This window comes from Buteo buteo, chromosome 25 (assembly GCF_964188355.1).
Source record: "Buteo buteo chromosome 25, bButBut1.hap1.1, whole genome shotgun sequence".
Classification (NCBI taxonomy): Eukaryota; Metazoa; Chordata; class Aves; order Accipitriformes; family Accipitridae; genus Buteo; species Buteo buteo.
In genome coordinates, this window is record NC_134195.1 from 19273926 (window position 1) to 19346014 (window position 72089).

Here is a 72089-nt window from a genome sequence, read left to right on the forward strand (position 1 = left end):
GGTAAAAAGTATTTTCCATAGGGTTTTTTCCCAAATATTAGAAAAAGCTTTAAAGAAGCTTCAATAGAGGACTTTTTTGAATATCGAAGAAAATAACTTAATTTGAATTTGGTGTATTTCTATTATTTTTGTGATTATAGCAATGTTGTAGGGATACTTAATTTCAGATTCAGCAAAAAATATTTTTCTCATTTTTATTTCTGCTCTACTTTGTTAATCTTTTTATATTTTTGTCTGGTGTTATATGAAGATTCTGTGCCCATTTCTTAAATAACTAGCAGCATTTACAGCAATTATACTGTGGGAACAGGAAGGGGAAGGGAAGTTTTGACTCAGTAATAGATGGGTTCTTTTTCAGTCCTGGTTTGTTTTTAGAGCGTACTTCAGATCTCTTCCTTTCAGTGTGCTTGGTTTTTTTATCAAGAGGTAGCTGATAATTAATGGTCCACTTGCAGATCTTATCCTGATATGGAACATTCACTCAGATGTGGAAGCAAGGAAGTCTTCTTGGGTCTCACTGCATAACCACAGCCAGAGGAACCACAAGACAGCTCTTAAAAGCTTCCCTTAGTGAGTTTTACCCAAAGCTGATGGAAAGTCTATGTAATCTGAATACATGATCTTGCCTTTGCAGTAGAAGTAGTACAATAATATTAGTAGAATGAGCATCACAGACATCACAGCAATCTACCCTATGACTTTCAAAATAGACTAGGGGCTGTCTGCTTTCAGGAAGACTTTTCTTTAGTCTGGCTTGGGACTCTGGATTTCTGTGCCATCAGAACACAGGAACATAACAACATGAGAAAGGCTACACTGAGTCAGACCAAATCTGACAGAGATATCTGACATTCCGCCTCTGACTAGAGCCGAAAGCAAATACCTGTGGCGGTGAAAGTATGACGTGAAAGAGTGCAGTCTCAGATTGTGATCTCTTTCCTTCCCTTGTTTGCTTCTCTTTCCTTATCTTTTGCCAGACAAAAATGTCCATGCAGAATGGTTTTCTTTTGGAAAATGTGATTTGACAGAATTGAGACAGAGCATGGTGATGTGTTGATTTAGAAGAAGATTAGAATGGAGAATAAGCAGACAGGCTTGCAGGCTAAGCTGGAGTCCTATGGCAGCCCAGACTTAGAAACAAGATGCATAAAAGACAAGCTAAAACTTTCCAAATTAGTCTGAAGACAATGCACAAGGTTTAGTCTTGCAAAAGAAACCGAATTTTATCTTGAACTAGGCTGTTTTTAAAGGTGTAGAAAACAGTTTTCTGGAGAGTCTTGGTCTTTTGCCTCTGATACCTGGATGGATGATATATAATGATCTGCTCTCTCCTTCCACCTTAGCTTGGCACTGATGCTTCTTTCTCTAATATGGCAGTCCCTAGAGCTTGCGTTCTGCGAAACAACAGCAATCCTGTTTATATACAGACTTACAAAGAAATAATTAGTTCCAAGATTAGTCTGCTGTCTTGCCTTTATTTACTCATGCAAGTGGTAACACAGAAGATGCTGAAGGCTGGCAGTTCACTTAACTGGGGGAATCAGAAGTAAAAGCCCTGGTGCTAGAGGTGAGATGCAGTTTTTAAGGATGAAGATTATGAGCTAACGTTCCTTTGGAGTTCAAGTGGGCAAAACCATGGCAGAAAGGAAAAAAACCAGTGAAAAGGAATTAAAGAAGTATTACAGAAACTGGAAGTTCTGTAAACACTTGAAAAAAGAAAGGCGTTAAAACAGCATATGATTATTTTCCTAGAAAAAGTTGAGACATGATCTAGTAGTAACTAAATCTTTGTGCAAAAATTAAAATGTTTCGTGATTCACTGGGAAACCCAAATTGAAGGGTCACAGTCTAAACCGCTAGGACAAAACAAGGAGAATCAGATTGCTTCCTATTAAGTAAATTACTTCCTTCAGCTTAGAGCTTCCTAACAGGGATAAGCTGCAACAGAAACTTAGGGATCTGAGACCTCATCTTGAGAAGAAATCAAATGTGTAACAAAGCTGGCTGGACAAGATTTTAATACATGACAGCTCCTGAAGGTTTAGAATTTTTTCTTCTCCATGAGAACTCACTGCTGGTTCCCCATGAGATGCCACTTCAAAAGTCAGTCAAGGTCAATTTATCATTTACTACAGAAGAAAAAATGCAAATGAAAGAAGATGTTTTAACTTACCTGATCTTCAAAACACTTCCACGAAGAATATAAATGCTTGTAGGTATAGTCCAAGAGAAGTGCTGACGTATGAACACAAAGTCATGACTGTTTGATGACTTAATATGGAGAAAGTCTAAATGATGAAGCATTATATTATTGTGAAACCAATAAGAAAGTCCTGGCAGTGACAAAATCTAGAATAATAGTAGCATTACAGAAAATAAGATTTATAAAGGATCTTAAGAAGTCACCTAGTCTGGCCCTTTCCTCCATAGCATACCTACACTACATACAAAAATACTTTCAGTAGACCATTTTCACTACTGTTATGTCACAGAAGATTCATGCTCAGCACAAACCACATGTCCCAGAGAGTATTTTTTTAGATAAAAGAATCCTGAAAGGTACTTTGTAAGCTGTCTGGGAAAATTGCAGCATTATGAGGTGACATATACACATAAGTTTGGTAACCTGTCATAACTACAAGAATAACGAAATGATTGCTTACTGCAGTTGAAACATAGCCATCAAAGCTCAGACTGGAAAACTAGTGATGAGTTTCCCAGGTTTCTCAGCATCAAAGACATTTTCTGTTGCTCAGTTAAAGGTAGTTTAAGAGAAAATCTGATCGAGAAGAAGAGAACATCACTATGGAGGTAAGAAGGGGGCTAAGAACAGTCTAGGCCATTGATGTGAAAATGTCCTGATAACTAAGCATAGAGTGAACAGTTAAATTTATGTAACTTGCAGTTTGCAAAGCCTTTCTTTTCTCTCCATTGATCATGCATTGTATAAGGTGCCACTTGTTAGATGATGATTAGAGCTGAGAAAGGTGTGTTTATGATGTGCATTAGGAGAAATTTATGAAAGCTGTTTGGCTTAGCATCTTCCTTCAGAGTAAATGTACGAAGGGCAATAAGCTTTTTTACAGAATGAAGTAGGTGAGGCAGCAGGATCTGTATCTGCTGACAAAAGTGGAGCTAAGTGATCAAAGAGATTTCAATAGCAGCTGAACAGTATATCATAGAGCTGTGGCTCTGAAAGAGAAGCAGCAGCTGAAATATTCAGTATTCAGAAAATATCCAGAGGTAACATTAGAAACAATCACAGAAGCCATAGAGCAAAGCAGGGAAGCAATGGGGATTTGGAAGACAGCTGGGAGGGCGATGACTATGTGGAAGCTGGGAACATCCAGGGCAGTTTGGGAGCAGTGGGTGGCCAAGATCGTGAAGAACGTGCTAAGTTATTGGGTGGTAGGAGCAACTACAGGGGTCTTATGACAAAACTTATGCTTTCTCAGTAGCATTATTAATTTAACAAATTTTTATGTTTTTATACCTGCAGAATAGAAGAAGCTTTGGAAGAACCACATCAGCATTTGAAGACAATGGAATCACAGGTCTCAAAATGCAGAGATAATACGTTTGGAGAGATGTGACTGTAATGCTGTCAGCTGCTGCTATTCCATATCAAGGCCTCTAATATTTGCTGTTTATTCTTCAAGCCAAAGCCCTTGGAGACAAGTTATTAGAGGCAAATATTAGCGTTCTTTTTTTTTAAGGGAGATTCTGAGAAAATCTTGAAATCATGACCCAAATGTGCACTTACAGTTAAAAATACACACAACAAATAAAAATAGCCTGCAACTCTATTTTAAATCTCAGATTTTTCATGAATCAACTCTGTTGAGACCAGAGCCATGATTTGCTAACATTTGACAATTAAATGCTGTAACTGAGGGCAGAAATTGGTCAATGAAGTCTTTTGCAAATTATGACTGTGAATGGAAGGAATGAAATAGCTTGATATTCAGATTGTATTTCCGGAGACCCAACAGGGATTTTGTCAGTTCTTTGAAAAGGCTGGGGGTTTTTTCCCCAACAGATATTCCCCCATAAAGATATTTTGTAATTTGGAAGGAAGGAAAAAAAAATGGTCAGAATTCATTGTGATACAAAAACTACAAAAGCCCTGGGTTACTTGGAGTGTCTTTATTTCAGGGTGTAACAATTTTTAGTATGGGAACTGTAAGGAGAATCAGAGTGAGCTATATGGTCAGATTTGCAAAACTGTGCACTGCAATGACACCAAGATGGGCGAATATTTTTCAGTTTTATGTAAATCAGAGTCTCTTGGTAGTCCAATGTCTGCTTCTGATACTTTAAAGCCTCTTATTTTTCCTTTGCTCTCATACCTATTTGCTGGAAGGGCTTTCTGGTGCAGGAGCAGAATTACATATGCTTTCTCAGGTCCAGCTGTCTAGTGGTTGTTGCAGTCTTTGTCCTGGCTAAACTGACCAATACTTACTGACATCTAGTTACCAGGAAACAGCATTTTCTTCTTCTTTGCTGATTATTACATCCTACACCAGGCAAGACTGTTTCCACCCACAAGGTGATGATAAAAGGAAGAAAGCAATTTCCTGTTGAAAGTTTTACTTTCTGCTGTTAGGCAGGTAGTTCCCTTATTGTTCGCATGTAATCAAAAGAGAAAGAGAGGAAATAATAGTAATTTTTTTCTCTTTAGAAAAGTTCAAATCTTCAAACTTTTGAATTCCGGTCTGCTATTTTAGTCTATCACAACCAAAGGAAAGATAATTGTACTCTGCAGGTCAATCAGCACTATTTCTTTTGTATGTCAGCCTCCACAACTGGTTTTAATGACTGCAGTTTCTATATTGTAGCTACAGGATAGACACTAATTAGCTGTTGGGCACAAAAGTCTTAGTGGGCTGAAAAGAATTGTCTGGGTATCCTGCTAAGCCAGCAAATAGAGGAATATATACTAAACTGCATGTGAGGACAAGAGTTTTAACTGGATACCTTGGGATATAAAGAGAGTGGGTCAAGACATTGACCAAGTCAGCTAGTTCATTGCAGGGTTCAGTGCTGCCAAACATATAAATAAAGACTCTTTGCAGCTCAAGCTGTTTCCTTGTCTTCCGCAGACCATTTCAAAAGTTCTGGTGTTGTTTTGAGTGTACAGTGAAGTATGGTTTTCCCTTATTACACTATTTTGAAGTTAAATTACCCTTTTCTGTCTAGCACTGCTTTTAGTTCTGATAATCCTCAGGTCACATTAGCAACTTTTGTTTTTCACAGATTTGAAATGTGCAGTCACAGAAGCTAAAAGATTTTAGAATAACCAATATTAAAAATCACAACGAAACCAGGACAGCTGGCAAAACTCGGAGTTGCAAGTAACTCAGAACAAAATGTAGCCTACAAAATTAGTTGTTGAAGAAGACGCATGAACTGGACGAAAGACAAGGCTGACTTTCAGATGCTATTATGAGCCTACAGTGCTGACGGTTAAACCTATTTCTTTTTAATTGCATAAGGAGAAAATACAAAGAGGGCAAAAGGGTGAGTGGGCCATAAACCAGTCCTCATCGCTTGAGGTATTGGCAATGTATCAAACACTGGAATAGATTCTGAAGTTATGCTGTGGTAACTCACAATACTTACTGTTCCCATTCTTGTCCATAAGCTGCGTCCCCTGTTTATACTGCCTCTGCAATGATGCAATACTTAGCAAGAAGTGTCCGTGATCTGTGGAAGTATTTGGCTGGATGGCTTAGACCATGGAGAATGGGAATGCTAGCAACCCAAACTATCAAGCCCTAAGTTCCCAATCCAAACCATTTATTACTCAGCTGTTTATTAAAACATTCAGTTTGGGACATAACTTGTTCTTTTTGGCTTCCTTTTTTTTTTTTTTTTTTTTGATGGAGAAAGTTCCTTACTGGGAAAAAAAAAAAGTAGTTTCTTTGCAGAAATTAGATTTCATTGAAAATCCAGTATTCAGTTGAAAAAGGACTTTGATAGGACTTTTTGACCAGCTCTAAAACTGTCTGTAGAGGTGAACCGTGCAACCCCGGGGGGTTATCTGGTCATCAGTTATCCCACTGATACAGCATTATTAAACATACGCTCAAGACCCCGCTCATCAAAGCAAAGGTTTGCTCAAGGCAGGAAAACCGAGGTGGTTCTAAAGTCACTTACCCAATGCAATTTATTTATCTTTATAGATACAAAGTAAAACAGCTCTAGCTGAAAGCTAAGACCTTTTTGTCTTCATTCAATTTTCTGACAGTATTTTGCAGTATCGCGATGGAGGAAAGGGCCAGACCAGGTGATTTCTAAGCAACAATCAAGAAAAACAAACACGGTAATGGAAAATGAATGGTGTATAGAGAGAGTCGGCCGCCGGTTATTTAAGGACAGCTCTGGTAGCTAAAACGAGCTAGGGATCCGTCTCCCTAAACCTACACCTAGCTCTAGCTGTATTTGGCGATCGGGTTTTTTTAGGTGACGGTGACACCTGAACCCTACACACCCAACCGCACAGGTAGCCAAAACCCCCCGTCACCACCTCCGCTTCGTTCCTCTCAGGAAGAACGGAAGAGAAGCGGCGGCAGAGCTCTGCCCGCCTGAGGTAAAAAGCCCGCCCTAAACCCCGCTTCAGAGGCGGGATGGCGGCTGGCTGCCCAGAAAGGGGCACGGGCTGTACCTGGGCGAGGAGGGGAAAGAAGGAGAAGGAGAGGGAGAAGGGGACGGCGCGGCTTGCTCGTCCCGCCTCTGCCGGGCCCAGCCCCGCCCGCCCTTCCCCTCAGGCCGCCCCCGTCCGCCGAACGGCCGCCGGCGCTACCTGCGCCCCCGCCGGCCCCTCCTCGCTCCCGGCGGCAGGGCGGAGGCGGGCCCGCCGCGCCGCGCCGCGCCGCTTATTTGACTCCGCGCCCTGGGTCCCCCCGCACACTCTCTCGCTCTCTCTCGCCCCTCGCCATGCCGAACATCGTGCTGTTCAGCGGCAGCTCCCACCACGACCTCTCCCAGCGGGTGGCGGACCGCCTCGGGCTGGAGCTGGGCAAGGTGGTCACCAAGAAGTTCAGCAACCAGGAGACCAGGTAGGGGGCGGGGGGGGCGTCCCGCATTACCTCAGCTTTACCGCCGAAAAGACGAAATCCTCTCCGTTCCGTCTGCGGCCGTTCCGTAGGTGAGGGGGTGTTAGCACAGGGGGATGATGATGGTTGTAATAGAATCACATCAAATCTTAATTTATTTCTTTAAGTCCACTTTATTTTAGCAATAAGCAAAAGACAGCGCGGACCGTTGGAGGAGCAAAGAGACTCCCCCGGCCGCCCAGCGCTGTCTTTTGCTTATTGCTAAAATAAAGTGGACTTAAAGAAATAAATTAAGATTTGATGTGATTCTATTACAATGGTGGTGCATTAAACGCTTGAAAAAGAAGCGAGCCCGGGTCAAATCACGCTTCAGTCCTGCGTGAGGCTCATACAGCTGCTGTGACGGCCTTGGCTGAGTGCTGACAGGGCAGGCGCCTGGGGTTCCTGGCCAGCCAAATGCAGAAAGCGGCTCTGGTAACGGTGCAAAAAAATCCTGCGTGAAACCCTGAGGACGGCTTGCTCTCCTTGATCCTCAGCGAACGTGCTTGCCAGGGCTTTTTGTACTGTTATTGCCTCCCTTCATTAGTTCGCCGTCTTAGCTTTCTGACCCACCTGTTTTATTTACCCGTTTTTAACAAAAAATTCTAAGTTGAGGTGACAGCTATACGCTCATCCCGTGAGCTGGTACGACTGTGCAGCTGCTTTTCTATATAGGTGTATGAGACGAGGCTGCCAGCTGGTTCTGAGACACGAGTTCCCGACTGTAAGTAGCTGGCTAGTCTCGGAGGCTATTGTATGTTTATTTTTATCTGCTCTTGTTCTGAATCTCCCGAACAAGCGTGTTTTCATTGCTTCCTTTGAAAGATTAACGTGGTGTATTCTAAAATTGCTCTCACAAAGCTTGTCTTTCTATTCTGTCTATGTTTTTGCATTCTCAGTTTAATTGCTCTTGTTCTAGTTATGCTCACTGGCATTACTGTAAACCCTCTTCCATTGGTGTTTATGCAACCTAATGTTTGCACACTCTAACCCTCCTATTCACTCCTGATTAAATGAAGGTTTAAATCTTCTGTCAAGTCTTTCCAACCCCATACTCACTTTATTGCTCTTTGATCTCTTTTCTGCATGATAAAACTTAATTTGTGTATTTGGTTGCATGACTTTCTTGCTAACTTATGTCTAATTTTTTTTAATGTTTGTTCTCCAGGGACACTTATCTTTAGTTCTGCTGTTTGCTGTGTTTTAAGCAGAGATTAGTCGATTTAGATTTCATCCAAGGTAGAAATTTATCTCCAAAGTTTGCATATTTATTTTATGAGGTAAGCTAATTAAATTCTAGGCTTCAGGATACAATAATCTCTAATCTATCCTTCCACTTATTTTTCCAGGTGTGCAATATTGGCCTCTGCCATTAAACAAGTAGGTAGTGGTGACTGCAGCATGTCAGTGGTTTGGCTAATCTAGTAGTGCCAGTTTATTTTCTTAGCCAAGTAGGGATGTAGTGTGGTATAGATATGAGGAATGTATCTAATCTAAACATTATTTCTGGTTGCTTCTGTTGCAACACTGCGAGACTGACGTTGTCGTCTTTTTTTTTTTTTTTCCCTGAACTTAAAATGCCTTAACACTGTAAATCTTTCAGTGTTTGCTTTTGTTTTCTTTTTTACGACTTCATACTTTTGAGATTCTAAAATTAAGTTCTTGTTTCCCCTTCAGCAAGTACAGTTGTACCCACTATATAATGTTTGAAGCGGGTAATCTTTTCAGTATCCTTAGCAACTTATTTCAGGATGTTGGCCTTCCAGTTTTGTAGACTGATATTCTTGATAAAAAAAAATCAGCAACAGTAATAAGAGAATTCCTCAATGTATTTGAAATTATCATATCACCTTTAGCTGTAGTTTATTTATGCTGCAGTGGTCCTATCCTTGGCATCTGGATTTTCAGTCTGTATGGCAAAGTTTCTTTGTGTGTGTATGTAAGCAGAAATTTATTTCTTCCTATATAAAGATAATCCAGCACAGTCTTTTTTCTTCTTATTTTTGTTGCATTTTTAAATTTATAAACAAGTGTATTGACATTACAAAATACCTTTGCAGTATTGCAGAATACTAGAACCTGATAGTTAAAATGCTCAAAGAACCTTAAACCTTCCCAATGGCACTCGGGCAAACCCCTGTGCAAACAGATAAGCCTGGGCCTGAGGGTCAACAAACTCTTGCTTTGTCAGATCTGTTAAGTTAGCAAGTTGCAGAGAAGATTCACCTTTCGTTAAAAACTCTGTTTTGCTGTTTGCTGCATTCTCTTAAATGTAAATTATGTGTAAATTTATAAATGTGTGCTGCTCCAGGCTTAAATCCTTGTCAAAGGGTCCTAGCTGGAAACCCTTTACTTGAGAACTGCAGTGAGTTTAGCTTGCAGAATAGAGTGGAGGGAAGAGTCACAAAGTATTTTGCATTATATTTCCACTCAAACAGGTTTTAGGTCTCAGTCCCAATCCTTAGCAGATGTAAGTGCATTTGTGAAACGAAAGCTGTGCCCTGAGGTTAGCCGGGGATAGGACCACCACTGACAAGCACTGTGACTAAATGGTCAGGTATGTTCCCAATTCCAGGACATTTAAAGTGGGAAAAGTTTTTCTTTTTGATTTATACTGAGACTAGCATATCTGGCAATATCCCTGTTCTCTTCTGATTTAGGTATTCGGTATTCTTGCAGGTCTGTAACTAAGAAATCTAGTCTGTGCTAGAGGAAGTGAGATAAATTGCTGGTAGACTCGACCACTGCCCCGTTTTTTTTTCTCCTTCCATCTGAACTGTATGGAAATGCTTTCCTTTAGCTGACTACCTAACTAAAGCAGGGAGAGAGCTCCTCAATAATAACCTGGTTGTGGAAGATAACTCTGTTTAGAATTCAAAGCTTGTGTGTCACTTAAGTGCCAGCCACAGTGTCATAGTAGGAGCTTGGGTGGTACCACCTTCTCACTTATCTGGCAAAAAGTTAGGGCTGCAGTGGGGGCTCAGTTTATCATCTTCAAACCCCACAAGCAACTGTCATGAGCAGAGTTTGGCAGGCTGGAGGAAGAGGGAAGGAATGGAAGTCCTTAAACAGGCATGGCTGTTGTAGCCTCAGCATCGTGAAACTCTGGTTGACAGACATGTAACAGAAGTGTACAGATATTAAGTGCTCTGAAATTTTTCACAAGATTGTTTCCAAATACACTGAGGTGGCATTTAATTATAGTTGATACACAATTAAATCCAAGCACAGGTATTTTTGCTGAGTCAGCTGATTTAAAAAAATTATCATTGAATGTACATCGCTTCTTAAATAAACATTTTCTTACAATATATGATATGTTTGCTTTTCTAAAGACTGTTTATTTTAACTGTCCTTGAAATACTTGTTATTCTCAAAATGAAGAAACTGGAGTCACTTATGCATCCTCTTACACACATCTCTCCCAGTGGAAGAAGTTAGTGCTCCCACCCATTCCTGTGAGTTTCCTTGCTTCTTCCTGTCAGATTCACTGGCTGAAATACATCGACTGATCCGTGAGAAAGGGGATTGAAGTCCTGCCTGGCACATGTGAATTTGGAGGCTGCCTACCCGCAGCCTTATTTAGCTGCTGAAGATGGGTTGTTTCAGAAACACTGACTGAAGTGTATGTTGCTCAGCTTTTACAGATGAAAATACGGGTTGACTGCAAAGGGACATTGTCCGCTGTATGGGAAAAGCTGTGTTGTTATAAGGGCCATTTGTTTGTAAGTAAATAAATAGAACTGTTATCTTGGACTGAAATTTAATCTTGGAAGATAGGGAAAAAATAGCTGCTATTTCCTTGGAGCATTCTTACAAGGATGGATGTGAGTCTCTATTTCACACAAAGTGGCGTAATGAAGACAGTTTGTTCTATGAAGTAAATGATTGAAAAAAACAGGAACAAACCCGGAAACTCTGGTATCAGTGCTGTACAATTCAGCACTGGGCTGTAACATTTCCGTCCCATCTCCCCTTCAGCATCCTTCAGCTCTTCTACTGCAGTTGTCTTGGGTGAGGGATGACCTCACTACATCTCCTGTACCGTGGTTCCTTTGGGTTCAGCTGCTGCAGGGGCCAGGAGCTGTATCACCCTTATTGGTGTAGATGGTTATGGTGTTTGCAGACCCCTAATCATGGAGTAAGCAAGCTCAGGTGATAAGCTGGTGTTCAGTCAGCTGAAGGTGGCAGGGATTAGGGACGTGCTGGGATGCGAAGTGTCTCTTCAGACTGCCCAGCCGCTGAGCGAGTGATTGGCAACCAGGGTGGTTGTGCTCTGCCCGCGGCAGCGGAGGCAGCCGTTTCCCTCGTTACCTGCTCGCTTATCCTGTTGTGAGCAAGGGGAGGCTGGAGAAACAGATTTTGCCGGCTTGGTTGAATGAGATAAAAATTGTTTCTGGATTGCATGTTGTGTGTGTTTTGTTTATATAGGGAATTGAAGATGCAGCAAATATGGCCATTTATCACATTGTTCATTGCTCTGAATCGGAAAAGGCCCCAAAAAGCTTCAAAGCTTTTGGTTTGAGACTTCCACTTCGACCTTGCTGTATACTGTGCACGTTTTACCTTTAAGTAGCTGCTAAATGCTTGAAATCTAAAAACAAAAAACAACCAGTGTGAGTAATGTCTGACAATCTCACACGTCCCTAGCTGCAGAGTTTGATACTCGGCCTTCAAAGAGTGTCTGCATGTGCTCAGGCTTGTTAGACCTTTGTTTCCAAATTTCTGAAGGTTCCTTTCAGACTGCACGTGGCTCAACCCAGACCTGCTCGAGTGAAGGTGTTTTCTTCTTGCGGTGGCAGACTGTGAGCCATGGTGGAGGGTAAGACGGTATTTCCCATCTTGTGGTGCTTACCATGCCAGTGCCCACCATTAGGATGGGGCAGTTGTCAGTGAAGATCTAGTTGGAGGTTGGTCTTGGAGCTCTTAATCAAAGTGGAAGAGCCTAGAGCTGAGGGGAGACCATGGGTGCCAGGAGGTACAGCGTACCTATAGACTTAAAACCAACCCTGGCATTTTTATTGTTTCTTTGTTGCTTTGGGCTTTGCTGGTACCCATTTTGTCATACAACATCACGGCAGTCGAAATATTTGCCCAGTAAGTTGGAGGTCTTGTGTTAAAAGACTTCACTCTGCAAAATGTGTTCCCAAAGGTAAGAGGTCAAACACAGCCCTCTGCTTAGTGCTTTCCATTGGCTGGGTTTCAATGAATTGCAAATTCAGCATGTGGATTTTTTTGATCACTTTTGAGATATTGATTCTTTTGCACACTGTATGAGGACTCTAGACCTTAAGTTTTGGCCTCTTCTCTGGTTATTAAAAGTGCCTGAAGTATACATCTGCTGTATTGGCACCTAAATTGCTTGAGAACTCTTCTTGTAAGCATGGCTGGAAACTTAATCTGTTGTAATTATTTAAAAAGGTACATAAAGTCCTTTTAAGTGCATGATTTGAGCAGGATCCTAGTTATGAATTTACAAATTTACATTATTTACCATTTTAGTTGGGCTCTGCATACTTATTCCCTTGCTTCCCCACAACTGTGTTGCTTTTCTTTTTAAGTTAGGATGTACAAATTTAAAATTCCCATCTCTATAAGCTCTGCTGGGAGTGTACTATAAATCTAGCTCAGGAGGAGCTCAGCCTGCTGTTACTCCTGATTTTGAGTTTCGCTTAATGGATGCTTCAGCCATTGAAATATGTTTGTAACGTAAGTGGATTTTGAACCTTATCCTTAATTTCATGGTAATTAGTCTGTCCAAGTTGCTACTTATTAATTGAGCTCTCAAATCAGCTTTTGCAAGGTGAAGGGGGATATCAACACTCAGACTTGATTTTCATCATGTCCTGTCTTAAGTGTATCTTTCCCAGCTAGAGCCTTGTGCTTGTGGATTCCAAGCAACTGGCTCAAAGTTAATTACTTTTGTGAGTTATTAATTTCTATTATTTTTTACTTTAAAACACAATTGTGTGCTGTCAGGGCTTTTAATGTACAGGTTCTGTTGACTCTTCTTCAACGAGAAGTTTATTTAAACTGAGTGTTACCAAATAGCTGAATTTGATTAAATTGCATAAAACAAACAGAGTTTGTAATCTTGAGCTTGGTCTTGTGTCCTTCCTCTGTGTCCTCACTCTGTGAAATTGTTTAAATAACCCCCCAAACAGTTAATTAGGTCATGATATCGATGGTCTAATCGGAATTTAGTAGTAAAGTTGATAAAATAACTGTCACAAAGTTTGACTGCTGTTAGCTTAGTGTTCTCTAATAGATATTTGAGGTACAATACTTCAGATGTCTGATACTGTAGTTTATAGTCTCTTACTGTTTGCCTGTTTGTAGCTGAAGGGGGGGGGGGCGGACACGATGACACCAAAACCCTCCCCCAAACACCCCCCCCCCCCAAAAAAAAAAACACCAAAAGCCAAACCCTCTGTGTCTGTTGGTTGATTCTACACAGTACCTCTCAATACCAATCTTTGAGAAGGTGGATGGTAAGAGATACTGATCGGTTGCACAGCTGTCTCCACTTGATTGGGAGAAGATCTCTGTGCAATAATTACATTATACTAGTCTCTGGCACCTTTAGCTGGGTTACTCCTGAGTGCTATGCAAGTACTAATTTAAGCTTGATTTATTTTAGTCTGCACATAACTTCAGTGTCCAGTAGAAAAGGTATTTCTATATACATATACACATACATTCACATTTCTGTGTGCCAAATAAGTATGTCATTCTGGCCTGAAAAGCATAACCAAATTTTTTTCAAATGCACCCAGGGAGAAAGTAGCAGCATTTTCATTTTCTAAGTTGTTTACAAGATGAAAAAGTTATTGCTAGCCCAAGGTCATTGAGAAGATAGTGGTTAATGCAATGGAAGAAGCATCACTTCAGGTCCATTGTATTAACCAGATCTATATTTATCTCAAAGTATATTCCCTGACCTTGTGAACCTATTATTTCTTAGCCGTGTGCTTAGAAATGGCTGGTTTTTAAAGGAGCAAAACAACTCTTGAGTGTTGCAATTCAGTGTTCTTTGTGTATATAATGAACATTAAGATCATGCATTTTTGTCATTCATCAAAGTTTTTCCTATTACATAACGTGTCTGTGAAAGTAGTGCTTACTTTTTTTTCCCCCCAAGTACTAAAATCTTATTCTGCCCTCCTTTGTCACATCAATAACATTCTCCCCTGAAAACTGGCAGTGTTTTCTTCTTAGTCTTTCTCTACTTTCTTCTCCTTTGTAATGGCTCCTAGGTTAATTTCCAGAACTGGAGTGTAACTTCACAGTCTTGGGTTGAAAGAGGTCCCATAGAGCTTTTGCATGTGCTGGTGGTCTTTTTTGGACCTATTCCAATTATGGAATATACTTAGTGTCTTGCTGAACTTAAGTTATGTTGACCAAAACTTTTCAGCTCCAAAAGGGAAAACAAACTAAGAAAATATTTTGATCAAAACAGTTTTCTCTGAACAGCCCTATTTTGTTGATCAAAAACTTGGAAAGGGACGTAACAGTTATGTGACCAAAATATTGTGTCTCTGTGCCACGATGAAAGCCTCCAAAAGGTTTCCTGGATTAACATTGACATACCTGCAGATGACACTGTCCCTGACCACCTCTGTCCTTCGAGATCCTGGTGTTTGCTAGATGGTTTGCTTGGTTTTGGCCTTAAGAAATCCTGCTAGTAGCATCCTTAGGCAAAATTAAGGACAAAAATGAAGACAGGATCTTTTTTTAGCTTGTTTGGGACTGCAGAGGAGTCGAATAGGGGAGCTGAGACCATGGACTCAACTATCTTGATGGTAATAAATCAAATGTTTGCATATCATTAAGGTGGTTTTTAAGCAGTAAATTCCTTTTTGTGATTTGTAGCTACAGAAAGCTAATGAGTCTTACACAGCACCCTGAAAGCTGATAAACGAAAGTTGTTCAGACTGTGTTTGCCTAGAATAAGCCTCGCCATTGAAGGACCCATCAGAGAAACTATTCTACCCACATCTGGGCCATTTGGGTGTTTTCCAGCTAGAAGCTTTTGCTTATTTGTGGCTTGGGTAGAGGTGCAACCTTTTTAAATAAGGGCCCAAGATATTTTAGCGTTTAATAATTAAGACTAACTTAGTAGAGCATGGGTTTGAAAGGTCTGATTGCCTCATTATTTAGGAAGTCTGTATGTTTCTTGTACGTTGTGCATGGATCCAGGGAAAAATGGTTAGTCTGCTGTTTTTATGTATAGGTTTTGGAGTAACAGGTGTGAAAAGTTAGTGTGGTTCAACAGTAGATTTCTCTTGCTTGGGTCTAGAATGGAAAAAGAATCCACATTCAAGTGATTTGTTTTAATTTTCCTGTTTATTTATAAGCTCTATTTAATTTTTGAATTCTGTCATGTGAGCAGTGATCAGTGCCAGAATTTGCCTGTGGAAGAATAAAATAACTCTTAGATACTATCATAAGGAACCAAAGCATGTAAGCACAGTTAGAGCAAATAGAACAACTGACACAAAATGAGGGTTGTTGAGTCATGGTGAGCTGCTGATGAGCAGCCTCTTAGCTTTTCTCTAAGATTTTCTCTTTTTTAAAAATTACTTTACTTGGACACCATGGTGTCAATTATAACCAGCCTTCTGTTTTTGGGGTGTGGCTTGATACTTCTTTCTTCTAAAATGCAGTAGTTTCTTGAATTTAGTAACATTTTAATTATCATAGAAAAATATTTGCCCTTTTAAGAAGGTATTTTGATGTAGGTAGTATTTAGTGCTCTAAAGTTGGCTCTGTTGTTTCTGTACTTACGATCTAGGTTATTCTTCAAATGGCCATCTCCTTGGGAGATGGCAAGGACACAGAATATACAGACTAAAACAAAAAAAGTAGTATCAAATCTAATAACAATGTGAGCTGCATCAGTGCTATAGGCATAATTACATGTTGGTTGGTGCTGACCTTACGAAGAACATATTTAGGCTGGAGTAAATTTTAGACTGGCTTATGTTGCAATAGACTTTGTATCAAGGGGACAGTTATCCAAATCGCTGGAAAAAAAAAAAAATCTTATTCTAAATTGGGATAAACCTATGAAAGCTTGTTAAAACAACTGGTTTCTTCTTTTCTTTAATAATACTTTTCCAGTATTTCAAATGTTTAACTGGTCATCCCCTGCTCTTTCAGTGTAGAGATTGGTGAAAGTGTGAGAGGAGAAGATGTGTATATAATCCAGAGTGGCTGTGGAGAAATAAATGACAACTTAATGGAACTGCTCATCATGATCAATGCTTGCAAGATTGCGTCATCCTCCAGAGTGACTGCCGTAATTCCATGTTTTCCATATGCCAGGCAAGATAAGAAAGACAAGGTAGGTAAGAACTGTGTAATTTCAGAAGGCTTTTTTTCAGCTTGTTCACTTGAAATTTTTGGAGATGAAACATATGTTCATAAACATTTAAGTTATTTGAAAAATTTGCTTTTTTCATCCTTTTTTGTTAAAATGTTCAATTATTTCATGTATAGGTGAATGTGTTTTGATAATTGACACACCTTCAGTTTGTAAAAGTAGGTACATCCTATGTGTGTAGTATATTGCAGAATGCTCTGCTAGCAAACCTCACCTTGTGGGACTGTTTTTCCTGCTTTTTCTTGCTGCTTTTAAAATTTTTTTTTACCACTATATATGAAGAGAGTACAGCCTCTTAAACTTTTTAAATGCATGGAATTAAATCCTAAATTTGAAGTGCTGTAACCATTCATAGGTGGGTTTTACCCTGTATGGTTAAACAGAGAGCCAAATGGAAGGAACTGATTAAATCTGTCATGCATAACAGTAATCAATAAAAACTTTATTTTATGTGCAAAGCAGATTAAAAAGAAGTTTTTATATCTGTGATAATTATTTTTATTGATGCAGACCAAAAATTATATGGAAACCCCATATTCTTCTGATCGTAGTGCCCTTTTCCTGAATTTGGTCTGCCATAACTGATGAATATACCAGTTCAGCCAAGTTGATAACACAGTAACAAACTCTGTGGCAAGCGAGGTTGATTTTAAAAAAGACAGAACTAAACTTTCCTATCTCTACTATATATACAAAAAACTTCTAATATGTTATGTGAATGTTACTTTTATTTAAACTCACTTGAATAGAACTAAAAAGAATAAATGTGAAATTGGCTTTTAAGATCGAATTGCAATGGTTGTCTTTTTGGAAAATTGCCCCTCTCCAATACTTCCCATAAATGGACTGCCCACTCCCTTTCCCTTTGGGGACCAAGCAAACCATCCTGAAAGCCTTCTGTTGTTTACATTCTTTTATATTAAAACATAACAGGACTGAGAAGTAATGCAGAAGCTAAAAATAATAGCAGATATTACAAAATGTGTAATGCTCAGCCTGGGATGTCTGAGAACAAAACTAAATACAGAAAAGTTTTTTTTCCGGTATACTCATTCTTTAAGTGCAGGCTCTCTAACACCATACTAATATTATCAAGACCCACTTGTTATACTTCCAAAAATGGAATTCAGGAGTTAGTAGCTCCCTGTTCTTTCCCTGCATCCTTTGGAACTTCATTTTTGCTGTGTTTCGTATTGAAAAGTGCTCTCCCTTGATCAGGAGAGCTGAAAAACTTTTTGATCAAAAAAGCTTGAAAGGGAAGCAATAAACACTTTGTTGAAAGGGAAGGAAAGCATCTCGCTGTGTTTTGATTTCCAAATTCATATTGGGAGATTCTGTTGGACCATCCTTTAAGTTTTTGGTGTGGGAAAAGGATGAGTTTGTCCCAAGTTTTCCATGCATCTAGGCTGTGCCTTGTCAAGGGCACCCAAAATCCATGGGGCAGACTTCCAAAAGACACTTAAAACCCACAGTGTGGTGGCCCAGCGTGCTGCCCAGGAGCATTTTGTCTTCTGGAAATGCTATGTGAAGATGGGTAGCCTAGGAAAGTGGTTGTGATTAATAGAGATTTTGAGCATTGTTCCAGACTCTTCTCTGGACGTCACTGAGTTCTCCTCCAATTCTAGGCAAGCCATTTCTTTTCTTTTTTTTTTTTTCTTTACCTCTGTTTTGCAATTGAGAAAATGTTTGCCATCTTTGGAAATTAACCTTGGTAGTTGACCTCCATGTTGCAAAATAAGCTATAATATAGCTGTCAACATTGGGCAGCTTATTGACAGGGAGATCTTCCCTCCCGCTGTTGGATTGCATCACATCGCTTGGTCTTTGACCCACGTTGAGTGCACAAGCTTTGTATGCTGCCTGAAGTGTCAGTAAAGTGCCAGCCATTTTCTTCCTACGGTTATACAGCGATTTTTCTTCGCTCTGGTGAAAGATTTTGCTGTAGTTTGCTTGACTATGAACTGAAGCAGTATAATCTTCACTAGCTGGATGCTGTTTTCTGGTTTGAATTTGAGTTGTTGACTTTAATCCATAAAGTACTAAATAAACTGAGTCCTTGCTGCTTGAAATAACTCCCTATTCTTCATGCCTCTGTTGCAGTTATGATCGCTGAGAACAATGAAAGTGCCCTTGATTTATTTATTCAAGGAAAGGGCCTTGCAATAAAAAAATCATATTCTGAACAAGGCCTGTGTAATCCACTCGGGAAATTTTAGCATTAAACCTGGACTAGCTTTAAATGAGAAACAGAGGTTTAAGAAAAAAAAAAAAGGCTTGCTGAGAATCATAGAAAAGCTGGTAAATTAATTTAGATGCAATCAAGTGTTGCCATAAACTAGAATACTTCTGATACACCTGAGCTAATTTTAAATTAGCTACCTTGTGTATCTGTGCTTCGGCCATAGTTGCATTTATGCATCCTCTAATTATGCTAACCTACTAAGCCTTGGGCAGGACACATTTATGTAGGTGCTACAGAGATGCCTTGAGATAAGTTAGAAGTAGAGTGACAGGTGAGTTTGGTGTTCTACAGCTCATGTAACTTTGTTTTTTTGATTTGTAGAAGGGGTCCGTGGAGCGTTGGGTAGGTATCCTTTTTTTTTTTTAATCTAACGCTATGCATTTCCATTAATATGGCCTTAAAGGGTGAAACTTACTGGGTTACATTATGTATAACTGGGAACATTTTCAGTTTCACTTCTTGATTTCAGTTGTGTTTCACCTAGGCCATGACAGTAATCCTGTGGAATAATTTGCTACTAGAAAACTCCTAGCTTCTAGTTAAAAATTTATCTGGACGTTCAAGATAATGGCTGTCAACTTCTGAAGCTTCAAAGCATATCTCATTTTTGAAACGATAAATTTAGGTAATACATTAGTGAACATTCAGTATCCATACGCTTCACAACTGGCTTTCTTGGAAGTGACAGTTCCAGTTATAAATCTTTGGGGTTTCTTGGATTTTTTTTATTTATTTATTTTTTTGTTCACTATGCATGTGATGCATTTTGAGCAAGACAATGTAATAAGATGCTTAAAGGCAACAGAGCTTTAATCTTGATGGACAGCTCTTACTTTCAGCTATGTGTCCTTTGCATAGTTACTCTTGTGAGGTTGCTTATATTAGCTTTGTGGATTCCCCCAGCTCACCTGTGGTAATTTTAAGAATTGTGAATAAATTTGTAATGCATCACAAAGGAAGAAATCATTTATATAACTTGTTATATGTAAGTGGGGAATTTGCTTAGGAACTAAAAACTTAGTGATTTTTTTACAATTTAGTTTCTGTACATAATGTAATGTTGCGTTTCACACTAATAATTCTGAAACTAACCTCAAATTGTGTCAAAGAATGGAACAATGAATACTGTGAATCTCTTTTGTGTTCTTGCCTCTCTGATCAGAAGCAAACCTTACAAACTCCAAGATAAAGAAAATCTTGAGTTCTCATCTACCTTTGTCATCCAAGTTTCTGAATAAAGAGGCCAGGTTATCTGAGGTTCCCATGAATATACTTCCTTTGATTTTAAAATAATCTTCAATTTGGATCATATTGTAGCACAAAACTTATTTTCTATGCAAGCAATCAAATCTTAAATCCTTTTGAACATGTCGTGTGTTTTCTTTTAATGCACAGTTTTGTGTAAAGGAAACTGTCAGATAGCTGCAAACTTCATTTGTCTTAATCTCCTATTAGCCCATTCTTGAGAAGCAGGTATTGGTGTCTGGCTATCTTTCCTTGCAAGACCCTCTGTCCACCAACACGTAGGCAATCTGATGTGTGCATGTCTGCTAAAACAAGTTACCTAGTGGTAAAACCTTCAAGTTCTTCCTTCTGGGAAGGCAGCCTGCAAGGCCAGCAGCTGAAAGAAGTACCAACTGGTAACGTATACATTAGTATTTGATGCAGGAAAGTATTTTGGTTTTTTTGTGATGGTGATACTCATGATATTGATACATGAAACAAGCTAAGTGGTATTCACATTGAACAGAAATGGAAAAAAATAAGAGCAAAATTCAGTATACTGGATGGCGTGGAAGTGGCAAACCACATTCTGGGAAGAATGTAATTTGCCTTTAGCAGCTAGCCTGAACTAGTTGCTTGTTTCTACTGGAGGGGGTGGTCTGGGTTTGCCATCTTCTTTTCCCTTCTCTTCCATTTGAGCTGCCTCATCTGGCTGCTGTGGGTTCAGACAAGTCCCGGTGTGCAGCACAAGGGAAGTGGTAGAAGTGTATATTTTTGGAAATATCCAGAAAGCATAGGCTGACTTGGACCTTACAGAACTGAACTTAAATGAGAAGCAGCATAGTCCTCAGTAACTGGAAAATCATCCATGCTGAAGCGCTAATGGTAGCAAACTCTTATGGAAGGTACATGCATCTGAATTGCAGAGATCTGGGGAAGTGCTGGCTGTTGCATACATCTTCTGTGTATCTTACACAGACCAAATGGTGGTGATGTTCTGTGAAACACAAAAAACAAAAGGGATGGTTTTCAAAACAAAGAATTTCTGTAATAATGGTGATAAACTTGATCCAGCTATAAGAAAGACTGCAATATCTCAGTTTCTTTTCTGGAAGTATGTTGGCCATCTGCAGGTTAAAACAGAGAAACGCTGTTTCCACTAAATTAGCAAAAGTTTTGAGGAAAATACTGGCTGCTTGATATGACACAGACAGAAAAGTATCTGGGTTAAATTGGCAGTGTTTCAGCTTATTTTGGGTTATGCCCTTGAGCATCAGTGGAAGGAGAGCAGAGATACTCTGTAATTGTGTGTACGGGGTGGAGCAAGAGGGGGTTCCTAAGGAGGCTAAATGAGGCTGTTTGATAAAGAGATGTAGCAGAAGAGAATACTGTGCCAGCAAAAACCAGAGCCTGACAGCGAGATGGAACCTCTGAATAGCAGTTCTGCCTTCACGCTAATGTTATTGCCAGCTATTAGCCTTATTTAAAGATTGGCAAAAAGAAAACAGGAGGTTTTGTTTAGTACTTCTGTTACAGAGAAAGCTGTCTAGGGCAACATAGCTTTTTTCAGAGCTTAAAAAACTGAAAAAACTTTGGAGTTGCTCAAAAGAAATGTGAGGTATCCTCCAGTCATGATTTTCCATCTTCTTTTTTTTTATGTTGCTGTTTGTTCTGCATCCTTGTCACTTTTAAAAAGCTCTTGACAGTGGCATTAACTTTGCTAATTAGATTTTTGCTGCTCTTTTGTTCTTTCCACTTCTCTGTTTTTTTCATCCCCCCGTCCCTTTTGGGAATTCTAGACTCCTAATTGCATCCAACAATTAAGCCGGAATTAGCAAAAAAGAGTAAATAAATAGGCCAGGGTGGAAGACCCCTGCCAACATGGATCTGTTACAAGCTTTACTGTATCATGAAGAAATGCTTGATGCTAACTTTGTTTTAAAGCAGTGTTTTCAAAAGCTGGGTTTACTCTGCCTTCAATCTTCGTTTTTGGCAATGTTTTTTTAGAACAGGATAGTTGCTTGAGAGTTGGATGTTAATGTAGGGTAGTGACATAGAGAAATGGAGATTGTGTGTCTTTCTGCTATAGAAAAGCTAGCTGAAACTTTTAAATAGAAGAATTGCAAATATATATCCCCAGTTTTATCTGCTTCTAAGTGAGTCTAATTACTACAAAGCATTATTAGGCACACTGTTTAAGCTGATTTAGATATTCCTGCATGTTTTGCTGAGTTTCAAAACCCTAGTAGCAAGATCAGCTATTGACAGGCCAGTTTGGCAAAAGTTCTGGAGCGCTTCATGTCTAGATTCCAAATACTCTAAAGGAAAAATCAGTAAAAGCAGCTCATTTTCTGACTCCTTGCATCTAGTTGAAATCTTTTTAAAATTTAAACATTTGTGCTTTATTCCTTAGAGTCGTGCTCCAATCTCGGCAAAACTTGTTGCCAACATGCTGTCAGTTGCAGGGGCTGACCACATCATCACCATGGACTTGCATGCTTCTCAGATCCAGGTAACTATCACTTCTTACTAACTATGTCTAGGGTCTCTACTGAATTAATGTGAAAGGCTAGTAGTAATTCTCTGGTTTTTCTCATTGTTTTGAAAGGCTATGTACAGAAGTGTAATTCTCAGGGTTCAGAGAAAGTCTCAGTACCTGTTTCTAATTAAATTCCCTTTTTGAAAGAGACCAGCCTTGATTTTATGGGGTGATTTTGCAGGCACTTTGAATACTTGTGTGTTGGAGGCTTCAGTGGAATTTGCCAGGTCTAGGGTAAGAGTTCCCAGAACATAAAATATACTGGTTTGGGGCAAATTCTCTTAATCTTGGCCTAGTCAGAGATTATAGTATTGTCCTAGATAGTTTTGTTGTTACAGCCAAGAAGACAATATTCTCTTAAGAGAAGTGGAGATGGTGGCTAGCAATCCTTAGCTGGCTTACTGCTGAATACAGCAAATCGCAAAACTCTTTCCTCGGACACAGAGCAGACATCATTTGTAATTCTCATGTGTACTTCATGTGTACTATCTCTTCAAGATATCTTGTTTTTTTCTAGAAAATACCTTCTCTTCCTGTTCTGGTATTCTGTTTAATCAGAATTTCCTATTATGCTAGATGGCTGTCATGCAAATAAAAAGCAGTTTCATTTGTGGTCTAACAGAGATTTCTTGTCATTGGAACTTGCACAAAAAGAAAGATTCCATTTTTGCTGCTCGAGTAATACTAACGTGAATCTTCCCCACATTGAAATACTACCATTCATGTCAAGCAGTTGAAATTTGTGGACGTTGAGTATTACTCCCTGGATTTTTTGAGAGATTTTCACATGCATGAATTTCCTTGAGTGCCTGAAGATGGATCTTCTTTTCTGATTTTTATATAACTTGAGAACAACTGTTCTTTATTCCACTACTCTTGGGTGAGATTTTGAGAGACCTTAATATTTGTCTAACTTCTGCTGCATTTGATACTAATATCAGAGGGCAGAATTAGGTGAGTGTAAAATACTAATTAAAGTTCTACCATACATGAAAGGCAAAGGCTTGATTCTTTCCCTATGTCTTCATTCCAGGTAAGACATAAACATATATTCATGAAACTCTTTCTCTTTCGAACTAGGGATTCTTTGACATTCCAGTAGATAACCTGTATGCAGAACCTGCAGTGCTGCAGTGGATTAAAGAGAACATTCTGGAGTGGAGAAACTGTATCATAGTCTCACCTGATGCAGGTGGTGCAAAAAGGTACTATACAAGCCTAAAACTCTTAGTTTTCCATATAGTTAGTGGTTAATGAACTAGTTTACCTAGTTGTCATTTTTCTTCTATGGATTGTGCAAGATAAGGGTACATCACTGACGAATCCAACTGCATTGTAAAAATAGAACAACTAGTTCTTCCAGTGTTGGTCATGCTTGAAAACATCCAGGAGCTTTCTATACTCTAAAGAAAATCTTTTTCTCTCTCCCTGGATATGGCCTCATTAGCTGAATCCCTCCGCAGGAGGGAAGAGATTTTTCCTGCTACTTGCTTCCTTAGTCCAGTTGCTGCACCTCTTCCTGCTTCGCTCTGGAATTGCCTAAGTTTCCCTTCTCTGTCAAAGCGTATGGCCTATCCCCAGTGTACCTGCTGGCATTTAGGTAAGAGCTTGCTTGAGTCATGGGGGGTTTTTTTCTTTATGTTATTGCATTCCAGCTATATACCTATTGACCCCAAGTTGTGCACTGTGAATACTAGGAAAAGGGAGTGAAGTTTTGGGTTGAGTGGCAAAAGGTGAAAATGGAAAAGTTAGTTCACTGGAGTGTTTCTTCATTTGCAGCACGCGTTACTCATTTAGCAGACTATCTTTTATTTGCTATCTATTCAGTATAAACTAATGCAAAAGCTCAGAAGCATGCTGGCTGGTGAGGTGATAAAGCATGCCATTGAGGTGAAATGCAGGTTTTCTTGGTCATGCTGCTGCTACAAACCTGAATGGGAACAAAGACAAATGAAGTAAGAATCCTGTAAGGCCAGAGTGATTTAAATGTTTGGAATGTAGTATGGGGAAAAATGTGAAAGACTGTCGTAATTTGATTTTAACTGGAAGTCCTTGGGTCTGTTGTGAGTATTCATGTTCTAATAATTAGTAGGGAAATGAGACAGATGAGAACTCCATAGTTGTTCCTGTTTAGATTAATCAAGTTAAAGATGTGAAGAATATAAACTATAGAAAGCATTTTAAAATTCAAATAACTCAATCAACTAAATTTCTTTGTTTGTTCCTATCTGGACACTTGTTTTCACAGTTGGTTTTTGGGTTTGTTTTTTTTTTTTAATTTTGTTTTGGGTTTTTTGTTATGTTTTTGAAACAAAATACAGCCTTTGCTTAGAATTCAAGTCAGAAGACAGCATTTTTTCCCCTACCAAATATTTTTATATTATCAAGTTGATCATAAGAGTTTATTTTTTGAGAATCACTCTCACTGTATTTAACACAGATAGGTAGTCTGTCTTTGGTACCTTTCTATTGTAATGCAACCAAGCAGTTGCTGGTGAAGTAGAGGAAGATGTTGCTTTCAATAAATTCAGAGCTACTCCTTCACCTCCAGTCATGTAATGTAAAGAAAATGGTCTGGCCCTTCCATTTAAAACATGTAGATCTTAAATAATACTTGGGTTAATGAAAAGCAAATAGAATGTGAAGAAAGTTTGTCTTAAAATTTAAATCTGTAAGCATTAAGGAAATTTTTCTAAAAATACATGTTCTTGCACCCATTTAAAATATCTGAATGCTTTTTTGTTTGTTACTATTTGCTTGGTGGTTTTTTTTTTTCCCAGCTGATTAAATTCTGTGACTGAAACAAGACATCTTAATGCCTCTGAGGTATTGAGACTTGCTATGAAATTACACTATTGTTCACAAAAAATGCTAAAACATTTGGGTTTTTTGTTTATTGCCCAGCTGTTGAAATACAGTAACTAACAACTCCTTCATATTTAAGTGGTAAACAAACAAAACTGTATTCTCTATTAACTGTGCGTGTTAATAACCTTGTTAACAACATTCTAAATGTATTCTAAAAAGACAGGCTACAAGGTTGTGCCAGCATAGAAGAAGAATAGTATTGTTTATTCCTGTGTCTTTATACCTACCAGCTCTGGTATACTAAAAAAACCTGAAAAAAGCAATCAGAACGAAGTCTGTAACTAATTAAGTTTGTTACTGGAGGTTTGGCCACCAGAGGTCACCTGAATAGTTTTAAAAGATCTTTGGCAAGGAGATGTATTGCTAAGGGAATTACTAATGAAGTAAGCTACTTGATTACTAGTCAAGTACTGCTAAAAGAATTATTAATCACTATTAACTTGTTTGGTTTTTCCCTTTGGTTTGGTTTTACATTCCTGCAATGGTATTTTCGGTTAGGATGTTAAAGTGCACACTGCTATAGGCTTAGAATTGAGGCTACCTCTACCTTACATTATCTAGTGTGATTAGGTCTTGCAGCAGCTTAAAAGCTTGTGAATAGCTGTAATGTTTTCAAAGTCAGGTACTTAATGACAGAAAACCAAAGTCAATTCAATAAAAAAATCAATTTCTGGAGTATAGCTTAAGACTCTCTGGTTGTATTTATTAGCAGTTTCTAACCTGTCTCATTACTTGCAAAAGTTTGTGCTGTGGCAATTTGAAAGCCAGGAAACATAAAACCTGTGTTTTATGATAAATACATGGGTATGGCTCTGTTCTTTCTTTTAAAATAACTCTCTAAATGAGGTGTATTTCTTCCTGTAACTTAGGGTTACTTCAATTGCTGACAGACTGAATGTGGAATTTGCTCTCATTCATAAGGAAAGAAAGAAGGCAAATGAAGTGGACAGAATGGTCTTGGTTGGTGACGTGAAAGACAGAGTAGCAATTCTTGTCGATGACATGGCTGACACATGTGGCACGATATGTCATGCAGCAGAAAAGTAAGTATTATTGTGAACTGGCCCACTGTCTTGCTGTACTGTAGCCTGCAGACAGCCGATGAATGCAGTTCCTGTGTCCTGCATGCTTATAACCCAACCTGACCTTGGTAGCATGAAGTCACTCTGATCCTTGAGTTTGTAGGTCACAGTCCTGTGATCAAGCTGTGTCCTTCTTAGAACATGGAACTGAGAAAATATTTACAGAAATATATTATCTGTATTTAAGAAGAGGATGGAATAAATAAAAAGTCATATACTTGGAAGGGACTTGGGTTGTCTAGTGCATTTTTCAGTTCCAAGGCAGAAACAACAGACAAAAAAATCATTCTCTTCTTAAACCTCATCATGGAGTCTTTCCACTCTCCTTAGGCAATATTTCACAAAGCTTTACTAAATTTAACATTGGAAAGTATTTTCTCCCCAGTGTTCAATGTGTGTTTAATATTAATCTTTAACGTACATGTTCAGTATAAAACTACTTGTCCTTTTCATCTGAGGAGGTGAGAATAAGTTTTTCTGTGTTTTATCTGGAAGTTAGTTGAAGAGTGTTCTCATTCCCCTCTAAACTAAGTAACTTCAGTTTATTCAGTCTTTCCACCTAGTTTCTAGACTTCTGTTCTGTTGTTGATGCCAGATTCATCCAATTCAACTGGATACTTTCCAGTTGGTCCACTTCTTGAAGTGGAGTGCGTGAATGTAGACCCACTATCTTACCTGAGGCCCTAGCAGTGCTAAGTAGAAAGGATTACTTTGTGGTTTTCCAGCTGGCTTTATGCTAGTACATTTCAGGGTAGTAGTAGGGGTTTTTCCACAGAAGTTGGCATTATCGACTGCACTGAACTTTGGTAATGTCTATATCCATTAAAAAAATTGCTGATTCCTGAAATGATTCATTCTTCCTATTGCTGTAGCTTCACAACTCTCTATGTGTGGCAGTAACTCTAGCTTCAAAATCATCTTGACAAATTGGAGAAATGGACTGAAATTCATTAAGAACAAATGGGAAGTATTACAGTTGAGCAACACTGGACTTAAATGCTCCTGCCTGTCCACTCATATCCAAATGTGCTACCAACTTCAGTTTGGGAGGTCAAGGACTACAATCTAAATTTGGCCAGAGCCCTGAGGTTTTAAATCTTCCACTCAAAGATCTTGTATTTTGATATTGTTTATAGCAAAGCCTACTCCCATATGATTGTAAGTAGTGCACGTTGGAAGTGGGAAGGATCTGCTGAGGAGCAAGACATGGGAATGTTTTAAATTGATGTTGCTGAATATTTACTGTAGCATTGCTAGTCTTGGATGTAATCCTTTCTAAAGCTAGTATGTCTCAGTTGAGAACACTTTGAATTTATATTCCTGTCCAATATATTTGTAGACACTATGAGAGTATCAAATAGTCTTGCATCCAAAACAGGTCCATGTGGTACTTCCTGCCTGACTCTGTTTGAATCATAAAGGTCCTTTCCAACCTAAATGATTCTAAGATTAAGTCCAGCTGTTAACCTAGCACTGCCAAGTCCACCACTAAACCACGTCCCTAAGTGCTACATCTACACATCTTTTAAATACCTCCAGAGATGGTGACTCCACCACTTCCCTGGGCAGCCTGTTCCAATGCTTGACAACCCTTTCGGTGAAGAAATTGTTCCTAATATCCAATCTAAACCTCCCCTGGCACAACTTGAGGCCATTTCCTCTTGTCCTATCATGTTATTTGGGAGAAGACTCACACCCACCTTGCTACAACCTCCTTTCAGAGGAGTTGTAGAGAGTGAGAAGCTCTCCCCTCAGCCTCCTTTTCTCCAGGTGAAGCAACCCTGGTTCCCTCAGCTGCTCCTCATAAGACTTGCACTCTAGACCCTTCACCAGCTTCCTTGCCCTTCTCTGGACACGCTCCAGCCCCTCAATGCCTTTCTTGTAGTGAGGAGCCCAAAACTGAACACAGTATTCGAGGTTCATCCCCCCCCAGTACAGGGGGAGGATCACTGCCCTACTCCTGCTGGCCACACTGTTTCTGATACAAGCCAGGATGCTCTTGGTCTTCGTGGCCACCTGGGCACACTGCTGGCTCATAATTAGCCAGCTGTCAGCCAACACCCCCAGGTCCTTTTCCATCAGGCAGCTTTCCAGCCGCTCTTCCCCAAGCCCGTAGCGCTGCGTGGGGTTGTTGTGACCCAAGTGCAGGACCCGGCACTTGGCCTTGTTGAACCTCATACAATTGGCCTCGTCCCATCGATCCAGCCTGTCCAGATCCCTCTGTAGACCCTTCCTACCCTCCAGCAGATCAACCCTCCCGCCCAACTTGGTGTCATCCGCAAACTTACTGAGGGTGCACTCAATCCCCTCATCCAGATCGTTGATAAAGACATTAAACAAAACTGGCCCCAGTACTGAGCCCTGGGGAACACCACTTGTGACCGGCCACCAACTGGATTTAACTCCATTCACGACCACTCTCTGGGCTCGTCCATCCAGCCAGTTTTTTACCCAGCAAAGAGTACACCCATCCAAGCCATGAGCAGCTAGTTTCTCCTGGAGAATGCTGTGGGAAATGGTGTCAAAGCAACAGGGTGAAGCTTAAGTGAGCTAGACATTACTGTTTGTGGTTTGTAGTAAAGATCATCCTGTGAGTTTACAGGCTTTAGTTGCAGGCTTGCTCTTTGCATCTAGATAAAAAGGATGTCAAAACTTGTGGTAGAGGGATTCATACAGTCTTGCGTTTCTTTTCACTTTGATGGAAATTTGATGGAATTTTTCAAAGAGATGTGCAGTTGTTTGCTATCTGCATGCTAATCTGTATCAGACCCCAAAGTGTGCTTCTGGGCTGTGCCCTTTGCAGATCAAAGTCACAAACTGCCTAGCCAATGTTTTGTTTTGTGTGGTGGTTTTTGTTGGTTTTTTTTATACTCCTGTGTATAGAGGAAGTTAATCCCTGTCAAAAAGGAGGCCTTTATTTCTTTCGTGTTATGAAAGAAGCACTTCTTTATTTACCTACAGTAGATTTCTGTAGAACAAATTCTAAAACCATAAGAAACCTTCAATGTATCTGCAGTGTTCACTAAGAAAGATGCTTTTGCTTGAGTGATGCTGCCTTATGTCATGTTCTTGGTATGAAGTAGTGCTTTTCATTAATGCCAAAGCTAGGTGGGATGTACTTTGTGCTTAATTAGACTTGCTCACCAAAATACTTTTTAGACCTCTTTTTATCTCAGCAACCTAGATACATATCAAGCAGATGAACTAAGAAATATATTTTCAGATACAGCAGATCAACTTGTTTAAGTACACACTCACCCTGTTGTAGTGCATCTTCCTTGTGGGTTGCAGCTACTAAATATAATGCTGAGAATTCCCAGAAAACCTTGATTCTGTTGAGTCATTCAAAATGAGGTGGTGTTTCCGTGTTTTTGTCTTTCTTCCTATCTTACTGTGCTTATGCTATGATCTGATAAAATACCACTCTTCGGGGCCCCAGTTTGTAAGACTGGAAAAGCAGCTAGGATATAGCTGAGCGTCTGGAGGCAGAGAGGCCAGTCAAAACCAAATTAAGGATTCTGACTCATTTACAAGGTGTTCTAGTTCTTTGATTTTATTTTTTTTTTCTCCTGTGCTGCATCATTTCACTGTGCGCCTGGATCAGCAGCATGTCTTCCCACAACCTTGCAGCAAGCTAGGCTTTTAATCATTAACACTTCTTCTTTGGAAACTCTTTCCAAGCAGAATTGTTTGAATTGCAAATGAAAATAAAGGTGGACAATAATGGAGGCACAATAGAGTTATGAATACTGCCATCCAACCTACTTCATTTTTGCCTGGTAGAAAACTTGTACTGGAATTCAGTTGTATGTTGTGCTGATATGGTCAAAAGTGCAGCGTTTTAGATTAGTATCACTGCTACTGATAAGAAGTTTTTTATTTAATTAGAAGTTATTTATTATTTTTTTTGAGGGACTTATTTGTATAACCTGAAAAAGCTTAAAATTCTCTGAATTATTTTGTAGATATTTGTGTCATCCTGTAGCTTCCAGGAGGAATTTGTGTGTAAAACGTATTTTAGAGATTTGTATCTGGCTTCATCCATAGCCATGTATGTAAACATGCATCACAGCATACTTTTCCTTCATGTTCTATTAGGTTAATATCTGCTGGAGCCACTAAAGTTTATGCCATTCTTACTCATGGCATCTTTTCTGGTCCTGCTATTTCTCGGATTAATAATGCATCGTTTGAGGCTGTTGTGGTAACTAATACAATCCCCCAAGAAGAGAAAATGAAACACTGCCCAAAAATTCAGGTACAGTGGTGGTTTTGTGTCATCTGTTTAAACTCTGGATTTGTATTTTTACTGTTCACTGGTGCTAGAATTTGTGCCTTGAGAGGAAAATAGTATTCTAAAATACAGTGCTTGCAGAACATCTTGCTAAAACATGCCAAAGAACTGTTTTAAGGGGATTCACATAGTACAATAGAGTATTGCAAAGTATTTTGTATTTGCAACAGATTGAGTATGCCTGACTGAAAGAGTGGCAAATGTAAAATTGGCTCGGGTTTTTTTCTGGGGGTTTTTTGATCAATATTAATCATACAATGTTCGAATATAGGAACTTAAGTTAGTTACATTATTGTGGATGCCACAGAAACCTTAGACAACTTCTCTTTTTTTTATTATTTTTGAAAATACACTAATGAAAATGCTCAAGATAACAATGACCTACGTTTCTTTTCAAAAACCAAACTGAAAATACAAAGCTGACTTACCGCAGTAGCTTTTACATGAGATTGTTCTGGGAAGACACGTGTCCCTTTTGGAGTTTTTCCTTAGTACAGAGTGGAGGAAAGCATAAAAGATTGTGGTTTTTAATGCAACATTGAATTTTTAAAAAGCTTAATATTTATTTGGTATTTATTGAGGCAAGGCAAGCGCTTAAAAGGTATACTTCCCTTAAACTGTATTTGTGTCAAGTGGACACTGCCATCTGATGGCTAGAATAGTTTCTTTTTGACAACATGCCCTGCGCCAGAAGTGTTCAGCAGTATGCCTGTGCAGCAATCTTATTCAATGCTTTCTTACTCAATTTTTGAGTTTGTATTAATGCAGTTCTGATGTATATGTGAATTGGACTAATGCTTTAATGTTATTTTTACTTCCTAGAAGAGGTAAGGGAGCACAATGGTAAATTGAATGTTTGTTCATATGTTTATAAACTGTATAGTTTATTGTTCTTGGCATCCCATAAAATTTATCTTCATGATTTTTCTTTCAGTTTATTGACATTTCCATGATCCTGGCTGAGGCAATTCGAAGAACACACAATGGTGAATCTGTGTCTTACCTGTTTAGTCACGTCCCCTTGTAACTGCAGGAGATTCCACTGTATCTTTGCAAAAGTCCCTTCAGCTAGCACTGTTTTTAACAATGCATCTCAACCACAAGAAATTAGTATCTTTGTACAATTCCAGAGCTTGTATGTTTAATTATTATATTTGTCTTGTAATTACCATTTGTTCTTTGTAAATGGGCAATAAATCTCTGTCTGGCAGAAACTTTATGAATTCCCTTGAGAGTCCTAAAGTCTTGTGTGTTGCCTAAGTTCTGTTTCCTGGGCCTGTCCTCACTTTCTGCTAAACTGCTGCTTCGGATCTGTTTTTCTATACAGCACTACAATCTATTCATAGAACATAATGGGATGTACACATGTAAGATCATTTTCTGTGTTAAGCTAAATGCTGCAGGCTTGGGTATCTTGTATCTATTCATATGTCAGGCAACCAGCTGTTGGTTTGTGTTTTATCTTTAACTACCATGAATAGTATTTTGTAAGCCCTAACAGAATGTAAACTTCCTGTTAATTTTGAGGAACTGTTGACACATCCATCGTATTAACTGTTTCATACACTTAATATTCTTTTTTTCCACAAGATATACATGGCTGCTGTTTTCTTTTGTAAAGCTCTTGTTATATTACATCATTTGCTTAACATCTATTCTGTGCAGTTACTGTCTTCAGTTGTAAGATTAAAGTTTCAGTATTCCTGAGATGATTCATTTCATGTGTTTCAATAATGAGGACCAATGTTTAATCACGAGCATTTTGGCTTAAATTTCATTTTTTCCCTGTAGTTTTTTACATTCCTTGATTGTGATCATATGAATCATTTCATAGCAGTTTTCCTGTTAATATTGTAAAACTTCACTGTGCAAAGTCCAAACAGCAAATTTAAACACACTTTCTTTTATACAGGCTGGTCTCTACCCACTTTTACTTGATTAAAAAGTATCTGAAAATACTTCTTGTTTTTTTCAAACTGCACAGTCAATAGAGCTTCAGGTTTCTATTACAAGGTACCACAGTACTTTAGTGTGCAGCCAGTGAACTATGGTAGACTAGCTAGTCTTGAATACTTTAACATTGGAGAACTAAAATCATTATGAAAACAGTTTTGCCTCTTGTATGCTGAGAAAGCTTATGGTTAAGTACTTGTAATGCAGTCAGTAATGGATTCTGGAGGGAAAAAAACAAATCTAATGCTGTAATTTTAGGTGTTTGAATCCTCCTGTGTCCCAGTGATAGAACACATGGGAATGGTTCAAAGCTGTGCCAGGGGAGGTTTAGACTGGACTGTTTAGATTTTATACAGTATACACCAGTATAAGTGTATACTATACAGTATACACTGTATAAGTGGCTTAAATGGAAGCATTTTTTTAAATGAGAGGGTGGTCAAACACTGGAACAGGCTTCCTAGAGAGGCAGTCAATGCCCCAAGCCTGTCAGTGTTTAAGAGGCATTTGGACAATGCCCCTAATAACATGCTTTAACTTGTGGTCAGCCCTGAATTGGTCAGGCAGTTGGACTAGACGATCATTGTAGGTCCCTTCTAACTGAAATTATTCTATTCTATTCTGTTCTCTGAATACCAGGCGCCTTTGGTAATCAAACAGTTTTAACCTGTTGTAAACACCAAATGGTCAGTCTTGCCACTGGGGTAGCCTCAGCTTTCAGAAATGGGAAAGTCTGATTTCTGTCGTGGTAGTGGCTCCCTCAGCCATGTGTCAGCAAACTGGGCGGTTGGGCAAGCTCTTGCGCAGATCTGTGATTCTCCCTCACCAGAGCTCTGAGAGCTTCCTCTGCCCTTGTTGTAGGCCAGTCTTCTCTACTATTGTCTTCTGCTTATTGTTTTGGTTATTTTTAGTGCCTGCAAACACATTTCTGCAACTGCTGTTAGCGAGGATCCTATATTTTTACATCCCTTAAGGCTTCTGCAAGTGATTTTGTTATCATTTCCTCAATTTTGCTGTCCATTTCTCTTTGTGGTTCTTTTCATCATCTGCCTCCATCAGTCTAAAGAGTCACTTATGTATTTCAAAACCTGAGCAACTTTTAACTTACCTCTTTGATAATTTCCTGGGTAAATTATGCAATGTTACACTGAATGTCGTATTAAGCATGAATACTTGGGGTACTATCAGAATTATTGGTATGAGGGTTAGCACATTAGAGAAAGGACATTACTTCAAGACTTTAGGTAAACTACCCAGCTTTAAGATAAACACAACAGAATCCTGATTTTGATAAATAAACTAAAGCAACTTGCTCTAAGTTTTCATTTAGAAGAGGAAAAAAAAGAAAATGTAATGTGCATCAGTCCCATTTCAATCTACCTGAAAACCAAACCTGTAGATGACAGATTAAGGAGAGTAAAGACTCTTGCTCTATTTTAAATTATATTCTTTGCTCACAGGGGTGGCAAAATACATGCATTGTTACCAGTGGGACCTCCCCTAGCACGTGGCACAGTAGGAAGTACTTTTCTGCTTTCAGTTACTTTGTGTTTCACAGGAGGCAAAAGAGATTTTACACAACATCTGAGGGAAACCTGAACTTTTAAAATCAGTATATCAGTGACTCCCTGTTCCTCTAAAAATCAAATTACAGTTCTGAAGTTCTGGACTGCTGAACTCCTTTGCATTTACCCCCCACCTTTCAAAGGGAAATAGTGCTGTATTTTGCTTCCTGCATTTCTTAGGTTAAAAAAAAGCAAAAAAGCGCTCTGCGTTTCTATTACCGTTCAGCTAAAGAGGCAGTTTCGCTCTGCATGGAATTGAAACTCGTGCTCTTGGCTGGGTGACAGCAAGTTCCTAATTAAAAAAAATTTTAAATCAGCCTTAGTCCAAAAGAAAAGGCAAAGCGCCAGCGCAGCTATTAAAATTTCCGAAGTTTGTAGGCATAGATTGCAAGGGAGATCTCCAAAGACACTGAGCACCTGTCAAAAATTACAGGGTTTGGTGACTGGACGCTACTTTAGAAAACCTACTTACAACCAAAGCGAGTGGGCATTAAGCATCTCATGTTTAAGTGATGTTCCAGTGTCATATACCAGGGACATGGTTAGGTGCTTGAAGAAATCAACTTTCACAATCCAACTTGTGCCAAGTCATTCTCTTAGGTACTATTTCACAACTAATAAAGCACATTTGCTTTATAATAAGGTGAATAACTATAAATGCATGGAAGCTAACTTTCCGTTCTGGTGACATACAATCTGTGAAATATTTGGAATGGAATAACTCGTGTAGTGTGTTTGCAAGGAAGGTTTTGCTCCTACCAGAAATGATTTGAATGGCACTGCAGAATGCAGCAGGATTTCAGTGAGATGTCTGCATTTATTATAACCCCCAATGAAAACCTCGCTGCATCTCATATCAAAAGAAAAATTCAGTTACCAGTAAATAGCAGAGGAATCATACTTTATTACAGTACTTTTAGTAATCAGGCACAAAAGTGACCAATATAGTCCTGAATCTATGTTGAATTAATGAGCCATCTCCTAGACCTTGATTGAAACAGTAATGATGCTGTACCCTTCCTTGGTTTTGTTTATGTCTATATGACTTGGCCACTAAACCCAGGGAATTTCAAAGTATGATTGCAAATTCTTTCACTAGTCATTCTTCAGGTTCCAGTCTTCTGAAATGAGTTCCTCAGCTCCACAAGAGTCAGGGAAATTATGAACTACTACTTAAAATTTAAAGAAAAATACATAGGGAAAGAAGACATACCCCCCGCCCCAAATGTCCTAATTATTGAACTAGTCTGTCCTGCTACACCTAGAAACTTCTAAGTAAGGAACTCTCAAACAGGCACCATGTTCCATGAAATGCTGGATTGTCACCAGCTTAAGTCTGGCCCTGTCATCTTTATCCCTTCTACAGTCTCGCACACAGTTTTTACTTTTTGTATGCTGTTTCCTATGCCCTTACCACTCCCCTTTTTTTCCTGGTTTAATTTGGTTCCCTTCCCCAAAGTCCCATTCACTTAATAGACATTTCTTCCACAAAGTATTCAGCTTGAGATTTGTCCCAGTTCTTGAAGGTATTTGCAGCAGAAATGAACCCCAAACAATAACAATAACACAAATTACTAAACTTCAACATATAAAATATTGTTAATGTCAATTAACAATTTCTGTCTGTTCATGCAGCTTACAATAAAAAAGGGGGGGGGGGGCAGAGAGAAGGAACATGAGCTTCTGCAAATCTTAGTTGTCTGAAGTGAATGTTACCTGTATGTAACACATTTCCCTCGTAGCTGATTGATCTTACGCTCTGTCACCAAGTATTTTGCAACTGCCCTCCTTTGGGGTTCCCCATGGCTTGGATGTTTATCTTCTTGGAGTAGGTCTTATTATAGTTCTTTATGGTTTGACACTGTAGCTAGGTAAAGTGCACAGTTTGAAATTAAAACCGTGTTCAAACGTAGCAAAAAAGAGAGCAAATTGCAGCATATGAGACCAAAGGGAAAACAAAACTTTTGTCACAACAGCGCACAGACGTATGAGTAATGTGAGAATTTGCTTAAAAGGGAAAAAATAAGACTAGTCAGTTATTTTTATGGGGTGTGGAGGAGTAAATGAGGTACTGTTTTTTTAATTTTAAGTACAAATGTTTGAGGAAGTAGGTTGCAGCACTTGTTTCACATTTAATTATTTCTCAAGTCGCAGTCCAGCTGAAGAGTCGTGATAGAGCAGTGATTACTGCTGTTGTCCTGAGTGAGTTATGTCATGTTCTACTCTCCTCTGCACCTGAGCTGAACCAGTGGGGACCTCTTTTATGCTGTTTTCTTCTGCTCTGACTTACGGTCTCCTCCAACAAAAAAGCTGCCAGACCTGGAAGCACACAGAAAATGGTATGTTAAAATTTCCTTTTAAATTTGCTCTTAGACCTTTTTTGACTGGAACTGTTGTAGAAGACTTTCAAGAACATAATCTCCTTTTCTGCATTCTAATTGTTCAAATTTACTATTGTGGGTAGAAGCTGCAATACATGATGACAGGAAAGGAAAGCATTTATTTCCACTAATACTAACTGGCTAGCATTTATTTGTACTGCTGCGCTACAGAGAGTATAATAATGTCTTTTCTAATTGCTATAACTTCTGAGGTGTTCTTTTTCTCTAGCCTTCCCCCTGCCACCTCTTAAAATGCATATGGAACGCCTACAGAAAAACTTCCTTCAGAAACACCTAGCTGTTTTGTTGCTGAATATTTGAAGAATGCCCTAAATCATTATGAGTTTGTGCACATGCTAGTTAATATCAGCAGATTAGTGCTTTTTGGACTTCTTATAAAGCCGAGTGTAGATCACAAAGAGCAGTTCACATGCATGCCTCTAGCTGTACTTTTAAACTAGCTTCTCATTGCAAAGACATTGCACAAGTCAGCGTTGCTTTTTTCTTCTAATTAAAACAATCTTTTTTATTTGTTCTGGTACTATAATAGTCACAAGGTGTTACACATGCAGATAGTTGGACACAGCACCAGAGTGTAACAGTTTACAGTAAAAATAGCTAATGCATTAAAAGGGTATTTGGAAACAGAAGGACATACAAAGAAATGAAGCACAAAGATGGTAGGAGCTAGGCTGGCTCTGCAACAACACTTCGGTTCCTAAAAATACTGCAATACATGAGAGTTCAAAATTTGAGCATTGCGAACGTTTCAAAAGGCATTTTGGACTTCTTAAGAAACCTACAAACCTATTCGTGAAGGCTTTTAAGGCCCAGGTTCATTGCACCTAATTTTAGGCACCAAAACCTGCACTGTTTGTGTTCGGTGCGTGGTCGGGCAGAGCTCCCTCCATGCTCAGAGCCGAGCAGCGCCGGCGGAGCGGCCGCTCTCCTCTCCAGCTCTCTCTTGAACGTCAGTGCAGCCCACGTTGATGGCAATCAGTTGAGGAACTTGGGTAAGTGCCTAAAATTAGGTGTCTGAGTGCAGTGGCGAAGAATGAGCTCACGTGGAAAGTTTGTGGCAATCTAGACTGCAATCTCGCCTTGCCCGAGCCCTGCTCTATGGCTTGGACAGAAGGTTTTAATAGCAAATCTTTAAAGGGTGATTCTAATTAACATTTCCTCAAGAGCAGCAAATCTGTGGTTTGACTCCCAGTTAGAAGCAGAGGTTTTCCTTCCTTCTTTTAAAGGAAGACAAGCTGCTGGAGTTTGATCCGCAGCGGTTGTCAGCATTTCCCTCGGTGGCTGCAGGTGCCGTGTCCGTGGCTGGTGAGGGTCGGCACTTCATGGTCCGCTGTGGCGTGCATCAGCAGATGAAGATAAACGGCATCCATGTGATGGACGGACATGTCCTGCAGTGCAGAGTCTCTGGTTTCCCTCCCACCCCCCTGTGCTCCATGGGCACCTGCCTTGGCTAATGGTGCTGGCCCCGGGGTACGCTGGTCTGGCAAAGCAAGAGGTAGAGGTAGGCAGGAACTGGGGCACCACCGGCCGTTCAGTTAGGATAGGCGCTCTTTGGTTTTTCTTTAGTCTAATAAAGTCTTTTACATGCATAATATAGTGTGTCCCTTGGAAAAGAAGGCAGGCAAAATATTTACAAGAACGTATCCAGATTTTTCTTCTGCAATGTCCCTTTTCATTCAAAGAAAGACCTTCGGTTTTCCATGTAGTTAACGTCAATGGTAGAGTCCTTCCTTCTCCCTCCCACATCCCTGCCCATATTAGTAGAGGAAGAAAAGTTCTGAAAAAAGAGCTAGGATGGTGGGAGGAAATGAATGCATTTTATGTTCTCCAAATTAGCTCCCAGCTTACTTTGATTATTCCTATTCATAATTTTCATCCAAGTGCTTGTCTACATCAAGAAATCAGAAAAGTTACTCATCTGCTAAAGTTGGTTGGTTAGACTGCACTGAAGACACTGGTGAACTGTCTTACCCAGTGGCCTCCGTGTGGATGAGTTTCCAGCATGAATTGCTATAAACCAAATGAAGATTATTTTGATTCTTAACAAATGACTTCACAAGAGTTGAACATAATGAAATGTGAATTCACAGGCATAGCCTGGTTAGTCCAGCTTAGTTTTCCCTGAGTAATTGTATGAATGAGAGTCATGGCTACCAGCCATGATATTTAGCTACATTGCCTTTTTTCTGAGGATCTGCTGAAAATAAGAAAGCACCATAGCACCTCCTGACAATGGGAAAGGAAATTGTGTTAGAGGAAAGGCTGTGGTGGTGTACAGTACCACGTTACCAATACAAATCTCATGTGACAATACACTGAATTCAACATCTGCAGTGGACTTTTTGCATTTTTTCCTTCCATACTGAAGTTTGTATTCAAAAGCTGACTGAATGAATCCCCAAAGTGACTCCATTTGGCTGTTGAATCTAGATAGCAGAAGTGCAGTGCTGTGTGAGGCTTGATCTGCCTTCTCTCACATCTGCTGCCCTGCCAGTCACTAGAGCACTCCTCCAGATACACAGATGCATAGCTAGATTTTAGCATAGCTATCTAAGGTAACACAGAAACACAAAGTTGTTATACAGGGGACACAGTGGTCTAAGTAAACAGAGCATACAACAGGAAGCCTTAATTAATCTCCAAGTCTGTGTCACCTGCAAGACATGTCTTTGGCAACACCCCACAGGTTTTCACATAGTGTATGAGCAGGTGTTTATATGTTCTTGTGTCCCAACTAAAGCGAAAAAACATTTCCGAGTAGCTCGAACACTTTACCTAATCATCTGATTTTCAGCTGCTTAACTGGGTATTGACATTCAGTCAATATTATTCCATGCATAACTAATCCTGGTTGTTTAAGAGCATTCTGTGCACCATGCATCTCCAAGCCTTCAACATTGAGTTTTCCAGGGAGAAATTATGATGTTGATTATTGTGGGTTTTATTGTCTTTAAATCTCTTGACCAGCACCAGGCACAGGCAGTTAAGAAGCTGTGCAAGGCAGGAAAATGCTCATGGTCCCTCTGCCTGTGCTAGGCAAGCCAAGGTTGGCAGCCTGCTTGCCTGGCTGCCTGCCTCTGGCCAGAGGGACGGGGTTTCTTTGACATTGACTGCTGCTGAGGAAGTAACTAATAAGTAAGTTGTGAAATATTAAAAGCTTATTACTCTTCTCATAATGCACACAAATCCATAAAGTAGCCAAGACCACAAAGACTTGACAGACAGAGAGTGTGTTTTGGAAGGTTCTTTAAATGCTTGTAGGGTTTTGGCCACAATTGTTTACTGTTTATTATTCTTTTATGGGACATGCTCAATCTTAAATCTGACTTTGATTTTCATTTTTACACTTCACATTGATACAGTGCCCTCTTGGCCCCCTGTCTTTATGCGACAGTGAAAATGCAAGCTGGTATTAAACCATCTGGAAGTACAGCCATTAACTGGCTTAGGTCAACCATATATCCATTCTGACACTTACTAGACACTCTCATGTGGGCATGAATGACATGGTGAGCTGGAACCTGGGCAGAATCAAGCAAGACTACAAAGCTCTGGGGGTGTGATTCAGAGGGATTGGTGCTCAGGTTATTTTTTTCCTCTATTTTACCAGTTAGTGGGAAAAGTGCAGGCAGGAACAGACGCATGATGCAAACCAACACTTGGCTACATGGCTGGACATTCTTCAAGAAGGAAATCTTAAAGGTCCAGGAGCAGACCATCCACATGTGCCAAAAGACGAGCTGGCAGGGAAGACGACCAGCCTGGCTGAACAGAGAGTTTTGGCTGGAACTCAGGAAAAAAAGAGATTTTATGACCTTTGGAAGAAGGGGCAGGCAGCTCAGGAGGGCTACAAAGATGTCGTGAGGCGATGCAGGGAGAAAATTAGAAGGGCCAAAGCCTGACCAGAACTTAATTTGGCTACTGTGGTAAAAGACAATACAAAATGTTTCTATAAAGACATTACCAACAAAAGGTGGGCTAAGGAGAATCTCCATCCTTTAGTGGATGTGGGGGGAAACATAGTAACAAAGGCTGAGGTACTTAATGCCTTCTTTGCCTCAGTCTTTGATTCTAAGACCGATTATTCTCAGGGTACCCAGTCTGCTGAGCTGGAAGACAGAGATGGGGAGCAGAATGAAGACCCCATAATCCAAGGGGAAATGGTTAGTGACCAGCTACACCAATTAGACACACACAGGTCTATGGGGCTGGATGGGATCCACCCAAGGGTACTGAGGGAGCTGGTGGCAGTGCTCACCAAGCCACTTTCCGTCATTTATCAGCAGTCCTGGCTAACCGGGGAGGTCCCAGTTGACTGCAGGTTAGCAAATGTGACGCCCATCTACAAGAAGGGATGGAAGGAGGATCCGGGGAACTAGAGACCTGCCAGTGTGACCTCGGTGCCAGGGAGGGCTATGGAGCAGGTCATCTTGGGTGCCATCACGTGGCATGTCCAGGGCAACCAGGTGATCAGGCCCAGTCAGCATGGGTTTATGAAAGGCAGGTCCTGCTTGACTAACCCGATCTCCTTCTGTGACAAGACGACCCACTTAGTGGATGAGGGAAAGACTGTGGCTGTTGTCAAGCCTTTGGCAGTGTTTCCCACAGCATTCTCCTGTAGAAATTGTCTGCTCATGGCTTGGACAGGTGTACTCTTTGCTGGGTAAAAAACTGGCTGGATGGACGAGCCCAGAGAGTGGTGGTGAATGGAGTTAAATCCAGTTGGCAGCTGGTCACAAGTGGTGTTCACCAGGGCTCAGTACTGGGGCCAGTTCTGTTTAATGTCTTTATCAACGACCTGGATGAGGGGATCGAGTGCACCCTCAGTAAGTTTGCGGATGACACCAAGTTGGGAGGGAGGGTTGATCTGCTCGAGGGCAGGCAGGCTCTACAGAGGGATCTGGACAGGCTGGATCGATGGGACGAGGCCAATTGTATGAGGTTCAACAAGGCCAAGTGCCGGGTCCTGCACTTGGGTCACAACAACCCCACGCAGTGCGACAGACTTGGGGAAGAGTGGCTGGAAAGCTGCCCGGTGGAAAAGGACCTGGGGGTGTTGGTCAACAGCCGGCTGAGTATGAGCCAGCAGTGTGCCCAGGTGGCCAAGAAGGCCAACGGCATCCTGGCCGGTATCAGAAATGGTGTGGCCAGCAGGAGCAGGGAGGTGATCGTCCCCTGTACTGGGCACTGGTGAGGCCGCCCCTCGAGTCCTGTGTTCAGTTTTGGGCCCCTCACTGCGGGAAAGACATGGAGGGGCTGGAGCGTGTCCAGAGAAGGGCAACCGAGCTGGTGAGGGGCCTGGAGCACAAGTCTGATGAGGAGCGGCTGAGGGAGCTGGGGCTGTTTTGTCTGGAGAAAAGGAGGCTGAGGGGAGACCTTATCGCTCTCTACAACTCCTCTGAAAGGAGGTTGTAGCAAGGTGGGTGTGAGTCTTCTCCCAAATAACATGATAGGACAAGAGGAAATGGCCTCAAGTTGTGCCAGGGGAGGTTTAGATTGGATATTAGGAACAATTTCTTCACCGAAAGGGTTGTCAAGCATTGGAACAGGCTGCCCAGGGAAGTGGTGGAGTCACCATCTCTGGAGGTATTTAAAAGATGTGTAGATGTAGCACTTAGGGACGTGGTTTAGTGGTGGACTTGGCAGTGTTGGGTTAACAGTTGGACGTGATGATCTTAAAAGTCTTTTCCAACCTAAATAATTCTATGATTATATTCTATGATTCTAAGAATCCTTATGATAATGTAAAATTCAAATTAGGCACTCACATGTTAGTGTGGTTTTGAAACTTTACACTAGCTTTTAAGTGACTATAGATTTTCTCTATGTTTCATATGCTTCAAAAAATTAACTTTACTTATTTACGCTATCGTACAATGGCAATCTGCTGGATGTTTAACAGCACTTGTTTCCCCTTAAAAAAGAAAATTCACAAAGACATAGCCTTTATTCACCTGCTTTGTCATTTTTTTCAGTAGGTTTTTTTTTATGATTCATTATAGAGAGTGATATTTATCTTAACAGTACAATAACAGTGATAAGAAAGTAAAGAAAGCATTTGAGGAAATGCCAACATATGCCTTCCCCAAACTTATCATCCTACCTGCACATCCACTTCTAGCTATTGTGAGGGACAGGACTCCAGGTTAGCTGTGTGTTTGTGCTGACCCATTACATGCTTGATCTGATATCCTGTGACATGTTCCCGTTGCATTTAAATTAATACCTCCTTATTTCCTTATGTTTAGGTACCTTGTGCAAGGATGTCAAATGCGTTGCCGTTTGTCTTGCTCTTCCTATTTCCGCTACTGCTGTCAGGATCTTGGTTTCCCAAAAGTTTACCCTGTGATGTTAAAGCCTTTGAAGGTACCGTGACAGTGGACTGCACCGATCGGCGTCTCATGGAAGTCCCCAGAGGGATCCCTGCAAACGCTACCAACCTTACCCTGAATATTAACCATATCCCCCATATCTCTCCAACATCCTTTGCTCATCTTGAAAACCTCGTGGAGATTGACTTCAGATGCAACTGTGTGCCTGTCAGAATGGGGCCCAAAGATCACGTGTGCACCAGCAGACTGAAGATTGAGAATGGCAGTTTTGCTGCCCTGACAAGATTGAAGTCATTGTATTTGGATGCGAACCAGCTGTTGGAAATACCCCAGGGTCTTCCTAGTACTTTAAGTCTGCTGAGCCTGGAAGCGAACAGTATCTTTTCTATCCAAAAAGCCAATTTGTCAGAGCTAGGAAATGTAGAAGTATTGTATCTGGGACAGAACTGTTACTACCGCAATCCATGCAATGTTTCATTTGAAATTGAAAAAACAGCCTTTCTGGAGCTGAAAAAATTAACAATACTATCCCTGAAGTCTAACAACTTAACTCATATCCCACCCAATTTGTCATCTACTTTAAAGGAATTGTATATTTACAATAACATGATTCAAGTCATTGAGGAACATGATTTAAGTGCCCTTCACAACCTAGAAATTCTTGATCTAAGCGGTAACTGCCCACGTTGCTACAATGCCCCGTATCCTTGTATTCCCTGCCCCAAGAGCACAATTGAGATACATTCAAAGGCTTTTTATGCCTTGAAAAATTTAAGAACTTTGCGACTTCACAGTAACTCTCTTCATAGCATACCCAGCAGCTGGTTTAAAAACACCAGGAATCTCAAAGTACTCGACCTCTCCCAAAATTTCCTCATAAAGGAGATTGGAGATGCTCAATTTTTGAAGTTTATCCCCAGCCTTGTAGAGCTTGATCTGTCCTTTAATTTTGAACTGAAGATGTATTCACCATCCTTGAATCTGTCTAAGACATTTTCCTTCCTCTCTAACTTGGAAACCCTCAGGCTCAGGGGTTATGTCTTTAAAGAACTGAGAGAAGGAAACCTAGATCCATTGCTCAGTCTTAGAAATCTAACAGTGTTAGATCTTGGGACTAATTTTATTAAAGTTGCTGACCTGAGAGTGTTCAAGGAATTCCCAGCTCTTAAACTCATAGACCTCTCAATGAATAAAATTTCTCCTTCTTCAGGTGAAAGCAACTTTTACGGATTTTGCTCTAACCGTAGGATTTCAGTTGAGCAATACAAGAGGCAAGTATTACAAGAGCTGCATTATTTCAGGTACGATGAGTATGGGCGAAGTTGCAGGTCCAAAGACAAAGAGGCTGCTTCCTACCAATCTTCAGTTAAGGAAGAGTGCCTGAAATATGGAGAAACTCTGGATTTAAGCAGAAACAACATATTTTTTATTAACCCTTCAGATTTCCATGATCTTAGTTTCCTCAGATGCCTCAACTTGTCAGGTAATGCAATAAGTCAAACTTTAAATGGAAGTGAATTCAACTATTTGTCTGGATTGAAATACCTGGATTTTTCTAATAACAGGATTGACTTGCTATACTCAACTGCTTTCAAAGAGCTAAGTCTTTTAGAAATTCTAGACCTGAGCAATAACAAACATTATTTTCTGGCAGAAGGTGTTACTCAAGTCCTTAGTTTTATTAAAAACTTGGCCCATCTGAAGAAGCTGATGATGAATGAGAATGAGATTTCTACCTCTATTGACACAGGAATGGAAAGTCAATCTCTTCAAATTTTAGAATTCAGAGGAAATCATTTACATGTTTTATGGATGGATGGGAGTGCTAGATACTTGTCATTCTTCAAGAATCTGACCAGCCTGGAACAACTAGATATTTCCTTCAACTCACTCGCTTTTTTGCCTCCTGGTGTTTTTGAAGCTATGCCTCCAGAACTCAAGATCCTCAACTTAACCAATAACCAGATGAAGAGTTTCAACTGGGGAATGCTCCACTATCTGAAGAAACTAGTAACTCTGGACCTCAGCAATAACCTTCTGGGTACTGTTCCCCGAGAGCTGTCCAATTGCTCTTCATCCCTCCAAGAACTGATGCTCCGAAACAATCGCATTCAACGGCTAACCAAACATTTTCTCAGAGGTGCTTTTAAATTGAAATACTTGGACCTCAGCTCAAACAAGATCCAAGTAATTAAGAAATCTAGCTTCCCTGAAAGTGTCATTAACAACCTGAGGATGCTGCTTTTGCATGGTAATCCTTTCAAGTGCAACTGTGATGCCGTGTGGTTTGTTTGGTGGATCAATCAGACTCAAGTGACTATTCCTCTTCTGGCCACAGACGTGACCTGTGCTGGCCCAGGGGCACATAAAGGAAGGAGCGTGGTTTACTTGGACCTGTATACCTGTGAGCTGGACACCTCGTATTTGATCCTGTATGGTCTGTCAGCTTCAGCTGTCCTAGGCCTTATGGTGTTCACAGTGACGAGCCATCTCTATTTCTGGGACGTGTGGTATAGTTACCATTACTGCACTGCCAAGTTGAAGGGCTATCGGCGTTTATCTTTACCAGATGCTTGCTACGATGCTTTTATTGCCTATGACAATGAAGATCCAGCTGTGAATGACTGGGTGCTGACAGAACTGGTTGAAAGGCTGGAAGACCAAAAAGCCAAACAGTTCAACTTATGCCTGCAAGAAAGGGACTGGCTCCCAGGACAGCCAGTCTTTGACAACCTTTCCCAGAGCATTCAGCTGAGCAAAAAGACCATATTTGTGCTGACCAACAAGTATATTAAGAGCGGCAGCTTCAAGACAACATTTTACATGGCCCACCAGCGGCTTCTAGATGAAAAAATGGATGTCATTGTCTTGATATTTCTTGAGAAGGTTTTGCAGAAGTCCCGGTATGTCCGGCTGAGGAAGAGGCTGTGCAGAAGTTCTGTCCTGGAATGGCCAACTAACCCTCGATCTCAGCCCTACTTCTGGCAGTGCCTGAAAAATGCAATAGCTACGAGCAATACGCTGACTTATAACAAGCTTCTCCAAGAAACTGTTTAGCTCTACCCTTCCCTATAAATGTTGTTATGATGCACGGTGAGCAAAAGATCCTAAACTTCATTTGGAGAAACTGTTGAAGCGTGGAGGACAAATGTAATTGTGATATTATACCCTCAAACAAAATGTACAATTAGTCCCAAAGCTGATAGTTCACTTGTTTTGCTATGACAAGATTGCACAGAAACTGTTGCCAGCAGGGATGTTTAGCTGACATGCACCTTGCTTGGCACTGATTGCTGCACAGCAAGAGAAGATGCACTACCCACTGGAAGTCCCTGGTTTAGAACAGAATCACCACTTCCAGCTTTCAGTTCACTGGAGGCCTCCAGCATCTCCTGTGGTTGGGTCAAGTGTGGGTGAGACACTTGCTCAGCTTACTCTAGTATACAGACTGCCGGGAGGAGTTTGGCCGTGCCTAAAGTTGCTGCTGTTCAGATCACTGTTGGAGTAAATGTGATTTTAATAGAAAATGGAAGTTTCTGTGTTTGGTGTATTTATGAAAAACAAGAAAAGTGTTTGGTGACAGATTCGTCTCAGAAAATACCCTAAGCAAAGCTCACACTTTGATTTTAGGAGTCAGGAAAATGTAAGAATAATTATCTTTAATCTCAGGCTTACAGCTGCTGAGCCTACCACTTCTGTCCAAGTGGGCAACAGCCCTTGTCGGTGGGGAAAGAAAGTTCTGGCAGGACTGCTGCTGTCAGGGGCTTGGGAGCTCTCCCGCTGTTGCATTGTCAAAAAGCTCATAAATCTGAAGACACTTTGAAGAACGTGTATGGGCTAAACCGGGAAGGTATGTGAGAAACAAATTCAGAAGGGCTTGCAGGCTGCGGGTCAGAAGGAGTTACAAGGTAAAGGGGGTCCCCGTGCGTGGAGCTGCTGGTGGGAGCGAGGAGGGGGAGCAGGACAGCAGGTAGATAGGCTGAGGCAGAGGAGATGGAGAAAATCAAGGAAAACAAAGAGGAAGTGGGAAGAGACAAAGAAAGGAAGGTAAAAACTGAGAAAGGGGAAGAGGTGGAAGGAATGGAGGAACAGACAGCTAAACTAGGGCATGATCGACGTTAAGAAGCATTTACTGCTAATTTCCAGGTAAGCTCTTCCTCTGCCTTTCACCTGCCTCCTCGGCTGCCGGCCGGGCTGGGTCCTCCCTGAGGACTCAGGGTTCTTCTCCAGCCTCGTGCCGTCAGCTCGAGGAGCTCGGCTTCCCCGTGTCCGCCCAGGTCCTGCGTCACAGCCCCTTGTGTGTGGACGGGGATGGTGTCAGCAGGTCCAGCCGAGGCTGGGGCCCGAGGACGTGCTGAAGTGACTGCCTCGCCTCCGCCTGCCCGGACTCTCTCCAGAACAGAAGACAGTCACTCGGAGTGCGAAACACGTAAGACCGTGTCGTACAAGAAAAGCGTCCAGCCCACTCTTTCTTTAGTCGTGCTGCGGGGGTCCAGAGCAGCCCCAAGCCCTCCTTCACCTCCTTGCTCCCTCGGCAGGTCCCTCTCCCACGGCAGCTGCTGGGGCACCACTAAAAACCTGAGCTGGGAACGGGTCTGACTTTAGAGACAGCCCGAAAAAGGGAAGAAACACTGCTCGGAAACATAAACACTTGGGCCCGTTCCCCTCTTCGGTTCACACCACAGCCCCATCAGACACGTGGCAGTGTTTCAGCTGAAGCTTTTTGCAACGGCAGCCTATACCTCTGTGCGTGGCACGGGCTGGGTCTCTGCTTGCTGTGACGATCTCTGTTTTGGGAGAAGCAGCGCGCTTGACAGCGCTCCTGTCCGCAGCGCAATCCGGGCAGCTTCTCCCCCCTCTCTCAAAGCCCTTTTTCTTTTCTGGCAATGAGTCTCGGTGACAGCTCTGGCTGACAAGGAGCCGACGCTCCTCACTGCTTTGAACCTGCTTATTTCAGCTGCCTCCTGTGTTTCCTCACCTCCCTGTTCTGCCTGGTCCTTTCTTTAAATAGCCTCTTTTTGATTTAATTGTAGGCAACCAGACAGACAAGAATACAAACTCAAACAAGAAAACCAAGCTTCGTATAATAATATTACAGATAACAAGGTTTTTTCCCTCCCAATTTGTCACAGCATTTTTATTGATTAAAAACAGAAGTAGTAAAAAGAGGAAGCCCTCATTGAAAAAGTTGGAGGTTTATGGTTATATTTTAATAATACATATTTTAATAACGTATCTTTCTGATCGTTGTGTTTGTAAGGCTAAACAATCTGTATCTCTAAATATGATATGAGCTGCAGTATAACTCTCTTCACAAGGTAATGCTTGAAACAGGAACCTCTGCTCCTCAGTTTCTCCCACACCGTCTTTCTCTGCCTCCATTTCTACCTGAAGCAGATCCTCTTTCTCAGCCTAGTTGATAAGGGGCACAAGGTCACCTTTCTGAGGTAGAGAAGTATTTTCTCCTCTTCCATTGAGAAGCATCCAAAGGATGGGTAAGGCGTGAGTAGCAATGTGTATCTATATATAAAAGTCCGAGTTTACAGTATGGCAAGGGGCTTATGCATGCTGCATAAGAGAGCAGAGAGGCCAGGGATGCTGCACCAACACTTTTGTGAGTATCCAAGAGAGGCGGCGAATGGTGCTGTGGTCTGCGGTGGGAAATGAGCAATCATCTGCTGGTGTGGCACTCCCCACTGCTGGGGCCAGTGCTCTTGGCCAGTGCCCAAGTCACCAGAAGAGCCCATAGCTGTTTTCACGTGACAAAACCCTTCCTGATATCTGCACCCTTGCCCTGCAAACACCACACCCAAGGGAATAAGGAGGGGTCAAGGAAGACTGAAACACCAATTTTTCTTTTTTTTAGCTAAAGACAACAATTCCTGCCCCCCCTCCTCATCCCATTTCTGTGTCCCGTGACATCCCTGGGTAGTTACTATGCTTCAGGGAGGAGGTACCAGCCCAATTAGCTGAGGCAAGCTTACATCATTCCCTCTGAACACCTCAGGGTATGCTAGAAGGGGGCCACATACTGTCCTGGACCATGTGTGTTTTGCAGATTGATTACCTCTGTACTCATAGAACAACTGGGTTTGGGGCTTATTTTAGGTAGTTTCATACATAGTAGCTAATAGCATTGCATTGGTGGGCACAAGCTCAATCTAAGTCTTTCTTGAACAGAAAAAACAATCTGAATTTAGATTAGTTAGATTTATAGCCAAGAAATGCCTTAAATGGGCATGCCCTCCATTCCTCCTGAAATCTTTTTTTATAATGGAGCACCAGCAAAAAGGTAGAAGTTATATGTAGATTCAAACTAATAATTTTTTACTTTAACTGCATGAGGATTTTAACCTTGGAGCTTGCTTACCTGGTTGGTGTAGCAGTGTCTGAATTTACAAAACACTGACAAGTCCTGGGGTTTCTATACCTCAGGGTTTCATGATGGTATAGCTTGTGATCTGGTGTGAGGTCAATGAGGAGGAGGAGCTAAGGGCATTCAGCTAACCTAAATGTAGACACTGTCCCGCGCAACATCCTTGTCTCTAAATTGGAGAGACGTGGATTTGATGGGTGGACCACTGGGTGGATAAGGAATTGGCTGGATGGTCACAATCAAAGAATTGTGGTCAAAGGCTTGAGTGGAGAGCAGTGACGAGTGGTGTTCCACAGGGGTCGGTATTGGGACCGGCGCTGTTTAACGTCTTTGTTGGCAACACGGACAGTGGGATTGAGTGCACCCTCAGCAAGTTTGCAGATGACACCAAGCTGAGTGGTGCGGTTGATACAGTCTAGAGGGAAGAGATGCCATCCAGAGGGACCTTAACAGGCTAGAGAGGTGGAGCTGTGTGAACATCGTGAAGTTCAACATGGCCGAGTGCAAGGTCCTGCGCATGGGTCAGGGCAATCCCAAGCACAGATACAGCTTGGGCGATAAGTGGATTGAGAGCAGCCCTGCGGAGAAGGACTTGGATGTATTGGTGGACGAAAAACTAAATACGAGCCAGCAATGTGCACTCGCAGCCCAGAAAGCCCATCAAATCCTGGACTGCATCAAAAGAAGTGTGGCCACCAGGTCGAGGAGGTGATTCTCCGCCCTCTACTCTGCTCCCGTGAAACCCCAGCAGGAGTACTGCCTTCAGCTCTGGGGCCCCAACATAAGAAAGACATGGGTGTGCTCAAGTGGGTCCAGAGGAAGGTCACGAAGATGATCAGGGGGAGCACCTCCCTGTGAGGACAGGCTGAGACAGTTAGGGTTGTTAAGCCTGGAGAGGAGAAGGCTCCAGGGAGATCTTATGGTGGCCTTCCAGTACTTGGAGGGGGCCTACAGAAAAGATGGGGAGGGACCCTTTATCAGGGAGTGTAGTGATAAGATGAGAGGTAACAGTTTTAAACTGAAAGAAGGTAGATTTAGATTAGATACTAGGAATAAAGTCTTTACTGAGAGGGTGGGGAGGCGCTGGAACAGGTTGTCCAGAGAGGTTGTGGATGCCCCATCCCTGGCAGTGTTCAAGGCCAGGTTGGATGGGGCTTTGAGCAACCTGGTCTAGTGGAAGGTGTCCCTGCCCATGGCAGGGGGGTGGGTGGAATTAGATGGTCTCTAAGGTCCCTTCCAGCCCAAACCACTCTATGATTCTATGTTTCTATGATCTACAGCTGCATTAACAGGTCAATGCAACATTCTCCCTACAGAGGTTAGACAATAGAGACATTTTATGAATATCACTTATCTCATCCTATCACAGAGGTTTAAGACGGGTCAAAGTAATTGCAACCCAGAAGAAGGATTTGTCTCCATTAGCTATAAAGAGTTCCCATGGTGACCAGCTCAGATGTAGGTGTCTACACTGCGGATACTTTCAGTTAGGCGAGCTGACTGCTGCTCCAGGCTTACATGTGCCATCATTGGCAAGTTCATCCTGAATAACCATGTCATGTGGACATCAAAATATCTGAAATACTATAAACATCAACTGTGATGACCAAAGCTGTTCTTCATCAGTTCTGTTCCCTTACACAGATTGTACCAGACAATGGCTAGACTTGGTATTTAGTCTGTGTGGCCTGGAAAGACCACACATGGAGTGGAAGAAGGAGAAAGAAGAGAAAGGAAGAGGAATATTGACAAATTTATCGAGTTTTTACAGTTGTTGTGGAATCAGCAGAAAAATGCACTGTTTAGATTACTATAATTATTGTGGCACAAGAAGAATAATCAATGAAAACTGGCAAGAAACATCCTTACTTATATCATAGGTTTATATGAATATAAAATCCTCTTTTGTCTCTTTGATCTCCCTATTTTTAAGAACTGATATATGAGGAACTTGCAGGTGTCTCCTTGTGAGAATAATTTATGTTAGAAGGGACCTCTGGAGGTCAGAGCAGGTCTAATTGCAACATAGCATTAGCTTGCTTAGGCCCCTGTTCTGCAATAAAGTTGGGGTGCTATGTAGCAAAGGTGATATCCTGTGAAGGAACTTCATAACAGCATCTTTAAAAAAACTCTGTGAAGATCAGGAACCCTTGGTCTGTAGTAGATCACACTTTGATCAGTAGATCAATAGGCCCTCTGAAACAGTGAATATATTTTTTGTCTTCTGAATAACCCCTGCCTTTTCATTTTCTCAATCTTGTTCTGAAAGTATCCGTCTGTAGAAATAAGCTCTGTGATAGGCTGTTTAACTGAAAAAAATCAGCCACAGGCCAAATTTCTCCATTTACTCTGAACAAGATATTCAGGTCTTTTAGGTTATAATTCTTCTCAGTTGCCTCTGGAGGAGCTCAACTTCTATAAGTATATATGAAAGTTAGCCTCCTAATTTGGGAAGGTAAATTGTGTGTATAAATACAAAAGACATACACATTAATCCACTATTATCTCCAGGTGTATAAGTGGGAAAAATGAAGCACAGAGAAGTCAAATCATTTCTACTATGTCCATTTGCTGCTGCTGCAACTGAAAAGGGAGTCTGGATATCCAACTTATAAAAGCAACCTGCATGCATTCCTTGGTTAATGAGCACTTAGGCGTTGTTTATACGTGGGATTATTTAATTAGAAAAATAGCCAAAATTGAGAGTCAAATGCGCACCTGGTGAGAAATTCTTAATTTGGGTGTGCAAAGTATGAGGCAGGAGGAAGCCCTACTAAGTTCTGTAAAACTGGGGTGATTTTTTTTGTTTTAGTGGGAGAGTACCTTTGGTCAAGATATACAGTCCTGAGCCAAAGAAGTGGTATCAGAATAGCCACTGATCTAAATCCGTGGCCTTAACTCTCTGCACTTTGTTTTCCTTCCTTTATTGTTACCGAGACATACCACTAATGGCAAAATTCTGAGCAAAAGCAGACCTAGGTAATTAAGCTTTTATTTAAGAGCAACATCCACAAAATCAAGACCATCTTTGCTGGTGCAAATTCAGAAACATTTGAGGAAAAAAGTTTCAGTCTTTTTCTAGAAATGGCATTATTGAAGGACTGAAAACAGATTTATGTAATTATGGAGAAGCTGGCAAGTTTGTAAAATGGAAGGTTTCCACTTTTGGTTTCTAAATCTTTTTCTGAATATTTTCTTTCATTTTACAAGCTGAGTTCCAGTCTCACTGTCTTAGCTGTTGCGTTGATCTATGTCGTACTCCACCTAGTAATATCTGCAACTCTGGCATCGTACATTTTATCAATATTTTATTAAGATCCTGCAAGAGTGAGAGGTTCTGGAAGGACGTGTTGCTTAAGAACACACATGCCCAGTCTTGTATTTCCCTACAGATGTAATACTTTTCAATTAAAGAGAGAAACTGTCAATGAGACCTTCTTTGTGAATGTCTTCTTTTCTTGCCCTAACTTTTTTATGCTTTCGCTTTGCTAACTGAAGGAGTCAGTTGAAATCTTTGATTTTTAACTGACAACCCTCAGTGGGAAATTGCTCTCAGTGTACAAGAACAAAAGAAAAAATCCTGAAACATAAAACAAGAAAGTTTTTACCTTATATTCTTGTTTTCTTATTTGCAGATGATTCTTCCCCATCGTTTACCCAGAATATTTGAGATCCACAAGTCTATATGGAAGAGTTATATTCATACAAGATTATGCTCTTGACCACTGCAGCTGAATGCTGCATTCTGTTCATAATAAAATCTCTTAACCTAATTACCTTGGACTATGACTTATCTTATCTAGTATTAACCTAAGAGAAACTCAATCACTAAGCTGTGCTCTTGTTTATCTATCCTGAACTCCCATTCATGATGCAAAAGCAAGAACTTCCAAAAAAGAATTGTATTGACCCCTTGCTCATTTGGAAAAACAAATCTCAAAGCCCTTCCATAATTCCCTGTGTTTTCTCACCTCACACGTTCCTCTCAGATATTCCACAGCGTCACCGTGACAGAAGCTATAATGTCCTAAAACCCACCTCATGCAGCAGTGGCATCAGCTCATCAAAATTGCAGAGCTGGACTAGTCATCTTTGAAAGCCAACCAGCTATTTGGGCTGCTGCAAGAAAAGGAAGGAGAAGTAATGTATAGCCTATACTTAACTCTAGGAAAATTAGACACCAGTGTGGTGAAAGAAGAAGTAGCAACTAGTGGCTTAACTTCCAGTCTTGTGATGTCGCTGGAACCACATTTTTCTGTTGTTTCAACCTGGATATCTCCTGTAATTCTACATGAGGCCCATTCAAGCATCTGCAATGAGAAAAGAAGAAGCCCCTCATGTGGATGACCATCTTGGTTTTTAGTTTTGATGTGCACCTAAATTTGGGTCTGGAAAGGGAGAGGGAAGGGTGAGGTGCTGCCAGGGGGTCGTAGGTGGGAATGTCAACCCAGCTCAGCGGTGGCTGGGAGAGGGACACGCTGCACTTTGAGGGATAACTAAGTTTTGTAAACATTGTGAAACATGTCCCTAAGTGATGGACATGAAGAATAAGTTATGACTTGACTTTAGTTGCATAATACTTATTCTCTACCCTACACATCCCATTTTCTCACTTGTTCCAATTAAGAAAAGGAATAATGTCAGAAGCACGGGCAATGCTTCCTAAACACATTCTTAAGGACCAGGAACAATGTCTGTAAGAAAGATACTTCTCAGACACAGTTGCCACATGCATTTAAGCAGTAAATCAAAGACAACAGATTCCCTCTTAGTACTGCTCCTCCCCAGATTCCACTCCAGCTTCCCACGGCTGGCTGTGAATGAAACCCTGCTTTGCGGTGAAATCCAGTCATAGAAAGGGCCTGGCAGAAAAGCTAATCTTCAGGACTACGGATATTTTGGGGTTTGATTTTCCTTGAGACTGGTGTGGCTGTACGTGTGTGCACGCATGGGCTCAGAGGGGCTGTGGGCATCCTCCGCGGCTCTAATCCCAGAGCACCTGCCAGCAGGGCAGCAGCTTTGCCTGGGATGGAGGAAAAGGAGCAACCACCTCTACAAAGAGCAGCTGCGGTGGAGCTCAGCTTTGCAGTAGCTAAGACCTTCTGAGGCTCTGCCCTTTGATCAAAGCCACTAATCCCAGAGTAGTTTTATATATATATATATATATGTGTGTATATAAACAAGTATATCCAAAAAACCTTCAGCTGTAAAAAAAAAAAAAAAAGGAGTAATTTTAAATGTCATGGACCACAACAAGGATTCTTCAAACAACTCCCATTTCATTTATTTTTTCAACATACCAAAATCAGTTAATAAATCTCACAGAAAGAAAGACTGTGGCTTATGTACTGAAGAGAAAAAAAAAAAAAAAACTCAAGAAACAGAACTTTTAAGGAAAGCTAAATATATGACTAGCTCTAAAGAAAGAGGAACCTAAGAGCATAAACCCCCCATATTTTCTCAAAGTAGTATTCAATTCTCAGGAACAAAAAAAATCAACCAACGGTCTGAGTCTAGCACTTCTCTCAAGTATTTTCATATATTAGTAATTTCACATGCAATGAGAGACTTAATAATGTATATTGAGAAAGTAGTTGTTTCTCTTGCATAAGCCAGTTCTTTTCAAAAAGAAAAAGAAAAGCTCTCTTTTTCTAGTCTCTCATGGCAAGACATTTCGAACTATCACTGTGGGTGATAGATGAGTGGAGGAGCAGCAAGGGAAAAGGGCAGATGCTGCACTTGCCCCTTCTCTGGACAGCTGCCCTGTATGACAAAATTAAGAGGGAGCAGCTCAGGGTGCCCAAACCCAAATCCTACCCCAAGCAGCACCCGCCCCAGGCTGTCCCCAGGGATTCCCAGGGGAGACATCCTGCTCCTGTAGGATCCTGCACTAAAAAGGGGCTAAAAAGGGGCAGTGTGAATGCCCCCACCTGTCAAACTCCCCAGTCTGGACGGTCCTTTCATGAGACAACCTGCTGCAGACTCCCAAGTGCTCTCTAATGTTGTTTCATAGGGAAAAATAAAGCTCACACTTTCGGCCACCAGGCTCAGCAGTTTTCTTCACACCTATCTACGCAAACTTTTCTGATTCTGCCGCAGGGCAGAGGGCTCAGCCAGGAGTTTAAAGGCAAACTTGACACAACAGAACCTAAGCCTTTTCGGCAATCCTCCTAGTTAGTCCTCTTTGGCTGGAGGTAGGGTTGCCGTTTCACTGACCGTAAGCTTGAGAAGGATGAGCAGAGGTGGGGATTGAAGGACAAGGGAAATTCTGCAGACCCAAAGACCACCTAAATGAAAGAAAAACTAATCAGAGTATCGTGCAAAGAGCACTTAATGCCTCATTGCCTTGTGAATTATGTTCTTTCCCTCTCTTTTCCAAGTCTTCCTCTATGTGTCCTTAACTGTGATTTGTTGCAACTTGTTTTATACTGCACAATGCGCAGGGGGGAAAAAAAGTCTAAAATTTTATTAACCCCTGTTCCTAAATTCCTGATAACTAAAAGACTTTCTGATAACTTCTTTCTCCTTCTCTCTCTCTCTCTCTCTCTGTCTTGTTGTCTCTCTCTCAATATGTTGTCAAACCTACAGCAGAGCACAGGAGCTGTTGTGCTTTAGTAATATGATGCAGTTATTTTTCATGGACAGAACTGGAAAATTTCTTGTGGTATAACTGAATGAAAAATGCAGGTTGGCAGAATGAAATGATACAAACTGGAGCATGACTGGAATCTGAATTTGGTATATTTCTGTTCTTGAGGAAGAGTATTGTTGAGACAGTTAGTTCTTAATGAACCCTCACATTCCTCTGTCTGCTGATGAGCACATGCCCGCCTGCCCATCAAGTGGACGTAATGTTTTTACTTCTTATTTTTCTTAACACTTTTTATTGATCTCCTCCCTTATCTCACTTTCACTTCCTGTTTTATGGGGGCTTTTTCTGCAGAGCAAACAAATTGATTCAACATTAATCTCAGATGTCTCTATTCTCTCTAGTCATTATGTTTTGTCCTCATTTCAGATGACAAAATAGCTCATGCTAACTATTCAGTATGAGGTATTTTATATGCATCCATATGCATATGCTTTAAATGAAAGCATATTCAGGAAACAGCTTCATGTCATTTTATGATGATGCAGAAGACACACGCCGATATTGTATATCCAGACACATTCCTTCACCTCGCTGCAGTAAAACCACTGCATTAGTTGCTAGCATCTGTTTGTCATTTCTACAAAAGCAGTTTTCTCCTTCAGCATAAATCCATATTTAATCTTTTTTTGTTAATTATGAAAGTGGTTTGCATTATTTTTAATTTGTGTAATTGTGCATGACAGCATTGTGTAGCTATAGCTATGCTAGAGAATTGCATTATGTTTCAGGTTTGCTGCTGCATGTGATCCAACTGTTAATGTAAATAATTTTTGAATTATCAGTGTAGAGGACTTCATAACATTTTTCATCACTAAAGTTTTTCCTTCAGGCTAATTCTTAATTTACTGGAGAGGCTCTGAAGGCTTGCAATAGCTAATGCCAATGCTTCCTACCTGTTTGATTCGTGTGAAGGTGTTTGCTTGCCCTCAAGTCAATGAACAGAGTGCAATCTAACTTCACCCTGGTCACTTTAATACAGTGAGCACACTGCTTGGTCTGTACTACAGGATTAATACCTTATTTTAGTGAGTGAAAAGCAGCATCAGCTTTGAGTTTAAGTGAAGCCTGGGAGAATTAGAGAAACTGTGCATCCTAAAATCATGACATTTTGAGAGTATTGAAGAGATTTCTCAAGAAGACTTTAGCAATTTTGAGAACCTTCAGATTTTGATATTGGACTGGAATTGACACATCAAGCCCCGAGAGTCTAACCAGGAAAGGTCTCTATCCCTTGTACAGATTACATGCAATTTTCTCAAGTTTAAAAAAGTTAAAGGAACTGCATCTTAATGGCACTGACTCCTGCAGAGAGTACCCAGAGGCCTTCCACCTACTGTTACCTGGCTAAGGCTCATGTCCAGCAACATCTTCCCCATTACAACACTTTCTCAGTACCACAGTCTTGAAGGAAAGCGGTGGGTATTGGGACTGGTGCTTTAGTTACCGCTATGGAAAATCTCTTGCCATGGAAATTGGAGTTGTCCCATTTTCACCAACCTGACCATGTTGTCATTGTCCCACAGCAACCTGACCCGAGTGCTGTCCCACCTCCTCATACCTCTACAGCACCTTGGCCTGAGTCATAGTGCCTCAGTAATACTTTTCCATTTGAGCCTTGCTCTGGAAACCCCCCTGTTTGAATGCATCCTTAACAAAGCAGACTTTAATTCTGACTCCCCCAAATACCTGCTGTCTGCTTTCAGAAACTGCGAGAGCTGCAAGGGCATCCCTTTTGCTGAGTTCTTCATGTAGGTGACAGCCTCCAGAGAGTTTGTACAGAGTTCATCTGCTCTGGAGGAACAGGATTTATCTTTCAATTACCACAAATCTACTTGCGGTATCAAAGTCTTTCTCAACACTTATCATGTCTAAAATCATTGTAGTTAGAGGAAGTTATCACTGAAGTCATTGTATGTTAAAGTGTGTTTTCAAAGAGCAAAACAAAGCACACGTAAACTTCTATTTAGCCTTAAAAAGCTAAGTGTCCTTGATCTTGGTCCAAACTCTATCAGACAAGCTGACATGTCTATCTTCAAGGAATTTAATAACCTCACAGATTTATCAATGAAAGAAAATAAAATGTTCCCACAAAAAAAGGAAACAATATTTTTCTTAAATATATGAGAAAAAAGGCAACTTGAGAGCTTACCTTTACAGCTGGAAAGAGAGAACCAAGTCCCATGCATCACTAACATGTTTGATAGTGAGGAAGAGCAAATGTACTATTCAGAAAATCAGCATTGTAAATCATATCATGAAGTTTTGAATTTGGGTATAAAAATATTTTCTTCATTTGTGCAAAACAGTTTAAAGATCTTAAGAGTACAGCTTGTTTGAGTTTGTCTTCAAATGTCCTTAGTGAGGCTTTCAATGACACTGAATTAATCTGTTCACTTAATCTGTGATATTTACATATGTCTTAACAAATTGGCTTTCACCAGTTATTTGGCATTTAAAGAATTACATAACCTTGAGGTATTAGACCTCAGCTATAACAAACAATACTTTTTGGTGGCATGTTTGGAACAGAACGCCCTATTTATTGAAAACATTCCTGAAGTAAAGATTTTAAATTTAAACTTGAAGGAGATCTCTCCATCAGTAATATCTGAACTAAGAAGTTCTTCCCTCTAAAAATTAGGCTTCAGGGAGAACTATCTCATTACTGTATGCGGAAATGGAGACATGTATTATATAGGATGGTTTAAGCACCTCAGATATCTGACACATTTTAACTTTTCTTATAATGGACTTTTATATATCCCTCTGACAGCATTGGAAAACCTGCCAAGGAGCTTAAGTCAATTGTATCCCAATAACTGAGTACACACTCTCGTCTGGGAAAAACTTAGCTACTTTAAATTCATGAAGCTGCCTGATTTAAGTCAGATGGCTATACAATTAAAGTCTACTCTACAATTACATACAGCTGCTTCACACTCTGATTTTGAGACATAGCAGAATTGCTAAAATTTCTGTTGAGCTAACTAACGGAGTTGCAGTCCACTATATCTAGAGTTGATTTGTAACCACTGCAAGCCTTAGACAAGACAACATTCCTATTGGGAATTATACATGTTCCCTTAAATCAAAAGGGAACTGTTTTCATTATACCTGTTCATTTCAGAAAACCAAAGTTCTCATCCTGTAATTGTTTCATCTGCATGAACTCAGTCAGCCAAGAACACGCATTGCACAGGACAGCCAAGAGGCAACGGTGACCAGCCAGGAAAGCACGGAGCTCTGACCTGGCCTGGAGGAAAGGGGCACCAGTGGGTCCTTCTTTGCTCAGAGGGAAGAGTCTGGGAGCTGGGTATGACCATGGCGAGCAGCTGGGCATAGCTTGTATGGGTAGCAGAAATGCAGTGTTTGCACCCACAAGAAACGTGAAAAGTGTTGTGGTGGTGGCCCCATGGCAGCTGCTGGAGGTGCCCCTGGCCAGGAGGGAATTATTAAAACATTTTTAATTGGCCACTCTCAATCCTATAGACTGCTATTAAAAAAAGATGTCATAAATTTCCATTTTGTTGACATTTTATGCTGCTGTTTTCGGACACGTGCCTGTTGGGCTGCTCTATGCAGCATAGCCACTGTAGTCATCTTACCTTGTTCCAGCACCTACTTTAGCAGGAGAAGACTTATCTTTTGGAAGCGCCGTTTTGTCTCCACCAGTTGCAAAGGGACTTGTGAAAAGGTCCAGTGTAGGCATCTGTGTTTTACCAAATGAATCCTACATCAGCAGTACACTTTATCTCTTAGATGGACACCTAACGCTAACTGCTAAGCTTGTTGACAGCCCACAGTTGGAGAACTTCTGTAATGTAAATCTTCAGCCAAACCAACCATGCAGAGCCTTGCGGTGAGCATCCCCCCCAACACGCAGCGCTTGTGCCATCCAACTAATACTTCTGGGGTGGGTCAGGCTTACTGCTCATAGACTGATCAGCTCTTGAGGTTTTTTTGCAGGAAATCTGACATTTCCCAGTGATGTTAGAGCTGTTGCACATTTGTGACACGCATGCTGCACACGTGTGCTATAGATTTACCTGGTTGCCCTGCACCACTTCATATGCGCATCTGAGATTGACTGGCTAGGCATGGTGCACATTCAGAACACCCATATGGCTATAGAAAATTTTTGGTGTCTGTATATTCAACACTGAGGAGGAAGACCAAAGAGAACAAGCCCATCTGACTGACAACCTTCCTTCTTTCCAGTAGTGAGATCCCTCCCCCACTTAGAGCCAGCCTCTGCCTTCCCCACACTGTGCTGGGACATGCCCGCAAAAAGCAGTTCTCCATTCCTGAGATCAGCCTTTCCGCGGCCAGTTCCTCTCCGCTGTCTGCAAGTAGAGATGATGCTGGAAATAGCTCTTCATTGGGGCTAGTCACCCTGTGGGTAAGAGCCCATAGCAACGAGCTTGGGATGGACATTGGGTCTGATGCAGAGCAGTTCTGCACGCAGTATTCTTCTTTAGCAGTCACAGGTTTAAGCTCTTCTAAATTCAAAATTATCTCTTGGCCATTGCAGACCAATTGTGTGCCACTACACTTGTTTTCAATTTACCGCCCTTCTCTCTCCAACACTACAAAATTGTAAAATAACTGGTTCCTGTTTCTTAGTTTTTGATTCCACCTTCCCTTTAATCTTTCTTTCACTTCCCAATTCAGACAGTATCCAATCATATACTCTTAAAAAAACCTTGTCCCTTTATTTATTCTGCAGGTAGCTTGACTCTGTCACGTTTTAATTAATATATTTGGGTTGGTGCCTAGGACAGCTAGAGGAGGAGATATTGACAATAACTGCTTGTCATCAGACATTTTGATATATTGGAAAAGATTTAGCAAAGGCAGATTTATATATTCTACAGTGACGTAGAAATCAAATTCTTGCACACGGTTTCCGTGGACATGATGCTTACTGCAGGTACATGGGATAGTTTTTCAGTCAGCCTACTCCAATTAGTGAGGTTTCACCATTTTTGCAAGTAAGTGGCATATATGTTTATTCCTCTTCAAACAAGTTGGAATATTTCATTTTTGGTTTAGATGATTCTTTTAAAGACACAGTAATCTTTTAAAGATATGAACAGAACAATTCTATTAAGGTTTAAAAATAATATTTTTCTTTTTGTATTGAACAGACACTGAAAAAACCAAGAGGATCAGTTCCCATGCATTTCTGCTAACATTTCCATCCCTTTTTTGCAATGCCTATGAGGGAACAATTCAAGTCACAGGAACAGAGACAGCAAAGAGCAGCAAGGGAGTGTGCAACATTAATTTAAACTGAATCCTAATGAAGTCAATGTAAATTTCTCCATGACTACAATGGCTTTGAATCAGGTCCTGAGGGGCAGCTTTATAAAGTAATGTAGGTGCCAGCATTTTTGAGAATCCCACTTGATACCTATCTTCATGTTTAGATAGCTGAATAGTAGTGAATTTCTGCACCGTCAGATATCCTTATGTCTCAGACAAGGTCAGATGCATCTGCTGCTGCAGTCTGTGTTACACCTTGTTGAAGCTGCTGGGCATCACCACTTTATTATGAGAAGTCATTAAACTCTTCCCTGAAGGTCAGCAGGCAAATAGTACTCTCCAGCCACCCATCACTGATTTCTACAGTAAAGGCAAAGGCAGCTCAGGAATTTCAAACTACTTGGAAATAGATGCTTTGCTGAGTGTAGTCCTAAGCGTGTAGGTGTCTCTGCATGCGTGAGCACATGATGGGGAGAAGGAGAGCTGAGCGGTGTGAGACAGCTGGTAGGAGAAACCTGCAAAGGCAGCAAGGGCAGCATTGTGGGATGGGGAAGAAGCCAGCAACAGTCTTCACAGGTCCTGGCCAAGAGGATGCTTGTGCTGAGAATAGGAAAATATCTGCAGTGGCTCAGACCATCTTTGTTGCAGCCAAGAAAACAAGACCTTGTCCATTCTTATGAATAAAAGCTTGCAGAACAATCAGAATAAGAAAATGCCTGACTCAAAGATCAGGTTCTCCCGCTCTCTGGAGTAATCTACAAAACTTGAATTTCTGGCTAGTTGTTTGGATTAAGAGGAATTGCATGCATTTTACCAATGTAGTGTTTAGTAAAGGGTTTATTTGTCCAGTCAGTTCCCTTTCTAGCAGCTGCTGTGGCTTCATCTGCAATAGTTACAGTACACTTCCTTCCTTTTCCTTTTCTGAATAGCTTTGGAGATCAGTTGTTGCTATCTCCTTTGAGTCTTGATGGTTTTTATACAGTTAGTCTGCCTAATTTCCAGACCTTCTTTGAAGCATTTGCTTTCAAGGTCATTTAGACACTTGCTTCTGCCTTTGGTGTGTTTTCAACATGTGCATTTAAACAGGGGACATGTAGGCAGTCCCTATTCTGAGAGCCGCTCTTTGGTCTGTAGCATGGTCTTTGTGAAAGCTCCATGGCCATATCCTGACTGCATGGGGGGAGAAAATTGTTGGGTATACACAACATCTGCACAACACCGGGTTCCTGCTGTGAGGAAATCCAGAACTGCAGCCAGACAGGGGGGACCAGTGCCCTCCAGGAGGTCCCCAGACCTGAAGAGGGAAGGTACGTGGGACACTATGGAGCACGCCTGCCCCTGGCTGTAGGTAGGGGCAACCTGGGACACATACGGTCTAGTTTATTGGTAATGAAAATTTGTTTAAGCTGCTGAAGGCCAGGCACCACTTTGGTACTTGATGACATTCTTTTCTTCAGGTGGCTGCCCTTGGTTGGCACCCTCTTGTGAGTTAGCATTGACTCCCCTCTTGCATAGCATTGCCTCCTACTGTAATACAGTGAAAAGAGTTCAATTGCTCAGTATGTTCATTTTTGGAGAATGTTTTATGCTGGCTAATCGGTGTCTTTGTCTATTTTTGTGGGGAGGGACAGTCCTTAAGGCTTTTGTCTGTACTTGTAATTTAGAAGGCTTGAGCCGACAGTATCATTTTAATATTCTGGCACAGTGCTTTTCTGGTTTGCCATGCTTGCTTCATATAATTTTAACCTTTTTTTTTTTTTTTTTGTAATGAAGTCAATGTCTGACAAAGGGATTTTGAATGAATGAGTCTGTGTTTGACAGGCAAGTTTGATTAACCCATTTCTGCAAGTTCCCATTTACCTTAACTGTTCAAGCAGAACCTTGGCATAAAACTTTGATGAGGTTCATGATTTTTGTTGGCATGCAATAGACCTTCAAGATGTTCCAGAGTGAATTGCACTGGCAGCTGTCAAATGCTTCCATAAGCCCAGATAAATTTAAGTCTCTAAATACTTTTTGAAATCTGCCTCTAATTGAACTAGGCTCCAAAATTTCTGGATTTAAAACCTGCTGTCAGTTTTTTCTGGATTTAAAACCTGTCCTATTTAAGGGCATATGATGACTGCACTGGTGGGACCACCTTTTCAAGTTTCATCCCATAGCTCATGTCCATGAAACCCAGGATCATCTATAAATTGCAGATGCGTGGATCACATGAAACCACAGGTATTTCCTGCTTTAGCCTGGCACATACCTTTCCCAACACAAATGATGAGTACTTAGCAGTATAGGAAATAGAAGACAAGCTCAGAAATATTATTTAATCACATCTTATGTTGTGGCAGGATTTGAAGTACTAAGCCCAACCCAGAAAAAAATACAAAAATAAGCTCAAGATAAAAATCCCCTACATTCCTTTTTATTTTCTGCTTGTCTAGAGCACTGCTGCTGAGACACTCGTGTTGCCATAAACCTTCCCTTCGCACCCTGAGCAAACACTGAAAAGCAATTCTTTACCCCATTTTCATCAAACTGTAGCTCATGTTCAAACCTATGTGATGACATGAGCAATGCAGAATATTGTTTGATAGTATGAAAATACTATCCTGTGCCCACAGAAAGCAGGTAAGTGCTAACACTCCTCCCATGAGAATGCAAATTCAGTAGAGCTACTTTGAGTATCTGCTTCAGTTTATAATCAGAAGACTTCCCTAACGTTGTCTGAACTGAAAAGGTACAGGAGTGAGCCTGGTTACTATATCAGCTGAATATTTGGTTAAGTATTCAGAATACCTGTCTGCACATCAGGTTTATGAACCTTGTTCAATAAGCTATAAGATGATGAAGATAAAAATTGAAACGAGTGAAAACATTTTGTTGTGACAATTTTGAAACGAAACATCCTAATTTTTCATCTTGAAAAAGTCTGTACAGAATGGGAAAGTAAACAACCCCCAAACTGGTATTGCTGTTCCAGTAAATGTGTCATTAGATGACTTAGTGCAAAGGGGAGCAGAAGCAGCTATTCAGGAACAATTCAGCTACCCTGTACCCTTCGCTTCCCAGAGCTGTGTGTTGACGTACCCATATGCAGAGGAGGGAACTGGTCCTCACAACTCAGCTATCCTGTCGGCTCTGCTACTGACTTCAAACGCTGAACCTGGAGAGAAATAAGGGGAAGTAAATCTTTTTCTGTCTTTGCTAAACCAAGTAGCGAACTTGGATCAGCCAGAATACCTTTTTGGTGAAAAAACAACTGCTCAAATAGTTAAGCCTGCTCTTTTTCATGGTTTAACCCCAGCCGGCAACTCAGCCCCACGCAGCCGCTTGTTCACTCCCCCCTGGTCGGATGGGGGAGAGAATCGGAAGAGTAAAAGTGAGAAAACTCGTGGGCTGAGGTATATGCTGAGCATGATGTCATATCACATGGAATATCTCTTTGATCAGTTGGGGTCAGCAGTCCCGGCTGTGTCCCCTCCCAAATTCTTGTGCCCCACCAGCCTGCTCACTGGTAGGGTGGGCTGAGCAGCAGAAAAGCCCTTCACTCTGCCTGCTCAGCAGTAACGAAAACATTCCTGTGTTATCAATGCTGTTTTCAGCACAAATCCAAAGCTATATCCATCCCATACTGGCTACTATGAAGAAAATTAACTCTATCCCAGCACACTTTTCCACGTGAAAATTAGAATAGCTTCATTGGTGTTAATGAATTTTTTAGGCATCTGGTTTTCTTCTTTTAGGAAAAAGTGTCTTATCCCACAAAGAACAGCGCTGCTCACTCTTCGCCATCCACACGGAAGTTGGAGTCACCAAGTGCCGCTTACAGACCACCCCAGGAGGTATTTGCACAGAACAACACTTCTTCCTTAAGCTAGGTCTGCAGCTGCCAGATGGGAAGGATGCTGCTGCTGGAAATAAAATGAAAAGGCTACCACTTCATTACTCTCCTAAAATGCAGTCAAAAATTGCACTGAGCAAATAGAAGTGATCAAAATGTGACACTGCTGAAATTCTGGCTCCCCAATAGCCTTGGAGAGGAGTCCAGCACAGAGACGGTCTGTCCAGCCGAGGCGATGTGCCTCGGTGCACAAGATTTCTTTCATTCAAAATCTGAGGTGCCAGAGATGAATTTGGGAGTGGGAAGAGATTATTTTGGATCTCTCTGCTGAATTTGGTGCTTACATCACAGCTGGAGCTGAAGTGCCCAAGAACGAGCTCTTGGATTTCACTCAGTATGCTGCTCCCTCTGAAATGTAAATTTACGCATCTCAGTACTTTTAAGGATTTGAGCCCAAAGATTGCGCCTTTAAATCGCCTCTGAGATGCCTCTGCTTTAGGAGCGAGCCAGTAAAGTCATGCATGTATGCACGGAAGTCTTATGTCTGTGGCTATCAAATAATAACCACGGTGACTTGCACTCTATAAGCTTATGCAGCCTTTTTATGCTATGGGCACCCGATGCGGCAAAAGACGCGCTAAGGAGTGGGAACACGCAGTGAGTGACAAAATTGTCTCCCTTTGCAGTGGTTTATGCTGTCTCTTCTGAGCAGTTTACCAGAATATTCACCTCTGACAGGACCTCCCCCAGTTTAGAGCCAACCTGTCTCTTCTTGCGGCAAGTCAATAAAGGCCAATAAAAGCCAACGTGGCCAATAGGTCACCTTGGGCAGGTGGCACTAAACCACGGCCAGATGCTGCTGGCACTGCCTGGCCCAGGTGGGGATCTGTGCCAGCTGCCTGTGGGCAGGCTGCCTGCACCTCTGCCCCTTTTTTCAAGACACTGCCTGGGGAATGACACCACCAGCAGCAGTGGCTCAAGGGATCTATGTCTATTTTCCAACAGCAGCCAGGAATTTGAGACATTGCTGAGCCCGACAGTGACCGCACCTACTGTGAATTTTACTGCTGGGTAAGTGGCAGCAGCATCAGCCCCAGGGATATATTTAGAAAAGCCTTCACCTTAACGAGCAAACAGTTGAGAACAACTTCTGCTGCTGAGTCCTGAGCAAGTCTAGGTTAAGAAGTCACCCAGGTAATTTGGTAGTAGTGAAATGAATAAGAATTGTGTGTGTGTGTGTGTGTGTCTAATGGCTCAGTTAGACAGTTTTGTACTTAGATTGAATGTTGATCTTCTGTTTTTCTGAGATTTATACATATATGCCACCTATCCTACAGACCATTCTGTAAACAGAGCACTTCTACTCATCTCTTTTGATGCATTAAATGCACATTTTTGCTAGATCTTATAGGATTTTGAATTGAGATTATATTCATCCACTAGTTCGTTCCTGCTCTGTAAGTATCTAGACCAACATTTTTATTAAAGCTTTAGCTTCTTGCTCCTTTGGCTTCCTTTCTCTCTCTCTCCCATTCATCCATGTTAATTTATTTCCCAACTTTTACTATCAGCATTTGAAGAGGTTTAGGAATCTAGGAGTGTATGTGCTCCCATCCTTTTTCCTATGCTTTTTGAAATCACCTAGAGGAATTACTTTCTTTGTCTTTTCTGATAATTTTCACTTTAAAATTTGATCCTTGGAAGCCGCTTTAATAAATACATCTCTTATTCATTAATACTAAACCACCTCTCTTTTCAGAGTAAATCTAAAAAACCCACAGGTAACTGAAAAGTATCTTATGATTCTAAAAACATGCAAGCATATAATCTTTTTACATGACAATATTTTAGCTGTGCTTACAAAGACTAATATTGTTTGAAATGCTACTTGGTTCATCTATCTGTTAATGGAAAGAGCTGCAGGTTATGTTCCAAAAAAGCTCTAAACAAAGTTCAGTTGTCTACCTCTTTAACGAGATTAAAGTACTTGATTTTTTATGTTTTTGCTGAAGATGGGGTGTTATCTATTTTCAGTTAAGTCCATCACTAAGTTTTTTTAAACTTCTGACTTCAGTGTGGACAAACCCAAGGACTAAGCAGGTATCCCAGTATTTCAGAGGTTTCTAATCATGGTGTGAACAACTATCACAGAGTAATTGCCCTCTGTTTCCACTGAAGCAGGTAACACGATGTGGAAGTCCCTTGGTGCACATAGTTCCAGAGGGCTTTGCACTTTCTTAAACAGGCTTTGGAGAAATTCCTAACAAGCTCTTTCTGGCTAGTGTCCAGTGCAGCTCGCTGCTGTACCATGTCCTTGAAAACAAAGGAATAGGGTCAAGCTGAAGATATTCCTCTGGAGAGGCTACCTACATTACTTCTCTGCTTCAACAATTCATGTCCAGCAGATAGATGTCATTCCTCAGGTGAGACATGCTACATGCAGCTGAACATTTTGAGGGCAGGAAGCCACAAATATGCACATTTCTTGTCACAGGCTGTATCTACAGCAGCGTATTTGTTTAGACATGGAGGGAATGCAACTGGAAGCAACTCTCCCGCTTGTTTGTCCTTGCCGTTTGTTGGTTCACCATGTGGAACAGTATTGAAACACATCCTCTGGTTTCCTCTCAGCTGAAACAAAGCTGGAAGACATTATGCAGAAGCACAGCTAACGGGCAGTCAGTTTAAGGAGTAGACTCCAGCATCTCTCTAAAATAAAACTCCCTCAAATACATATAATGTGGACAGTGGGTCCTCACCACCAACTGTTATGCTCTCCAAATTATTCCTGTTGTGCCAGACTATGTGCCGATGTGACCGATCAGTCAGTATAAGCAACGTTAAATACTGCCCACAAAAACAGCCCAAGATAATATTTATTCCTTTAATGCAATCTTTTTAACCTTGGGAGGGAAAAACTTATTAAACCCATAAACAACTAGAATCCATGATATTTATAAAGTAGCTAACAGTTTTCTTGTGACCTTTTTATAAATGCATGCTTTGTGTAATTAACAAATTATCTAGAACGTGATTATTAGAACTATAGGACAGAATTATCATATTACTGGTGTTATTAATGGGCCATTCATCCACTTGTTCTCTCTTGAGAAACCCTGTTCAGACTGTTTTTCCCTTGAAACAAAATGGCTGCATCCAATACTATCTGTTTTGCTTGCTCTTCATGATCCTCATGGACCAGAAATCTTCTATTACCCCAGAACACTACCATGTACTGTAGAAGTAGAAATCATCAGTTCCTTCACAGTCTTTCACTGAAGCTTGAAGGTTTTAACAATAAGTGGAAATAAATGATAATGCTCTCACTTTGATACTTGCTTATATTCATATCAAAGCAGTTTCTGATGACACCTTTCAGAAGTTCACAAATCTTAAAGAATAACCTTAACCATAATGTGTCAGGTCATTCCTATCCTATTCCTTTTTTTTTTTTAACTTAACAGAATTAGGGAAATTACATCTCAGTAGAATCCGCACAAAGTACCCAAGGGTTTTTCATCTCCCACTGCTGTACTAGGACTAAATGTCAGCCGTGCTGTTTGCACTACCAGGAGTTTGCTCTGGGAATTCTATTTACAGGAACTCTGTATGAGCAAGAACTGCTACTACAGCAATCCCCATGGAATTTTGATTCAGGAGATGGGGCTTTTGCAGGTCTCACCGATTCAACCACTCTTTCTTCTTCAGCAGCTTTACCAGAGCACCCCTCCATCTGCTCTCCTCAGGAACAGAACTTCACCTTTGCTTAACTAAATAAAGAGCATTCATCGGTGGGATTTAAATATATTGTTTAATATGGAAGCTCTTGATCTAAGCAGGCATTAGCTGAGGTGCTATAATGCTCATTTTGTATGTGAGTCCTGTATGGGTAACACTTCCATCCAAACACTTGCTGGCTTTGCAAAACCTTTAACAAATTAAACACTTGAATTCTTACCAGCCCTTCTCCAACTGTTGTACCTGCCATCTGGCTTCATACCATGCCCCAGCAAACTCTTTTACGCCTGACAATTAATTATTTAAGGAATGAAATTGCTTTTGAAAAATTCTTGCAGAGTTTGACCTCTCTGGATGAAGTTATCTTTAAATTTTGAGAAAAAAATATACTGACAGTTTCTAAACCTCACACAGTCTTTTTCTTCTCTAGTGTCTTCAAAATGATTAAATCTTCCATGTTATGTTTTTGAAGACCTCTCTGAACATCACTTGAAAACTCTGTTTCCCTAAAAAAGTCAGTTTTTTTTATTCTGGGATCAACTTTATGAAACAACTGAACTTCATTATCTTTCATAGTGTTAATAATGTCACAGAAATTAATTTGCGAGATGGCACCTTTAGGACAAGATAAGACTAGTCTGTTAGAATTTGTTGGGGAAAAAATCCATTTAACTTTGTGAAAAGTTGAATCTTTCATGCACTTGCTAGGACAAAAACATAGGCTATGTATTTTATCTGCTCTCAGACCACAGCACACCCGAACTTGCAAAGCACTGTATCTGAGCTTCAAGAGCCTCACATTCATTAATTCAGATCAGTTTAAACTCAGATCAGTTAATAAGCTTTGGGGAAATTACCTGATCAAATTTGTCTACAAATTGCGTTAGTCAGGCTTTGAATGGCACTGAATTCAACCTATGTGATTTCAAATATTTAAATCTGTCTGCCAAACAGTATATTGGATTTTACTTGTAGTTTTGCATTACAAGAAATAAGAAATCTAGAAGTACTAGACTTGAGCCACAACTGGCAGGACTCACATCTCAGCTGGCATTTACAGAAAATCTCCCTCTCCCGAAGGTTTTGAGCTTGTGTTGGAACACATTTTCTACATGTGGAGACAACCGTCCAAGCAGCAACCCTCCTGAGCAATCAGCATTCAAAGGAAACCACTTCAAAGTTTTATGGAGCAACAGATAGATAAGGGAAAGACATATATTTTTAAGCATCTCAATAACCTAACACATCTTGGTATATCCCACTTTAAACAGGTAACAATCCCCACTGAAGCGTACTTACTATCCTAGTTGTGAAAAGCAACAAAGTGAAAGCCTTTGACTTAACACCCTTCAGTGCATTTACTCGTGTGATGTTGTAGGAGCCGAGTTTTGGTCTTGTCATGACTGCTGGTGCTTTACCTGGAGACTCCTGGCTCACTCTGCTGATAAGGCTTAACAAGGTTTCAGAGATTTTTGTGGGATGTGCTGTTGAAAATGGCTGTACTTGGTACCTTGATCATGCTAAAAGAGTCAGTCAATACCTGCAAGCCTTGAAAAGACATAGTGAAAAGGCAAACTGACAAAATAATTACTTCATCAAATGGACACAGCCTGCTAACACCTTTACACCACAGGCAGCAACAACAGACCACTGTGCAGCTCCATAGAACCATATAAACACTAACCCTGTGGGAGTCCTACCTGGCAGACCATTGCACATGGAGGAGAGAGCGATCCGCGTAGCAGTTGACCTGAGCAGTGCAGGCTTGTGCTGTGCTGTACTACATGTATGACTTGGCCTTGAGGACCGTGCTGTGTCACCCCCGTCCCCTGCTGTAGGATAAATGCAGCAACCCACTTGTCATCAGTGATGATGCCACCAGCATGTCCTTGATTTTATCTTGAAGCAAGCCAGCGTGTTTTCGTATAAACATCTTTTTGCACCACAGTAAAAATGACGAATAGAGCTGCTTTGCTTCTAAGAAAATCCTATAAAAACTCTAAAGACAACAAGGTGGCAGACCTCACCATGGATGGGGAGTCTGGCCAGAGGTCTGTCTGATGCTGTATCATTTTGGGGTTCCCAGCATCAGAAGGGACATAAGATGTTATAACTTGTTATCACTTTTTGTGGGATATTAATAACACAGTTAACTTTCTTGAGAGTGCTTGTGCCTTTCTTCCTGGGATCCAGAAAGGACCAGCGCCTCCTGGGGCCAAACAGACACTATCTATGCTGGTCTGCAGAGATTCACACAATTTCCTATTTACTGTTATTAGCATCATTGTGACAGCAATCACAAAACATTCATTTTACTGGGATGCTCGCTACACCTACCGCTCCTGCCCAGTGAAGTGCCTGGCTGTACGTCCACAGCCACACAAAGCACTCCCCACAGCACACACATCGCATAGGACACCCAAGAGGCAGCGGTGACCGAGCTTCACCCATCTTTGGTCTGGCCTGGAGGAAAGGGGGAGAAGCCAGTTCTGCTGTGCCCCAGAGGGAAGGTCCTGGGAGCCGGGCACAGCACGCCCGGGCAGCAGAAAGGCAACGCTTGCCCTTAGGTTTGGGACAACGCAGCCAGCTGCTGCTTAAGAGAGATACAGGGAGAGGAATCACCTTAAGGTTCAAAGAAATTTCTGCTTTTAAGAGTGTTTACTGCTTATGTGTAGGATATTTGTTTGGTCATTCTGAGTGACCCAGCAGTACCCTCTAAGCTTCTCTACCCTTTGCCTTAATCATCTGTGCAATACAGATAATGAGAATTGCTGTGCAAATCATTTTGTATCTGTAAAGTGCCTTGAGATAACAAGATCAAAGACACAGGGAGCCTCATCTTGCCAAAGGGAGATCTGTTGGGATCTCCCAGAGCAGTGCCTAGTCAATATTCAAGCTATTAAAATTACTGATGAGATACTGCTATTGATCATTTCAGGTGATTCTGCTCGACTCACATTGGCTGCATGCAATGATTAGGATCATCTTCCGAGGTTTCCCTGTGGGCCTTGGTATTCAGCCGTGTCAGCTATGGCTTGATCTGGCTCTCTTCCCGACGTGAAACTATCATAGAAGTTGGCTGATCAGATACTCTGGTGCAATTAAGTTAATTACTTCCAGCCCAGCTGAGGGGAATCCTCAAGGGAGCCTAGGGATATAAGCCCCAAAAGACAACGATCATTAAGGCAACAGCCAACTACAGGGGCTGAATTCACAGTCTTCAGCCAGGTTTCTCCT

At 41.0% G+C, this 72089-nt stretch overlaps 2 protein-coding genes across 3 annotated transcripts; both read left to right on the forward strand.

Annotated features, from left to right (window-relative positions):
• Positions 1-6854: 6854 nt before the first annotated feature.
• Positions 6855-32016, forward strand: PRPS2 (phosphoribosyl pyrophosphate synthetase 2). 2 transcript variants are annotated; one of them, XM_075057412.1, is made up of 8 exons: positions 6855-7061; positions 16260-16443; positions 19046-19066; positions 22362-22460; positions 23568-23692; positions 26225-26398; positions 30536-30695; positions 31666-32016. In XM_075057412.1, exons 1-8 carry the CDS (start codon positions 6940-6942, stop codon positions 31756-31758), a joined length of 978 nt encoding a protein of 325 aa, XP_074913513.1. In that variant the 5' UTR covers positions 6855-6939; the 3' UTR covers positions 31759-32016. The 2 variants fall into 2 exon arrangements, with proteins under 2 accessions (XP_074913513.1, XP_074913514.1); XM_075057413.1 differs by lacking the exon at positions 19046-19066 and having other exon boundaries at positions 31666-32006.
• Positions 32017-35552: 3536 nt separating this feature from the next.
• Positions 35553-46504, forward strand: TLR7 (toll like receptor 7). The gene is made up of 2 exons (XM_075057437.1): positions 35553-36588; positions 42900-46504. Exons 1-2 carry the CDS (start codon positions 36586-36588, stop codon positions 46038-46040), a joined length of 3144 nt encoding a protein of 1047 aa, XP_074913538.1. The 5' UTR covers positions 35553-36585; the 3' UTR covers positions 46041-46504.
• Positions 46505-72089: the final 25585 nt, after the last annotated feature.

What these genes read in the sequence shown, in the direction of transcription:
- PRPS2 (XM_075057412.1), top strand. Translation starts at nt 6,940, where the DNA reads ATGCCGAACATCGTGCTGTTCAGCGGCAGCTCCCACCACGACCTCTCC. An exon ending in GGCAAGATAAGAAAGACAAG is followed by an intron (nt 16,444 to 19,045) that starts GTAGGTAAGAAC and finishes TTTGATTTGTAG; the next exon opens with AAGGGGTCCGTGGAGCGTTG. An exon ending in ATATGTCATGCAGCAGAAAA is followed by an intron (nt 26,399 to 30,535) that starts GTAAGTATTATT and finishes ATGTTCTATTAG; the next exon opens with GTTAATATCTGCTGGAGCCA.